At 34.8% G+C, this 72,089-nt stretch overlaps 1 protein-coding gene and 1 pseudogene across 2 annotated transcripts in view; one reads left to right on the top strand and one right to left on the bottom strand.

The window, feature by feature from the left end:
• Positions 1-10,905: 10,905 nt before the first annotated feature.
• Positions 10,906-43,586, top strand: LOC143248536 (PDZ domain-containing protein GIPC3-like; annotated as a pseudogene). Its single transcript, XR_013027040.1, has 6 exons — positions 10,906-11,331; positions 36,511-36,743; positions 38,772-38,910; positions 39,496-39,605; positions 41,886-41,967; positions 42,971-43,586. The product of XR_013027040.1 is annotated as a PDZ domain-containing protein GIPC3-like (transcript).
• A 26,915-nt stretch (positions 43,587-70,501) lies between these two features.
• The window catches only part of LOC143248537 (uncharacterized), a 211,190-nt gene continuing 209,602 nt past the window's right edge, over positions 70,502-72,089 (bottom strand). Inside the window, exon 23 of the mRNA XM_076496963.1 lies at positions 70,502-70,973. Coding sequence (XP_076353078.1) covers positions 70,818-70,973 — 156 coding nt within the window. The 3' untranslated portion in view covers positions 70,502-70,817. The remainder of the gene's footprint in view (positions 70,974-72,089) is intronic.

The raw sequence follows: 72,089 nt of genomic DNA on the forward strand, positions 1-72,089 counted from the left end.
GCGATCCCCAACTTTGTGAAATTTTTATCCTGTGTGCATGTAGATTTGCAATTGAGGTCGAGGTTTTTCCGTTTCGCCTGCACTTCTCGTCACGAATAAATCTATTTTTCTCCATTCTCAAGGTGCAGATATGACGTCATGAATACATCATACGCGAATCTAATGCGCTGGCGCCATCAATATATATATATAATGATAGTGTCTTGTTTTTTGTCAATGTACATACTTCGAGTGTGTGGACAGATCTTCACCCAAATCGGTATGGAGATCCATTAGGTCCATGGAGAAATACACACAAGTTTTCAGTTTTGCTTTTTCTCGTTTTTATGAGTGTTTTTGTGGGAATGTTTTTACCACTACTTAGCTCGTATTGATCGATCTTCACTAAGTTTCACATGAAGGTTTATTGGATCCACAAAAGATACATGTAAATTTATGGTTTTACAATTTGTGTTTTGCTGTTTTTATAGGCATTTTTTTTCAAATTATGTATAAAAGAAACAGGTGTTCATGTCCTCAGATAACATTTCATTAATCATGAATTTACATAACTTTTATGGAGAATATGGAAGCCCCTAGTACAGCGGTAAGTCTACGGATTTACAACGCTAAAACACAGCGGTTCTATTTCCTTCAGTGGACTCAGCAGACAGCTCGATGTGGCATTCCTATAAGAAAACACCCAACCAGGGATGAGTAACCCAGCTAGTCAAAGTAAGTCAGGTATTATTATAATTACAATAGTGATTTATTTTAAAAGAAAAACTGAAAAATAACGCTTTACTTTCACACCGAAATCCATCAACTGTTTATCGTTTCACCTTCTATGTTTGTTTGGTTTGTTTCAAAGTTCGCGCAAAGTTACACGAGGGCTATCTGCGCTAGCCATCCCTAAGCTAGCAGCGCAAGACTAGAGGGAAGGCAACTAGTCATCACCATCCACCGCTAACTCTTGGGCTACTCTTTCATCAACAAATAGTGGGACTGACCGTCACATTACAACACCACCCCACACGGGTGAAAGAGCGAGCATGTTTGGTGCGACAGGAATTCGAACCCTAGATCCTCGGATAACGAGTACAGTGCCTTAACCACCTGGCTATCCCCGGCACTTCTATGTTTGTAAACGTAATGTAATGTGTAGGAACGCATGTGTTGAGCGCATGTAAAGTACTGACAAAACCTCACGGCACATTGTTTTATTTATTATTTGCTCGTTTGTTAGGAGCTCGTATTAAATGAATAAAAACATAAACCCTAAAAACAAAATACAACTGTGCGTTTACGTTATAAATCACTATCTAGAAGAATGGCTGATTTAGACTCTCCTTAGAACAAAACTGATTGAATAAAACGATATGTTTAGTTTTCTCTCTAACGGAGTTTATTTTTATAAAATCTTAATAATATATTAAGGCGTGCGACTCGTAATCCGAGGGTCGCGGGTTCACGCCCGCGTTGCGCTAAACATGCTCGCCCTCCCAGCCGTGGGGATGTATAATGTGACGGTCAATCCCACTATTCGTTGGTAAAAGAGTAGCCCAAGAGTTGGCGGTGGGTGGTGATGACTAGCTGCCTTCCCTCTAGTCTTACGCTGCTAAGTTAGGGACGGCTAGCGCAGATAGCCCTCGAGTAGCTTTGTGCGAAATTCCCAATAAACAAAATATATTAAGTAATTTTACCCATTAAATAGTAAACTGATTCACAAACCCCCTGTTCAAAACTAATTGGTTTCTCATACAAACTTAAAAGTTTGTTTTACTTTTATGATAAAAACAATTTATTTGACGCGAAAATTTCTAACTCAAAGATGTGTCTTGAGCCATTTGTAAAAACTAGTTATATTGCAGTGTATTCGTTATATAGTGACTTACTCGTCATAAGTAAGTGGAATTATTTTGACTTTCGAGTTAATAACAAAACGCTCTTAAGACACTAATTCGTGAAATAACTGAATACACGTAAATCTTCATGAAGGAAACCGAATCGTCACCTGTTAGTTTCGATGTACGTGTGTGTGTGTGTGTGTTTTCTTATAGCAAAGCAACATCGGGCTATCTGCTGAGCCCACCGAGGGGAATTAAACTCCTGATTTTAGGGTTGTAAGTCCGTCTACGTAGAGGTGACAGCCCTTTATTTTTTAGTAATTATGAATGTTTTAACAGTATGATTCTTTGAAACAATTTCACAACTGCCCAAATAGGTTGCTATTATATATATTATGGTTTGTAGAACTGGCGGGAGTTTATATATAATTTTAACATTGTAATCCCTCAGATTTATCGATGAACCGCTATGTGTGGTTTTAGCTTTTTAATGATTTCCTATATAAATTAATGTATTAAATTTTTGAATAATTTCAACCATTTATTCAACAGTTCTCTGTCAGCTTTGAATAATTTGATTTGGTTTGTTTTGAATGTCGCCAAAGCTACACGAGGGTTATCTGCGCTAGCCGTCCCTAATTTAGCAGTGTAAGACTAGAGGGAAGGCAGGTAGTCATCACCGTCTACCGCCAACTCTCGGAATTGACCGTTACATTATAACGTCCCTATGGCTGAAATGGGGATTCGAACCCATGACCCTCAGATTACGAGTCAAACGCCTTAACCCACCTAGCCACGCTGGGCCAATTCGGTAACTCTCAAGTATTAGAAATAACAATATTTAATATGTAGCGCCATCTACCGATAACGTTATATATGTCTTTTAATTTACCTGCGATTTGTCGTTTTTCTGCAGTTTTTATTAAAATTTTCTTATATACGAATTGGATTTATGCTGAGGTAAGGGACATAAACATAGGTTCTCTTAATAAATGAAGTTTCCAGTTTCAAATAATAATTTTTCTTTAAACACCAGGGCGTTTCTGCAATAAACCCATTTAATAACTTTTAGATTCCCATCATTGGAATTGCATCATATATTAACAGTCTTATATATCTGCCACCTAGTGGCACAGCGGTATATCTGCAGACTCATACCGCTAGACCATTGTGTAGCTATGTGCTTAATTCCAAACACACAATCTTTAAAACATTTTATTCTGCCCATTTTATGAATTCTTTGCTTTAATTGGCCAAGATCGAATCATATTAGGCTACCTGCTGAGCCTACAGTATGGTATCGAACACCGGATTTTAGCATTGTAAATCTAAAAAGTTACTGTTGAATCACGAGGTGGGACAAATTTGAAGGACAGAGCTAATTATTCAACAGACAAGAAATTTTGTTTACTGGTTGTTAACAGTTAAGTTTCTGTATGAAACTTTAAATTTTTTCTTTATTTGTAACATGAAACATTTTAGGGGAATTTTGGTGCAAAGCCACGTATGTAACCGTCCTTGATTTCGAACTGAAAAAATTAGAAAATAATAGCCAGTCAACAGTATACACCACCCACAAACCACCTTCTCTTTTCTGATAAAATAATAGAATATTACCCTTACTGTTACGTCATACCTACAGCCCAAAGTGCGGAGCGTGTTTTATGCAGTAATGAAGTGGGAATAGTGAACCTTCGAATTTAGAGAAACGACAGTCTTAAAACACACATTTGATACTGGGCATATTAGACAGGCACCACTATCCACAGATCCAAACACATGGGGAAGAAAGAAGTACTTACTAACCACAGAGGATTGTTTGTTTTGTTTGTTTGTTTTGTTTTTGTATTTCGCACAAAGCTACTCGAGGGCTATCTGTGCTAGCCGTCCCTAATTTAGCAGTGTAAGACTAGAGGGAAGGCAGCTAGTCATCACCATCCACCGCCAATTCTTGGGCTACTCTTTTACCAATGAATAGTGAGATTGACCGTCACATTATAACGCCCCCACGGCTGAAAGGGTGATAATGTTTGGCGCGACGGGAATGCAAACCAATGACCCTCGGATTACGAGTCGCACGCCTTAACACGCTTGGCCATGCCGGGCCAACCACAAAGGAACACAAATAGCGAATCCCCACAAATGGCGGTAGGAGGTAAGTGAAACCCCAAAAAGCCTGGTGGAAATAGTAAGACGTAAAAGTATATTGAGTGGTTTTTGGTTTTTTTTTACTGATGATATTTTTCAAGGGAAAACAGAAATGCGCAGTTAGGGACATGGTCAGGTGACAGATCTGATGGAAAGAAACATGATAATGGTAATAGTCATTCGGCTAAATGGGTGAATACGACAAGCGAATAAATTGGATAATCAAACCGATAATGGTAATGTAAGAAAAGTCACGGGATAGGTTAGGATTTCATAGAATAAGAAAAACGAACACAAAAATGACTGAAAGAAGCAGTACGTGACTTATACCATTGTCAAGCCCTGACCAGACAAAGGAAGTGCTCGGGATCAGAATGGTCACTCTTAAAGTCAAAGTCTTTATGGTAAAGGAAGGATCAAAGAACAAAAAAAAGATGAGAACCATAGAACAAAATGTTATATAAATTAATTGCAAACACATCTGAATGATGACGACAACAACAGTAGGAATAGAAAAGGTAGTTTAACGGAAGTTAAAACAGTAGTTTAACTGGGTGGACGGGTAAGAGCATGGATGACCACACTGATGTCAGCGAGGGAGAGAAGCAGAGTAAATAGGATGTGAAATACAGAGGGAATGATGGGTATAAATCTTCCTCTTTGCCCCCTCCATATGGCTGTGCCATAATTCAGACGAGTTCCTGTCTTGCTTCCATCTCCTTATTGGCTAAAATAAGGCTTCTCTTCCTTCATCTCTGATATTCCTTTGTTAACAAGTGTGCATCATCCATCAGTACCCACCGTCCACCTACACATGTACCAACCTGTCCAATCTTGACTGAGACCATTGATTGCTTCTGCCAACTGATGAGGAACATTAAACCAAAAATGGAGAAGTTGTGTAATGAGATAAGTTTCCAAATCTTGAGCATCTCAATGAGCTCGTAATTTCCGAAAAACGTGAGAATCCAAAAGTCGGAACAAATCTTTTTGGGGTGAAATAACTTGTCCAAATTCAAGTTACCTAAAATATGACACATCAACAAAGTGATGTGATCAATGTTAACTCAATATATATAAGAACTAATGTCTGGAAACAAAGGCTTTTTGACCAAGTATCCCCCTGCCTAGTGATGTATGATACTACTGCAGCGTTGTGAGAGTGAACCATCACCACATGGACCCAAAGAGCTGCAAAAAGTGAAGAAAAGCCGAAAGAGCAGCAAGAAGTTCCAAAATATTGATATGAATAGAAGACTCGTAAAGAGTCCATCACCCTAAAACCTCCAGCGTGCCGAAGTTTTCTTCCCAACTGGAAAGAAAGCGTCTGTGAAAAGGCGACAATCCAGATGAGGAGGAAAAACACCCATGATGTCATTTTTCTGATTAAACCACCAGTTAAATTCGATCTGTAAGAAAGTGGAAGAGATGAAAGTACTCTCTAACTAATCTCAAACAAGGCACTATTTGTTGATCCAATCCACTGAAGATGAGGCATGAGGGCGTGACCAAGAGGAATGAGGGCTTCAAGCTCATGTTCCCAAAAAAGAACTACCCTTGTGTAGTTCATCTTGAGCCACCTCTGACGCGTTGACAAGTAACTGGCTCTCAAGGAGAACGGAAGAAAATGGGTTAGTAAAATAAGAGAAGATATGAATGGAACTGGAGGATCAAAACTTTGGAAACAACGTCTGAATCCATGGATCAACCAAAAGGACCTCTAAACATGTACAGAGGGCAAAATTCTGGTTTCCTCTAGCTTTACCCGGTAACACAGTAACTGACAATGAATGCCTCAAAACTACCGTCAGGCAGGATATCGCTGTGAATGTTAGGTGTCTAAGAAGCCAGAACAGGCAAGGAGCTAGAGGGGGCGAGACATAGATGGGAAGGGGTTGGGGGATAAACGAGAAGTTAGGGATGAGAGGGGTCGTATACACAGCCTAATTTAATTCCAGTCTCCAAAAACTCCAGGCCCAGCATATCCAGGTGGATTAAGGCGTTCGACTCGTAATTTGAGGGTCGCGGGTTCGAATCCCCGTCGCACCAAACATGCTCACCCTTTCAGCCGTGGGAGTGTTATAACGTCACGGTCAATCCCACTATTCGTTGGTAAAAGAATAGACCAAGAGTTGGCGGTGGGTGTTGATGACTAGTTACCTTCTCTCTAGTCATACATTGCTAAATTAGGGACGGCTAGCACAGATGGCTCTCGAGTAGCTTTGCGCAAAATTCAAAAACAAACAAACAAACCAATGAGTCGTAAAGACCTCGAACACATCTTGATGCAAAAAGGTGTCTTGCACAAGTTACACAATGAAGTGGAAAGTTAACGATTCCTACAGAAGAGCAGCCATATTTGTAAAGCAATCATTGAAGAGGAAAAGCATGCCATGGTAACAACATGAGACTACAAGTATCCTCAGAAAACCCCCAACGAAATAAGAAGGGATGATAGTGAATTAAGAATGATGATCAGATTAAAACCGTAGATGGGAAAAGGTAACCCAGGTATAAGAATTTGGTCCCCACAAAAGGATAAGAGATTCCAAATGTTGTCCAAATAGAGGATGCTGGAACGATAAGCAAGAACGTGGCTGTGCATAACACGTGGGAGTTGAGGCATACTGACTCCTAAATTCAATTGCTTCCCAAAACGATTCTTACGAACTCCAGTATGTGAAGAAAAAGGAAATACTAAACAATGGCCTAAATAATCGTCTCCAAAAAGATTATGGGTGAAACTCTTGGAAACAGAAGATAAGGACAGAACATAGCTGATTATTCAATTCCGCAACAGGTGGAAGTCTGGGCCAGTGGCCCCAAAACGACTGAGAAGCATATTTAGTAGGTGATAAAATGTTGTACAAAGTTTCATCTTCCCGTATACTCACTCCTCGAGTGGGTATGGTTGAAAAATCATCAGTTTGTTCTGAATGTTGTATTAAATTAGTTAACTCCAGACGGACCTGAATCTTCACTTCATTGGCCGATAATCGTGGTTCCCCGGTGGGCGTTGTTGGTAAATTTGCTCCACCAATAATAGCAGCTGTAGTCGTGACCATTTAACATTGCAATGCATAAGTTACAGAACGGACAAAAGAAGACACAATAGATTAATCCTAACTCTCCAAGATACAATAGTATGAAGTAAAATATACAGCATTGTTACTTCTGGTTTATTGTTGTGAATGTTACGGCATTGTTACTTTTGGTTTACTGTTGTGAATGTTACAGCATTGTTACTTCTGGTTTATTGTTGTGAATGTTACAGCATTGTTACTTCTGGTTTATTGTTGTGAATGTTACAGCATTGTTAACACCATACATGTAATATACATTCCTACATTCATCAAACAGTGATGAAGAATTGCTCACTGATTATATACTGTATTTGCGCATGATTTTTGATTCTTGACCTCAAACAACGATTTGTAGAGGCCACATAATCAAGGTTACACCTTCAACACGTACATTTCTAAATGGCATAAGTTGTTGTCGTTTTGTAATTAAGCACAAAGCTATACGATGGGCTATCTGTGCTCTGCCCACCACGTGCGTAGAAACCTGAAATCTAGGGCTGTAAGTCCGCAGACATACCGCTATGCTTCTGAGGGATAGATGACATAACAGCGACGTGTTTTATGAATCCTGTTTTAAAATTTTTGTAATGTTTACCATTATGAGCAACTTTATGGGGTTAAGAATTGTATCAACTTAATGGGGTGTCTCTGGGGTTAAGAATTGTACCAACTTAATGGGGTGTCTCTAGGGTTAAGAATTGTACCAACTTAATGGGGTGTATCTAGGGTTAAGAATTGTACCAACTTAATAGGGTGTCTCTAGGGTTAAGAATTGTACCAACTTAATGGGGTGTCTCTGGGGTTAAGAATTGTACCAACTTAATGGGGTGTCTGTGGGGTTAAGAATTGTGCCACGTTTAGCAAATTTGTTTCTAAATCATCATGAGAAAATATGGTTAGAAAATTTTCCTAAACGTTTTAAACCGTTATAATAGAGAAGAAATACTGACGATAGTTTTGTGGTTTTTAGGAATAAATTTAATATTTAGGAATTTCAAAATCACTTCAACAGACACCACAATAATATTTAGTTTATAATAGAAGAACAAACGGTTCATACTTTTCTTTTTCGGATACCAAAATTATTATCTTAGGTTGAAGCTTTGAGACTAAATGATACCATAAGCCAATGCTTACTAACAAAATGGTGTCCCTGTCAAGTGAATCCATAGTATTGTTCAAAATTGTATAAAATCTCTGCACGTTTCTAAAAGTAGTAAACTCCTCAAAGTTAAAGAAACACTTTATTCTATTATATCTTTTTGTTTGGCTGACATAAACTACAAAGCTGCACAATGAGCCATCTGTGCTTTACTATCCACGAGCGCCCCCCAGTGGCACAAAGGTATGTCTGCGGACTTACAGTGAATTCAAGTTTTATACCCATGGTTGACAGAGCACAGATAGCCCATTGTATAGCTTTGTGCTTAATTACAAACCATAACAATTTCTTTAAATAATATTTTATTCTAAAATAACATAACTTTTTTTTTTGGGGGGGGATATAATAATATATGACTGTATTCTACATAACTAGAAGTCGTATCTTCACACCTAGAGGTACAGCTTGGCTTTAGCTCACATTTATCTTCAGCTAATAATACTTACATTACTCTGAGATAAATATCGAAAATTAACACCCATATATATAATAATTACATATATATATATATATAATTACATATTGTTCCTTGGGCCTGGCGGTTCGTACGCTTAACTTCCAATCCACGGGACGCAGATTCGAATCCCGTCACCTAACTGCTTTCTATTTCATTCGTGGAGGCGACAATCTCACTATTCAGTTAAATTAGCTGAAAGGTCCCTGGTAGAGAGTGTTCTCTATCTGCCTTTCTTGTAGCCTATATCATGCGCTTGTAGCCGTCACACCAAACTTGCTCGTCCTTACAGCCGTGGGGTGTTATAATGTGACGGTTAACTCCACTATTCGTTGGTAAAAGAGCAGCCCAAGAGTTGGTGGTAGATGGTGATGACTAACTACCTTCTCTCTAGTCTTACACTGCTAAATTAGGGACGGCTAGCACAGATAGCCCTCGAGTAGCTTTGTGCGAAATTCAAACAAACAAACACTTCTATATCATGCGGATGTAGCCGTCACACCAAACATGCTCGTCCTATCAGCCGTGGGGGGCGTTATAAGTGACGGTTAACCCCACTATTTGTTGGTAAACAGCAGCCCAAGAGTTGGTGGTAGATGGTGATGACTAGCTGCCTTCCCTCTAGTCTTACACTGCTAAATTAGGGACGACTAGCAGAGATAGTCCTCGTGTACCTTTGCGCTAAATCCAAAACAAACAAAAGAAATCACTCTCACTATGAACGGCTAGTTCTCGAGTAGCTTTGCTCAAAATACAACAAAACGAGAAATACATATTTTAGAAAATTTTGCCACGTTAGTAGGAACAGCTAAGTATCATTTACTAACGGAACAAAGTCAGTCCATTTAAAAAGGTTATCAAACGTACCTCTTAAACATATTACATTATTTTCTATTAAAAATTAAAATGACAGGCCAATCTTTCTATGCATTACTTATATTTTATCTTAAAATTTTAAGCCACACACACAAAATGTCCATTAAATTATTTTGTTTTGTTTTGAATTTCGCTCAAATCAAAGGGCTATTTGAGCTAGTTGTCCCTAATTTAGCAGTGTAAGACTAGAGAGAAGGCAGCTAGTCATCACCATCTACCACCAACTCTTGGGCTACTCTTTTACCAACGAAAAGTGGGATTGACCGTTACCTTATAACGTTCTCACGGCTGAAAGGGATAGCATGTTTGGTGCGACGGGCCATTAAATTATAAGCAGCTGAATAAATTAGCAGGTTAACATAATTATTGTTAGCAGCAAGCATGTAGTGCCATGAAAATAGATTTTATTTTCATCAAAACCCTGAAGTGTAGCAACAAACGTGTTGTGCCATGAAAATATATTTTTACTTTGATGTTAGTGTTAAAAAATAGCAATACTCTTGATACCAAAGCTTTATGCAATATACGAATTTGCAAGTGGTCCTTGGCTCTACAAGGTAGTCTACGTCTATTATACATCTGGCATGAATAATACTTTAAGCTACGTTACAAAATCTGTCATTGGTATATTTTCAGGAAGTCTAGCCACGAAGTTTTCTAAATCTGACTTATAAAATAACAACATAAAATTATTAGAGAATTCAAATGCTTGTATATTTTCTACAATGCATTCCTTTTTTAACATTTGGTAATTTCTCAGTCTTCTATTAAATGAAACAGGAAACATTTCTTCTGTTTGTTATAACAAAAATCTATAGAACAGGCTATCTGCGTTTGTCCACCACGACTATCGAATCTCAACATTAGCGTTGTAAACTTATTACTGGTCCAAGCCACTGGAAGTCATAACTAGAACTGAAAATATTTAGAATACAATATATAATAAAAAATTTCCAAAGAACCGTCATTATTCTTGTACGCTAATATTTAGTTGAGATATATATGAAAGTGCTCTGCTATTTTGTAGTAGTGTTATCTTTAGCTATAAAACCTATACGCAATTTCACAAAAATTAAGAGAATCGTATCACTTATGACGTCATCAGAATGGGCAATAAGTATGAACCGATAAGATAAGGGCTTGGAGAAAGAGAAACCTTATAAATAAAGGCGTCAGTTGCCGGTAATGGTTGTACTCGGCGTAAACAGTAATATTTTAAAGGACTATAGTTAAGATTCCATATTGTTTGAATACTGAAGACTGTAGGGTTAAAAATAATTTGGATATTACTAGAAACAGAGGAAGACAACAACATAAAGGAGGGTATTAAATAAATAACGTCCTGTAGATACAAGCAAACAGTAAAATAAGACAGCATTTCATTGGCTTCCTTGTAGTAGAGCAGCCAAACAACTACAACTTTTACAACTGGATAGTTCTGTTTTTTCTGTGATTTCTAGAAACTAGTGAACTCGTCAGGGTCAAACTCCAAATATGCCTCTCTTCGGGAGCAAAAAAAAGAAATCTGATGAAGAAAATGTAGCTGTCGAGGGGATGGCCCAACCCCAGCGACCAGCCGCTCCCCTCCCACAAAGACAGAGTCACAGAAGTCCACAACCTAAGTCAGGTCCACCGCCCGAAGACTTAACTGCACATAAGCCTAAGCTTGTTTTCCAGTGTCAACAGGCGCAAGGGAGTCCTACGGGCATTATTTCTGGGTTTACTAATATTCGAGAACTGTACGAAAAGATAGCCGAATGTTATGACTTTCCGGCTTCAGATGTAAGTTTGGGTTCGTTTTGTTTTTATATAGTTTAAGGCAAATAAGTGTAAATAAAAGTTTCATTAATATACATACGCTGGGACATGGAAAACATTTTAAGAAATATATTTTTAAAAAAATCATTCCATAAAAGCAAATGCTTCTGAAATAAAAATATTAATTAACGGTATCAGTAATTATTTTTAGCTTTAATGATGTACTTGAGACACGAAGTAACGAAAAGACACGATTTCTATCCAGTTTACAACTCTTTTAAGAGTCCACTAGGAAGGTTAAAACGTTAAATGTAAACACAGATAGAAATCAATAGCTTACGCCAAAAGAATTGTTAGAAATATGAAGCCCTGCAGTGACACAGTGTTATGTCTGCGGACGACACAGCTAGAAACCAGGTTTCGTTACTCGACGTGAGCAGAGCGGATAGTCCCTTGTGTAGCTTTGTGGTCAACTTCGTAACGGATAGTTTTTTGTGTAGCTTTGTGCTCAACTTCGTAACGGATAGTCCCTTGTGTAGCTTTGTGCTCAACTTCGTAACGGATACTCCCTTGTGTAGTTTTGTGCTCAACTTCGTAACGGATACTCCCTTGTGTAGCTTTGTGCTCAACTTCGTAACGGATAGTCCCTTGTGTAGCTTTGTGCTCAACCTCGTACAAAAACGTGAAACTTACAGTTTGAAACCCTTTTATAATTTCTGCGTTTAACTTTAAACAATATTTAAGACGCGAAGTTAGACACAAGTTGTAATTGTACTTTTTATAAACTAAAAATCGCTATAATAATGAATATGCCTGAAGTGAGACTGCACTCATGTTTTCTGGTCTTTCATCAGACATAGCCATTGTTCTTTCAAAATGGAGACACTTCAAAACAAAATTACATTCTGTATCGGTTTGTTTGAAGTTAACCACAAAGCTATATCTGTGCTCTCTCCACCACAGGTATCGAAACCCGCTTCTAACGTTATGAGTTCACAGACATACCACTGTGCTACTGGGGAGCATTTTGTTTTGGATTATTGACAATATTAAACAGAAAAAAAAAATCTATAATCGTCTGCAGTGTCTGTCACGTGCCGCGTGCAGAGGAAGGAGTCTTATTCACGTCATTTTTGTAGTCCATAGGATAATTCGTTTGCTTGTTTGTTTGTTTGTTTTTTAATTTCGCGCAAAGCTATATGGGGGATATCTGCGCTTGCCGTCCCTAATTTTGCAGTGTAAGATTAGAGAGAAGGGTCATCACCACCCACCGCTTATTCTTAGGCTACTCATTTACCAACTATTAGTGGGATTGATTGAAGGTTATAACGCCCCCACGGCTGAAAGGCAAGCATATTTGATGTAATGGGGATTCGAACCAGCGACACTCAGATTACGAGTCGAGTGCCTTAACCATCTGGTAATGCCGGGCCACCTACAGGAGGAATTATTTAATAAGGTGTGAACAATAGATGATGATATTGTTCAATGTACTTGGTCATCCAATACTTCTACTATTAATTTTCAGTTTGTCTTTTTTTTAAAATACTATGATATTTTACACATATTTCGTTATACGTATAACTAGTTACTCTGAGTCTTCAAATTAAAACTTAGTTTTACACAATTACATCACCTTAACCATGTTTATTATACCACTTTAATATCAGTTATTACATTATTTTAATCATGTTTATTATACCACTTTAATATCAGTTATTACATTATCTTAACCATGTTTATTATACCACTTTAATATCAGTTATTACATAATCTTAACCATGTTTATTATACCACTTTAATATCAGTTATTACATCATTTTAACCATGTTTATTATACCACTTTAATATCAGTTATTACATCACCTTAACCATGTTTATTATACCACTTTAATATCAGTTATTACATTACCTTAACCATGTTTATTATACCACTTTAATATCAGTTATTACATAATCTTAACCATGTTTATTATACCACTTTAATATCAGTTATTACATTACCTTAACCATGTTTATTATACCACTTTAATATCAGTTATTACATCATTTTAACCATGTTTATTATACCACTTTAATATCAGTTATTACATCATTTTAACCATGTTTATTATACCACTTTAATATCAGTTATTACATCACCTTAACCATATTTATTATACCACTTTAATATCAGTTATTACATCACCTTAACCATGTTTATTATACCACTTTAATATCAGTTATTACATCACCTTAACCATGTTTATTATACCACTTTAATATCAGTTATTACATTACCTTAACCATGTTTATTATACCACTTTAATATCAGTTATTACATCATTTTAACCATGTTTATTATACCACTTTAATATCAGTTATTACATCATTTTAACCATGTTTATTATACCACTTTAATATCAGTTATTACATTACCTTAACCATGTTTATTATACCACTTTAATATCAGTTATTGCATCATTTAACCATGTTTATTATACCACTTTAATATCAGTTATTACATTACCTTAACCATGTTTATTATACCACTTTAATATCAGTTATTACATTACCTTAACCATGTTTATTATACCACTTTAATATCAGTTATTACATCATTTTAACCATGTTTATTATACCACTTTAATATCAGTTATTACATCATTTTAACCATGTTTATTATACCACTTTAATATCAGTTATTACATTACCTTAACCATGTTTATTATACCACTTTAATATCAGTTATTACATCACCTTAACCATGTTTATTATACCACTTTAATATCAGTTATTACATTATTTTAACCATGTTTATTATACCACTTTAATATCAGTTATTACATCACCTTAACCATATTTATTATACCACTTTAATATCAGTTATTACATTATTTTAACCATGTTTATTATACCACTTTAATATCAGTTATTACATCACCTTAACCATGTTTATTATACCACTTTAATATCAGTTATTACATCACCTTAACCATGTTTATTATACCACTTTAATATCAGTTATTACATAATCTTAACCATGTTTATTATACCACTTTAATATCAGTTATTACATTATTTTAACCATGTTTATTATACCACTTTAATATCAGTTATTACATAACCTTAACCATGTTTATTGTACCACTTTAATATCAGTTATTACATTACCTTAACCATGTTTATTATACCACTTTAATATCAGTTATTACATTATTTTAACCATATTTATTATACCACTTTAATATCAGTTATTACATCATTTTAACCATGTTTATTATACCACTTTAATATCAGTTATTACATCACCTTAACCATATTTATTATACCACTTTAATATCAGTTATTACATCACCTTAACCATGTTTATTATACCACTTTAATATCAGTTATTACATCATTTAACCATGTTTATTATACCACTTTAATATCAGTTATTACATCACCTTAACCATGTTTATTATACCACTTTAATATCAGTTATTACATCACCTTAACCATGTTTATTATACCACTTTAATATCAGTTATTACATCACCTTAACCATATTTATTATACCACTTTAATATCAGTTATTACATCACCTTAACCATGTTTATTATACCACTTTAATATCAGTTATTACATCACCTTAACCATGTTTATTATACCACTTTAATATCAGTTATTACATTATTTTAACCATGTTTATTATACCACTTTAATATCAGTTATTACATAACCTTAACCATGTTTATTGTACCACTTTAATATCAGTTATTACATTACCTTAACCATGTTTATTATACCACTTTAATATCAGTTATTACATTATTTTAACCATATTTATTATACCACTTTAATATCGGTTATTACATCATTTTAACCATGTTTATTATACCACTTTAATATCAGTTATTACATCATTTTAACCATGTTTATTATACCACTTTAATATCAGTTATTACATCACCTTAACCATGTTTATTATACCACTTTAATATCAGTTATTACATCACCTTAACCATGTTTATTATACCACTTTAATATCAGTTATTACATCACCTTAACCATGTTTATTATACCACTTTAATATCGGTTATTACATCACCTTAACCATGTTTATTATACCACTTTAATATCAGTTATTACATCACCTTAACCATGTTTATTATACCACTTTAATATCAGTTATTACATTATTTTAACCATGTTTATTATACCACTTTAATATCAGTTATTACATAACCTTAACCATGTTTATTGTACCACTTTAATATCAGTTATTACATTACCTTAACCATGTTTATTATACCACTTTAATATCAGTTATTACATTATTTTAACCATATTTATTATACCACTTTAATATCAGTTATTACATCATTTTAACCATGTTTATTATACCACTTTAATATCAGTTATTACATCATTTTAACCATGTTTATTATACCACTTTAATATCAGTTATTACATCACCTTAACCATGTTTATTATACCACTTTAATATCAGTTATTACATTACTTTAACCATGTTTATTATACCACTTTAATATCAGTTATTACATTACCTTAACCATGTTTATTATACCACTTTAATATCAGTTATTACATCATTTTAACCATGTTTATTATACCACTTTAATATCAGTTATTACATCATTTTAACCATGTTTATTATACCACTTTAATATCAGTTATTACATTACCTTAACCATGTTTATTATACCACTTTAATATCAGTTATTACATTACCTTAACCATGTTTATTATACCACTTTAATATCAGTTATTGCATCATTTAACCATGTTTATTATACCACTTTAATATCCTTTATTACATAATTTTAACCATGTTTATTATACCAGTTTAATATCCTTTATTACATCATTTTAACCATGTTTATTATACCACTTTAATATCAGTTATTACATTACCTTAACCATGTTTATTATACCACTTTAATATCAGTTATTACATCATTTTAACCATGTTTATTATACCACTTTAATATCAGTTATTACATCATTTTAACCATGTTTATTATACCACTTTAATATCAGTTATTACATCACCTTAACCATGTTTATTATACCACTTTAATATCAGTTATTACATTACCTTAACCATGTTTATTATACCACTTTAATATCAGTTATTACATTACCTTAACCATGTTTATTATACCACTTTAATATCAGTTATTGCATCATTTAACCATGTTTATTATACCACTTTAATATCAGTTATTGCATCATTTAACCATGTTTATTATACCACTTTAATATCAGTTATTACATTACCTTAACCATGTTTATTATACCACTTTAATATCAGTTATTGCATCGTTTAACCATGTTTATTATACCACTTTAATATCAGTTATTACATTACCTTAACCATGTTTATTATACCACTTTAATATCAGTTATTGCATCATTTAACCATGTTTATTATACCACTTTAATATCAGTTATTACATCATTTAACCATGTTTATTATACCACTTTAATATCAGTTATTACATTTTTTTAACATTCAACATGATGTTAGTGATTTAAATGTATGAACAAAAACTGTGTCTCCACACTGTGTTCTTCTCGTGTAAGAAAACTTTAAACGGTAAAAAACAAGTCATTTTGCTTTACAAATGCTAAAGTTCATTGTTAATTTGAAGGACAGGTCACTAATTTCACGATTTGTCGGATGATCTCGACATGACAGTAAATGTGATACATAACATCCAGCTTCGAACACAAAGATAATTAAATAATTCTCTTACACGTACCTTGTGATATGATAAAATTTAAGTATTGTTTTTGGTGGGAAAAAAATGGAGTTGATAACAGATCATCAACAATAGGGTGTTGACCAGAATGGTGAGAGAAACTTCATGTTGCTCTGTGAAGTTCTCCCGTCCATTGTTACCGCGTGCAGATTTTAAGGAACGGCTTAAACTGTTTGTTTTTTTTAAGAACATGATATAGTCTGCTCGTGTAATGTGCGTTCGTAGCTTTTATCTACATTTTACCACAATCTCTGTTTCTGAGACCAAAAGTATTCTGTGTACCATCTAAAATTTCAGCGGTAAACGTGATAACGCCTAAGCTTTCATTTGTAACGTAGTGTACTTTGACCTTAAAAAATAGATCCGGTTATCTCTGTTTCCATTGACAACGTTGTTATGTATACTTCAGTACAAAGTGTTGTAACGTGTTCTATCGTTGGGCGGATTCTTTTGGATTATTAAGTAAAACTAAGGCAAAGTCCAGTACAGGTAACGATAACGAATTAATTTGTCTTGAATAACGCTTGCTACAGGTTACGTTCACTAGTGTGCCTAACTTCACAAACAGTTTTTGAACAGAAATTCAGAAATTAATGTATACCTAACTTACTTGCAAAATTTCTTTGTTAGTGGACCAACGATAAACATGCGAGTAACTTGTTAACTAAATCGTGAACAGATTCACAGTTTAATTTAATAACTGAATTATTTAGCTTACTTAACCCATTCAATCGGGCATTTTTTTTGTTTGTTCGTTTGTTTTGAATTTCGCGCAAAGCTACTCGAGACCATGCGCTAGCCGTCCCTAATTTAGCAGTGTAAGACTAGAGGGAAGGCAGCTAGTAATCACCACCCACCGCCAACTCTTGGGCTACTCTTTTACCAACGAATAGTGGGATTGACCGTCACGTTATAACGCTCCCACGGCTGAAAGGGCGAGCACGTTTGGTGCGACCGGGATTCGAACCCTAGACCCTCGGATTACGAGTCGAACGCCTTAACACGCTTGGCCATGCCGGCATGTTTTAAATAGAACTTATTTTCTGTGCACTACAGGAAACTTCCAATTTTCACAGGTACCGAAACGTTCATGAAATTACAGATTTCACTAATCATCATTTGTGTATAAAACGTCTTCTAGTGAACAAAAGTATCTAAATATAGTCCACAACACTGCCTATTCCTATATTGTAAAATCCACTGAACAATCGTAACATAAATAAAACAGCGAACCTTAAATTCTATAAAGTAATTATTTACAATATCAAATGATTACTATTCCCTTTAGATCCGGCATGGCCAGGTGGTTAAGGTATTCGGCTGGTAATCCACGGGTTGCGGGTTTGAATCCCGGTCGCACCAAACATGATTGCCCTTTCAGCCGTGGGAGCGTTATAACGTGCGGTCAATCCCACTATTCGTTGGTAAAAGAGTAGCCCAAGAGTTGGCGGTGAGTGGTGATGACTAGCTGCCTTCCCTCTAGTCTTACACTACTAAATTAGGGACAGCAAGCGACCAAAATTCAAAACAAACAACCAATCTTCCATAATTTATATTAAAAGGTATCTCAAGTTGGAATTTTTTAATGGAGGCGAAAGGAGAAGTGTCTGAGATGTCTTTCCTGTTTACAAATTCATTTTTCAACTACTTTATTCTGCCACAGATGTTGTTTTTCTACCACATTGATATCACTTTATGATCCTTCTGTATTATTCACTTTTTTTTGTCATTATAACCTTATTGTACTTCGTTAATATCTGTCTAGGCTTACAATCTTACCATTATAATCCCTATGTAGATTTCTAAAAGTTTAGTATATATATATTCTTCAATTAAATTAATTTTTCTTATCTTATCTGTTTCTCTTTGATGTTTTTTTTTTAATTCTCGTTTCTTATCTCTTTATCTTTTAATTTTATACATATTTCTTCTTGTTATTCTTTCCACTATATAATCTATTCAATCAAATTTTCGATCTCTCTTCGTACTCGTGTTGTCGTCTTGAAGCATAAATAAAACGCTATTTTATTTTCACAAAAATAACCCAAGTTCTGCTACTTGTGTTCCAACGTGTGCTGTCGTTGGGTGTGTTTGGTAAAGATAATGTGAAGGCTAGTTCACGTAACGATAAAGAATTAACGTGTTTCTTCATTACAGGCTACGTTCACTGATAGGCCTAACTTCAGAATCCACGTTTCGACATTTCTGAATCTGATACAAAATTTTCTCCCTAATGGATCGAGAATAAATACGCCCATTGATTAACTCGTTTGTTTGTTTATTTTTCAATTTCGTGCAAAGCTACTCGATGGCTATCTGCACTAGCAGTCCCTAATTTAGCATTTTAAGACTAGAGGGAAGGCAGCTAGTCACCACCCACCGCCAACTCTTGAGCTACTCATTTACCAATGAAAAGTGGGATTAATAACGCCCCCACAGCTGAAAAGGCGAGCATGTTTGGTGCGACGGGGATTCGAACCCGCGACCTTCAGATTACGAGTCGCACGTCTTAACTCACCTGTCCATGCCGGGTCTCTGACTAACTTACTAACTGAATCACAGACAACACTCTAACCCTCATTGTGTAAATCACTAAATAACACTAAACTGAGTAACTTACTAACTGAATCACAGACAACACTCTACCCTCATTGTGTAAATCACTAAATAACACTAAACTGAGTAACTTACTAACTGAATCACACACAACACTCTAACCCTCGTTGTCTAACTCACTATATAACACTAAACTGATTAACTTACCTAACTCATTCGGCCAGATATATTTTATACCGCAGGCGATTTGCGTATTACAAGAAACTTACGTATTCTTTAGAAGCTTAAACTTTCATAAAATTTCTAGTCTTAATTAATAATTACTTATTTAAAAATTCTCGCTCTAGTGAAGCAAAACATTACACATATTAAATTGGAGTCCACAAAAGTTAGTGGTATTTGGAAAATTAGGCCTAAATTTAACTGTTCCATACAAATGAATATTTACTGTAAATTTATATATTAATTCTATCAGTCTGGTCGTCAGTTTTGACTTTAAGCCCCACGCAGAATCCTTTTCTTGACCACACCTTTTTCACAGCTAAAATGTTTTTGATTATTTATCATGATTTTTTCGTCAATGCTCAACAACAAACCACAACAAGTAAGAAAGTGACACTCGATAATAACTAAGATTAGCTTTAGAATCGCAACCTTATTATTCTGAACAGATCTTTACAGAACCCACCAAGTTCTTTGAAACATATGGCAGCAGTTTTTCGTGTCTTTCTTTATACTAACGCAATGGAATTTATATTAACAGTTTCTTGTCATCAACACCATGTAACCGGTACAACTGTAACAACAATCATTATTTATGGCAATTGCTTAAGCTAATATCACCTGACGCTAAAAGCTCTTTAGTTAGGATAGTTTCATAAAATTTAATAATAATAATATGCTGAATAATCAATAATAAACGTCCATTTATATTGTTCTTTTGAAAGCGTGAGCTAGAAACTGTTAATCTAGTTTGCTTGGCCTAACCAATATAGAAATGTATCTGAAAAGTTTCGTTAAATTTAAGCAGTTTTTGTTGAACAACTTTGCACACGTGGACTGACTATATTGACACCAGTTGAGACTCCTAACTGTAGGTTTTAAAGATTATTAGTGTTCCAAATTTGAAAAAAAAAAATCCATAAAAGTTAAGTATGTTTTTCTGTCAAATAATTTTGTAAAAATGTTTTCTTACTTTAGGTGCAAATTTTAAAAGTAAAAGAAGATATTCTACCAAAAATTGGAAATGTTATTTCTTAATGGATTTCCTTGAAATTCGGTGAAGTAAGAGTCCCGTAGAGCATGAAAAGTATGTTAATTTGAATTACAACAGTCCGATCGACAGAAGGTGAAGAAATAGCTAAACTATCATCTTGTTAATAACACACAGTGTGTTCTGTAGATTGCAAGACACATTACTGTGTATCTTGGTAGATATATTGCATGTATACTTTACCATTCAAAGTTTATCCAAAATCAGTTCCACACCATTACTGGGCCCGGCGTGGCCAGGTGGGTTAAGGCGTTCGACTCGTAATGTCAGGGTCGCGGGTTCGAATCCCGATTGCGCCAAACGTGCCCGCCATTTTAGCCGTGGGGACGCTATAATGGTACGGTCAATTCCACTATTCGTTGATAAAAGAGTAGCCCAAGAGGTGGCGGTGGGTGGTGATGACTAGCTGCTTTCCCTCTAGTCTTACGCTGCTAATTTAGGACGGCTAGCGCAGATAACCCTCGAGTAGCTTTGCGTGAAATTCAAAACAAAAACATACACCATTACTGAACATCTACAGACAGGCACAAATAACTTTTCGAAAAAGTTTCAAAATTAAACACCAGTGAACTATTCCATTATTAAAGGGACTTCTAACGATAACATGAACTATTCATCCTCTATGGTTGTTTAAAAATTGTCAAATAATTTTAAATTTCAATTAATAACTTAAAAGACGTTATATACAATAGATCAAAATGTTTTCATGCCACTACAAAAGATTGAACTAATTCAATAGCTGAGGACACATAATGTACTCACTTTGGTAATGAAAGGTACAATATCGTTCACTTTATTTTATTAAAAGAGTTTCTTATAAGACGTGATAAAACTTAATATAAAACTTTAAATCACTATGTCTCTACCTCAGTAGCACAACGGATTGTCTGTGGATTTACAACACTATAAACCAGGCCAGTACACAAATACTCCCTTGTGTAGATATGTGCTTAACTTCAAACAAACACTAGTTCGTTAACCTGAAGACGACCTAAGAAGGTCGAAACTAACTCTAAATTGTTTTATGTTTTCAAACACTTGGTGATATTAGATTGATGCAAAAGGTGGACATGTTTCAACACTTTATTTTATATTTAATTAGCTTTTAATTAAACTATTATTATACTAGTTTATCACTATTAAGCTGCAAATGTGATGTTCATAGCGTATTGCAGCTATCACAACACAAATGTAAAAACAACAGCGCCACCATATTCTGGACGAAAGAAAAATGAACTAATACAAACTGCTTTTTTTTTATATTAGATTTTCACTCAAAGAAACATATAACAAAAACAGAGTTGAAATATTAAAGTTTGTAAATTTCGTTATTTTAAACTGTAAAATCCAACGTTCGGCACCCTGAATAATCATAAAATAGTATGTCAATCGTAGCAGTTAATTTTAGACTTAACTTTTTCAAGACTATTTAGTTATAAACTGTATTCTTAGTGCTTTAACATTTTGGTTCACTCGACTTCAAATGAAGATATTTCATTACAGACCGGGGCCGGGAGTTAGTGGTCGGTGTGCTCGGATGTGGGAGTCCGAGGGTTTATGGTTAGTGGTCAACTTCCCCAACAACACTTTAAAACCGTTACAAGACTGACAGTCAAATCGAACTTTTCAATGAGGCACTAGTAGCCCAAGAGGTGGTAGTAACTGATGTTGGCTAGCTGTCTTCTTTCCGGCCTATCAGCTCAAATATAGCGACGACTATTTATTTCGTGGAAAGATATTCGTAGGCTTTGTGTGCTAGCCGTCTCTACTTTTGAAGTGGTAGAAGGAAGGCAGCTACTAATTACTGCCAACTCCTTTACGAAATAGAAGTGGAATTGGCCGTTGCTTTGTAACATTCCCATGGCTTAAAGTCGAGCACACTAGCTTCCAGGCTATGCCAGATCGACAGATAATCCTTTATGTAGATATGTCCAAACATTTTGAAAAAAATAAACATTACGGCTGAGAAGTGATTATTACCAATACGTAATGTATGTTAAAGTTTCTCGTTTTTAATATTCGAACTAAACACTGAAAATTTTGATTTATGATTCAAACATTTCAGCATGAAACTATCAAAAATAAATACGTTTCCATAAATATTTGACGCATCGAACAAATTAATATACATATATATAATACAATATATATATAATATAACATATAACACACAAAAATAAATTCTGAAAGCGTTTCGGTTATTTAAGCTTCCCTTTTAGCTCCGAAGCAGTTAATTCATTTTGTTTCCCGAAATGTTAAATAATTTTTATTGCTAATATGATCATTATATTTATCATCTAATGTCTGTTTATTGTTGCCTGAGAGAGGCTAGTGTCTGTTTAATTTTGTGTGATGGAGGCTAGTATATGTTTATTGCTGCCTGAGACAAGCTAGTGTTTGTTTATTTTTGTCTAAGGACGGTTTGTGTCTGTTCAGTTTTGCCTAAGGGAGGATAGTGTCTGTTTATTTTTGTCTGAGGAAAGCTAGCTAGAGATAACTGACGTATAAAGTTCCATGGGGATCACAGATTTACGCCGTGAACATATGACCAAAAACAGATTAATTAGAACTTCTCTGAAATTGATGAATTTTTATTTTGGTACTTGATAAAGCATGTTTCGTTTTTCTTTTTTGCTACAGAATTTAAACAAATTACGAATTTTTGAATCTCTTCTAAAGAAAAATGGTTCGGCATGGCCAGGTGGGTTAGGGCGTTCGACTAGTAATTTGAGGGTTGCGGGTTCGAATCCCCTTTTAGCCGTGGAGGTGTTATAATGTGAAGGTCAATACCACTATTCGTTGGTAAAAGAAAAGCTCAAGAGTTGGCGGTGGGTGGTGATGAATAGCTGCCCTCCCTCTAGTCTTGCACTACTAACTTAGGAATAGCTAGAGCAGATAGTCTTCTAGTAGCTTTAAGGGAAATTAAAAAAACAAAACAAACAAACGATAAAAAATCTAGTTTTTTTTAATTTTAGCATTTACAATAGATGTGTTTCCCTAAACTGCATAGTAAACTTAATTGTATATTTTTTCACATTCGTCTGTACATCTTTTTCCATGTCTTATCAACAAAAATGGAAAATATCACTGGCTGATTTGTTCTAGAAAACTCTGAAACTGTATTCTCAAGACATCTGTTATGGGTATTAATTGAAATAAAATACAGAACAACGTTTCGACCCTCTTAGGTTGTCTTCAGGCTATCAAAGATATACTACATGGCCAAATGTATGTGGACACCCCTTCTAATTAGTGGGTTCGGCTATTTCAGCCACACCCATTGCTAACAAGTGCGCAAAATCAAGCATACAGCCATGCAATCTTCATAGACAAACCTTGACAGTAGAATGGGTCGTACTGAAGAGCTCAGTGACTTTCAACGTTGCACTGTCATAGGATGCCACCTTTCCAACAAGTCAGTTCGTCAAGTTTCTGCTCTGCTAGAGCTGCCCCGGTCAACTGTAAGTGCTGTTATTGTGAAGTTGAAACGTCTATGAGCAACAACAGCTCAGCCACGAAGCGGTAGGCCACACAAGCTCAAAGAACGGGACTGCCGAGCGTTGAAGCGCGTAGCGAGTAAAAAATCGTCTGTCCACAGTTGCAACACTTACTACCGAGTTCCAAACTGACCCTCAAAGCAATGTCAGCACAGGAGCTTTCTGACATCACATCAATAGGTGTGATGGTCGAGTGTCCACATACTTTTGGTTCGTCGGTAGCTTCATGAAATGGGTTTCCATAGACGAGCAGTCACAAACAAGGCTAAGATCACCATGCACAATGCCAAGCGTCGGCTGAAGTGGTTTAAAACACACTGCCATTATCTGGAGTGATGAATCACGCTTCACTATCTGGCAGTCTGGCGGACTAATCTGGGTTTGGCGGATGCCAGGAGAACGCTACCAGGCTGAATGCATAGTGCCAACTGTACAATTCTATGGAGGAGGAATAATGGTCTGGGGCTGTTTGTCATGGTTTGGGCTAGGCTCTTTAATTCCAGTGAAAGAAAATCTTAATGCAACAGCACACAATGACATTCTAGAGAATTGTGTGCTTCCAACTTTGTGGGAAAAGTTTGGGGAAGGCCTTTTTTTTGTTATAGCATAATAATGTCCCCGTGCACAAAGCGAGGTCCATAAAGACATGGTTTGTCGAGGTTGGTATGGAAGAACATGATTAGCCTGCACAGAACCTTGACCCCAACCCTATCGAACACCTTTGGATTGAATTGGAACACCGACTGCGAGCCTAGCCATCTCACCCAACATCAGTGCCTGACCTCACTAATGCTCTTGTGACTGAATAGGAGCGAATCCCAGCAGCCATGTTCCAAAATCTAGTGAAAAGCCTTCCTAGGAGAGTGGTGGCTGTTATAGCAGCAAAGGGGGACAAACTCCGTGTTGAAACCCATGATTTTGGAATGAGATGTTCAACGAGCACATATAGGTGTGATGGTCGAGTGTCCACATACTTTTGGCCGGGTAGTGTAGTTAGAAAGTGACTGTTGTTGGACACATGTTATAGGGACGAGAGTATAAATGGGTAACGAGATTCTAGAGGGCGTTGCAGTCAAATGTTAGGTTATTAATTAGTATAGGTATAAAAGTGTTCCTTTGTATTGGTTTAATTTTGTTTTAGTTGCTGTATAAGCAGGACTTCTTTGATTTTGCGCTTGTCTGTATTTGTTTCCCTACTTAGTACCTGAATGTTTTTTATGGCTTTGTTGTATTTATTTAATTCGAAAAGTCCATAGATGTGAAAAGGTGTTTTTGTGTGTGTTTTCTGAATCTAGTTTCCATTTTTTCTGCTTCTTTCTCCAATATACAAGTTGTAGCAGTTGTTTCATTGTATTTTATAAATTATGTTGGTGTCGTATTTGTCAGTGTATTTTTTATATAGTATGGATTATAGTTTTGTACCTGGTTTTTGAATAAATTTGATATTAACTGGATTGTCATATTTTGTTATTAGTTTTTGCCAAATGTTTGTAATTTTTTTGCAAATATCAAGAACGTATGATATACGACAAAGTAAGTTATGTTTAAATCGTTGTCTCTTTGAATTTATTATTATTTGTTTGTTGTTGACTGTGTTGTTTGTCTTAGTGTGTGTGTATAACTTTTTCCACGTTTTTTTTTATGAAATTTGTTGATGTTGATAAAGTGTTGTTTTATTTTGTAAATTTCATCATTAATTTTATCAGGTTAACATAGTTTTGTGTTTGTGTTTATTTGGTTTCTTAATATGTTGAGTTTTAGTTTTATTTCATGTGCTGAGTCTCAGGGAATGTACAGTTCAGTATGGGTGATTTTTCTGTGGATTTATGTTTTGAATATTTCGGTTCTTGTGATCTTGGGTGTGAGAAATGCCAATTGGTTAGTTTTTTCCTGTTCACAGGTGAACTTAATGTTGGGTTTTATCCAGTTAACATGGTTGAAAAACACTAAGTGTGTGTTCTGTAGACGTGAATCCAGCGATTGTATTATCAACATATCTGTACCAGTACAGTGAATTGATCGCTTGAGATTCAATCTGTATCATAAAAATGTTGTCTGGAACTGGTGACACGGGATTCCCCATACTTAGACCATTTACTTTTAGGTAGTTTTGGTTATTGGAATATAAAGTTAGTTTTAGTGGTAGTGAATTCTATAAGGGTTGCTAATTTATTGCTCGGGATGTTTTTTAGTGGGTTGGGGTCTTAAGTTCTAAAGTTATCTTGCAGGCTTCGGTAGTTGGGACTTCTGTGAAGGGGAGATTACATCTAAACTGATCGTTAAGGTTTTATGGTTTAGTTTATCAGTAATATATTTAAAGTTAAAAGAGTCTTTGAAAAAAGAAGCTGGTTGGTGTTGCATATTAATAAAATGCCCACGCTATTTATTTACTATGTAATTGAATAATTCATAGGTCAACATTATGGGTCGTGTGGACAATCGGTTTTGTGAAGTGTAGAGGTGCCGTATAGTTGTGGTGTGTGTGATTCGGTCTTGCGTACGTAGGAATAAAGGTTTTCTGAGATTGTGTCAGTTTTGTTTTTAACTGAACAAAATGCTACCACAAATGAAAAAAAACAAACTATAAAACCTTACACTGTTGCATACCATATATTTCCCATACTAGTGATAGATGAGCAACGTTTGGAAAAAACAAACAAACTTGTAACAAAACACAACATTCCAGTAAACACACATTTCATTCAATAAGCACAAACAAAAACATACCCTGCAAAAACTACACTGACAAACATAAACAGCTACATTATTTACAAAATACAATGCAACAACTGCCACGATTTACATATCGAATAAACATGAAGGAAAATGGAAACCAGATGCAGAGAACAACAACAAAAAACCTTCACGCGTTTTCGAACACTGCATATCAAATAAACACAACATAACCGCAGAAAACACCCAGATACTAAGTAGGGAAACAAATATAACCAAACGAAAAATCAAAGAAACTCTACTTATACAACAACTAAAACCAAAATTAAACAAATATAAAAGGAACAACTTTATACCAATACTAATTAATAACATAACATCCACTCGCAGCGCCCCTACAATCCCGTACACGTTTACACTCTTGTCCCTAAGACTTGTGTCCAACAACAGTCAGTTTCAAACTCTCTTTGTTAGCCTGAAAATGACCTAAGAAGGTCGAAACGTTATTCTGAACTTTATTTTAATAAAAGTGTTAACACTCATAGCAGCCATCTTTAGAATACATTTTTACTTCATTAGGTTTCTTGTCCTCATGAATATCGTTACTCTGTTTCTGTTTTGAAAGAGATTTGTGAAAGTAATTATCATACCATTGAACTTTTAATTATAAATTAGTGACGTTTCGTGCTTTATATAAATTTTAAAACTGTTATAAAGCGTTCCAATACAGACGTGGTCTACTAGGACATTCGTACTTTCACTAAAGTAAAAAAAAAAACTCATAGGAATTTTGAATGACCGGATAAGTAATGCAAAGGGCCCGGTATGGCCAAGCGTGTTAAGGCGTGCGACTCGTAATCTGAGGGTCGCGGGTTCGAATCCCCCATCGCGCCAAACATGCTCGCCCTTTCAGCCGTGGGGTGTTATAATGTGACGGTCAATCCCACAATTCGTTGGTAAAAGAGTAGCCCAAGAGTTGGCGGTGGGTGGTGATGACTAGCTGCCTTCCCTCTAGTCTTACACTGCTAAATTAGGGACGGCTAGTGCAGATAGCCCTCGAGTAGCTTTGTGCGAAATTCAAAACAAAACTTATTCTGCGAAACAGTGTACACTGTGGTCCAAAGGGAAACGTATGTTCGGTATTCTTAGCCATTACGCTATGTTAGTTTTACGTCTTTACACACTAAAATGTGCGCATTTAAAGGCATAGCAAGAATAAGTGGAAACATATCAAACATGATTATTAGGAGAATAAATGTTTAGGTAATTAATCAAATTTCTAATCGATATCAAGCGACACTCGAACAACGTAGATACCCTTCGATACCCTTCCATACCCTTCCGATCTCTCTTCTCTCTATAAAAAATCTGAATACCTGTATTCCACGTGCAAAACGTTGCTACAGTTATGTCTTTTTGGATTTGATATCAGTGCTATATAGCTTTTGCTGACAACGGTTATGATAACTAGCGGTGAGATCGTGTTGAAATATGTGTTTTTGGGGGACATATTTGGACTTCAAGAAACCCAAATGTTTTTCTTAAGTTCTGATCTGTTGATCCATATAAGTATATTTTACGCTCGTGTAGAGACAATCAATTTACGTTCGCAGATTAAAAACAACAACAAAACTACATGCAGACGTATAGAAAGTTTGCAGAATAAGAAAAATATTATCTGTTACCCTTGTCAGAAGATAAATTTAATCGTATTTGTTCGAAAGGAAAGCAGATTCAGAAAGAATTACATTCCTTGGAAAGCTTGATGATATCTTGTTTGCCCAATAGCCTACTGATTTCTTATCTGGATGACCTTTGACATTTTCTGCAAGACGTATCGTGTTTCATTGAAAGTTTTGGGTATGACTAATTGTTTGGCTTTTGTGATTAATCGCGTAAAGCAACATAATATCAAATAATGTAATTTAACATATTTTTTGTGAAGTATCATTATATTATAAAATACACTTCGTTTACTCAAACACAAAGGAATTTAATCATAATGTGAGCACATATGTCTATCTGAAAGTCAGTTAGTTTTATTGGTTTAAAAGCACTAGGATTCCTATTACGCTGTAGAATGGAAGGGGTCGTTTTGAACGTAATCCGGTGTAAATTGGGGTATGTCCTTTTTCCTCACGTTAACTTTAGCGGGTCCTTTTCACATCGATTATGATTCAATAATAATATTCTCCACAGTGGCACAGCGACGTTAGAAACTGAGTTTCAATACCTGTGGTGAACAGAGTACAGATAGTTAATGGTGTAGTTTTGTGCTTAACTTTAAATAAACAAAGTAAAAAACCATCGAAACGTTATTGTTACAAAGATGGAGAAGTCCGCATGTAAAATAGTTCGCTCAATGTGTAGAGGCAGAGGAAATAAAACACAGATAGACTGAAGATGTTTCTAAGGAAATAAAAGTTTGTACGTTTGTCTTTAAGCACAAAAACTGTATAATTAGCCATCACGGGTATCGAACTCGGAATTTTAACGTTATAAGCTCTCAACCTTACCGCCGAGTCAACAGGATGGTTTTATTTCGTTTGTTTCATAATTTCGCGCAAAGCTACACGAGGACTATCTGCGCTAGCCCTCCCTAATTTAGCAATATAAGTCTAGATGGAAGGCAACTAGTCGTCACCACCCACCGCCAACTCTTGGATTACTTTTTTTACCAACGAATAGTGGGATTGACCGTGACATTATAGCGCTCCCACGGCTAACAGAGCGAGCATGTTGAGTGTGACGGGGATTCGAACCCGCGACCCTCGCATTACGAGTCGAGTGCCTTAACCACCTGGCCATGCCAGGCCCAGGATGAAGGAATAAAAAAACAACAATATGCTTAATGTTGTGAGTTTAAATATCAGATATATATCGTATGTGCTTCTTAATAAGTCCAAAAATATAAGAAACTGGAGATATTCCTTTTTTGTTCTTGGCTTCTCATATTTCAGCTAAGCCTAGGTTTCTAGAAGTCTAAAAATGATCACTAATCAGATAATATACTCTTCAAGAAAAGAAACTCAAAAGGCAAAATTTGAAACATATTGTTAACAAGTTTATTTCGGGTAGTTCTGTATGACATGTGTGAAACTGCACATTCACTGCTGAACATCCAAAGTCTGCAAAGGTGAAGTCCACGCTCACTAGTTGAAGTTTAACGTCACTCAACGTCAATAACGAGTATGCCACCCGTGAGCATCAATAACTGCTTGGCATCTCCTGCCCATGGAAGCGATGAGATGACGAATCACATCCTGTGGAATGGATGTCCACTCAGCCTGCAAAGCTGCTGCAAGCTGAGGTAGAGTCTGTGGTTGAGGTTGTCGCCGTCGCAGACGTCGGTCCAACTCGTCCAAAAGATGTTCGATGGGGTTTAAATCTGGTGATCTGGAGGGCCAGGAAAGAACGTTGATGTTGTGGTGTCTCAAGAAGACAGTGGTTAGTCGGGCTGTGTGAGGACGGGCGTTGTCATGTGGAAAAACGTCGTTGACGTTCACCATGATGGGTTGAACATGGGGCCTAAGAATCTCGTCGACGGTTGCGTACGGTCTGATCGGAAATCCTACGCAGCCCTGGTATGGTTAAGGCACTAGACGTCGCAGTGGTGGTCCTATCCCGAAGGTGACGTAACCAGATGTAGCGATCTTGTGCGGGCGTGGTCACACGAGGTCTGCCAGATCGTGGACGGTAACGAGTTGATCCATGTTGTTGGTGACGATTCCATAGCCTTGTGATGGTGCTTGGGTGGACATTCACAGCTCTGGCAACATCTAATCGAGATTCGCCTGTTTCCAAACGGCCAATGGCGTTGTTGCGTTGTGCTTCAGTCAGTCTTGGCGTAACTGTATTGCGTGTCGGTGGCTTAACACTAAGCTATGGAAACCGAGAATCCGTCACTTTTATAGGGATTTTGCACATGTTTCACTTGCAGAACATGCAGATCTCTCAAACAAATTTATTGGACGCGAATGCGTTTTGGCGAAAAATCCGATGTTTTCCTCCGTTTTCAAAGTGCACAACTTTTATTGTCATTTTGGTCTGACAATCAGTGCCTTAACACGTGTAACATCACATACTCTGAGCTTGTAACGTTATTACATATATTTCTCTTTAAAATAACAAAAATATCCCTTTTGCGTTTCTTTTTTTGAAGAGTATATATTCTAAAAAGTTATCGCTCTCGAATGAAAAGATGAATTTTGTATTTGAAGCCATGTTTTAACTGGATTTCCATTGTAACTTATTGAACAAAATATCGTTATTAATACTTTTCGTTTCCAGACCAAACTGACATAAACATATTTGGAACAGACTAATAACCGATTAACAACCTAATTTTCTTCCGTGACAAAATTCCAGGGTCCGATCCTTGCACGAATACCAATTAACCTTTGTTTATCTTTTAACAAGGCCCGGCTTGTCCAGGAGGTTGAGGCGCTCAACTTGTAATCTGAGGGTCGCGAGTTTGAATCCCCGTCGCACCAAACATGCTCGTCCTTTCAGCCATGGGAGCATTATGATGGGGTAGTCAATCCCACTATTCGTTGGTAAAATAGTAGCCCAAGAGTTGGTGGTGGGTGGTGATGATAGCTGCCTTCCCTTTAGACTTACACTGCCAAATTAGGGACGGCTAGCGCAGATAGCTCTCGTGTAGCTTTGCGCGAAGTTCAAAACCAAATAAATATTTTTATTTGGCTTTATCGGACTGCCCCTTCCTACATCTAGAGTACCTCAACGTTTCGGTCGGTTGCTATACTAAGGTCTTTCTCATGTCGAAAACCGAAACGGAGGTGCCCAAAACTCTACGATATTTTCCTGGTAGGAGAGCGGTAAGTCTTCGGATTTACAACGCTAAAATCAGGGTTTCGATTCCCCTCGGTGAACACGGCAGATAACCCGCTGTGGATTTAATGTATAAAAAACACACGTCTACACTGTCTAATGTATTCTTGAAACAGAGGAATAGTATGAAAATAACATTATTATATATCATATTATAAATTTATATACAAAATAATATTACTGTTGTAAAAATAGTGAACTAGTATTATTTGATACAAGAATAATTTTAACGTTCAGTTTTATTAAATTACGTTTATTTTTGTCATTCAAATTGGCAACATAATAAACATTTATCAAGGTAGCCACTTAAAGTTGGCCTAAGAGAGTTTCGGTAATGTCCTTTGTTAAGTGCATTGCGATCTGACAATTTGTTTAATTGCATGATTATGTCAGTATTTTGTGTGGTTCTTTCAGTATACTGACGAAATTCCCCTTGATAAGCAGTTATAGGTTAAATATTGATAACGGGAAATACACCAGTTTGACATAACGATAACTGAATACAGAGTTATTCTTAGGGCATATTTAACAATGTACGATATCAATTTTGTAAGTTATGTAATACACCAGTTCCTCATAACAGTACCTGCGCCAAACATGCTCGCCCTTTCAGCCGTGGGGGCGTTATAATGTGACGCTCAATCCCACTATTCGTTGGTAAAAGAGTAGCCCAAGAGTTGGCGGTGGGTGGTGATGACTAGCTGCCTTCCCTCTAGTCTTACATTGCTAAATTAGGGACGGCTAGCACAGATAGCCCTCGTGTAGCTTTGTGCGAAATTCAAAAAACAAAACAAACAAACATAACAGTACCTAGTTACAGTTATTTACTAAAGTGTACTTAACAAGACTATCACATTTTATCTCTTCCGCGATATTAATTTTGTGGATGTTACTATCATACTTGTAATAATTGTCGTAGCTGATAAAAGAGCCAGACATGGCCAGGTGGTTAAGGCGCTCGACTCGTAATGTGAGAGTTGCATATTCGAATCCCCGTCATACCGTGGAGTCGTTATAATCTGACTGTCAATCCCACTATTTGTTGGTAAAAGAATAAATAGCCCAAGAGTTGGTGGTGGGTGGTGATGACTAGCTGCCTTCCCTCTAGTCTTACACTGGTAATTAGAGACGACTAGAGCAGAGATCCCTCGTGTAGCTTTGCGTGAAATTCAAAAGCAATCAAACAAGCTGATGGAAACTTTGATCTTTGATCATATAATTTGTTTTCAGGGGCGGATTGACATTTAAGGATCAGCCAGGGATCACATTCTGCTGACTAACTAATGTAAACACGTTCTTAATTGCATGAAATATCCAACACAATTTTACATTATGTAAACTGTGTTCGTCTTTAGCAAACATTTAGACATATTTATTGTCGTAAGATATTATATACTTCATTAGATTTCAGTCTCCAGTCCTAGTGGTGATTCAATGGTAAGTTTTTATTTGTTTTGAAATTTCATGCAAAGCTACACGAGAGCTATCTGCGCTAGCTGTCCCTAATTTAGCAGTGTAAAACTAGAGGGAAGGCAGCAAATCATCAACACCCATCACCAACCCTGGAGCTAGTCTTTCACAAATGAATAACGTTATTGACCATAACTTAATACCACCCCCCTCCCTGGCTGAAAGGAGCGAGCATGTTTGGTGCGAGTGTGAGTCGAACCCGCAACCCTCAGATTACCAATCGAGCACTTTAACCACCAGACCATACCGAGCCGTCAACGATAAATTTTATGGTTTACAACGTAAATATTTGAGTTTCATAATTGCGATGGACACAACTCAGATAGCCTAAAATGTAGCTTTGACCTTGAACTCTACCGTATGGTCTTACTTAAATGACGTTAGCCTAGCAGGCCAGAGCAATTTTTAAGCCTTTTTTCTTCTTCTTCTCGAGATCTCAGGCAAAACTTAAACTAATGTAGTTTTCGTTAGTTTTAAAATGATAAATAAATGTTATATTCACAATAAAAAGTTGAGACAAATAACTACATTTGTAGCATTTCTGCTGAAATTCTGTGATGTCCGTTTTATCATACCATGAACTTTTTGAATATTGTCATGTATTCTCACGCTTAATGTAGCTTTGTCTATCCTTTATGTGGGTTATCTTTGATACATCTGCTAGAAGGAAACATTTCGAATATGCAAATTAGATAATAATTTAAGACCACGAATGTCCAGCACTGGTATTGTTTCTAAAATGAGTTTTGTGATACAACTACTGAGAAAGACCCCATATGCACGGTGACTAATTCTTATAAAAAAAGTATACATTGATATATTGCTTTTATTAAAATGAATTATATTTATTATTCATTGTTTAATATAGTTTTTTGTTTTGTTTTAATTTTTGTGAGGGCGCTGCGAATTTTTTTTAAGTGTTCAATTCTGAGTAAAATTTGCAGATATTATATATATCTGTTTTTCATGTGAATGTTTTAGAACAGACATGCGTATGTTAATCATGATGGTTTCTGTAGTTAATAATACATAAAATATTAGTTACAGAATCGTACAGAAGTAATAACACATAAAATATTAGTTACAGAACCGTACAAAAATAATAATACATAAAATATTAGTTACAGAACCGTACAAAAATAATAATACATAAAATGTTAGTTACACAACCGTACAAAAATAATAACACATAAAATATTAGTTACAGAACCGTACAAAAATAATAATACATAAAACATTAGCTACAGAACCGTACAAAAATAATAATACATAAAATGTTAGTTAAAGAACCGCACAAAAATAATAATACATAAAATATTAGTTACAGAACCGCACAAAAATAATAATACATAAAATATTAGTTACAGAACCGCACAAAAATAATAATACATAAAATATTAGTTACAGAACCGCACAAAAATAATAATACATAAAATATTAGTTACAGAACCGCACAAAAATAATAATACATAAAATATTAGTTACAGAGCCGCACAAAAATAATAATACATAAAATATTAATTACAGAACCGTACAAAAATAATAATACATAAAATGTTAGTTAAAGAAGTGGACAAAAATAATAATACATAAAATATTAGTTACAGAACCGCACAAAAATAATAATACATAAAATATTAGTTACAGAACCGCACAAAAATAATAATACATAAAATATTAGTTACAGAACCGCACAAAAATAATAATACATAAAATATTAGTTACAGAACCGCACAAAAATAATAATACATAAAATATTAGTTACAGAACCGCACAAAAATAATAATACATAAAATATTAGTTACAGAACCGCACAAAAATAATAATACATAAAATATTAGTTACAGAACCGTACAGAAATAATAATACATAAAATGTTAATTACAGAACCGCACAAAAATAATAATACATAAAATATTAGTTACAGAACCGCACAAAAATAATAATACATAAAATATTAGTTACAGAACCGCACAAAAATAATAATACATAAAATATTAGTTACAGAACCGCACAAAAATAATAATACATAAAATATTAGTTACAGAACCGTACAGAAATAATAATACATAAAATGTTAATTACAGAACCGCACAGAAATAATAATACATAAAATGTGAGTTACACAACCGTACAGAAATAATAATACATAAAATGTTAGTTACACAACCGTACAGAAATAATAACACATAGAACATGAGTTGCACAAATGTGCAGCAGTAACTCACCTGAGTGTCTTCCTCCATCTGTTATATACAAGATTTGTGTTTTAGTTAAGAAACCATTTTCAGTAGAATTGTCACAAATCATATAGGCTTAGCTTCGAGTTCTCTTATTTATCTAATGTATCTCGCTGACCTTTTCTTGATGACGAGAAACCCTTTAAAATAAAAATTATCTCAGAACAGCCGATATGGGTATTCAAACTTTTAATGATAAACATAGAACATGAAGGTGACCAGGAAGGTCAAAAGGTTGTTTTCTGCTTATCAATAAAATTTTTAATACCCATACAAGTCACTGACCTCATGTTAACCACTAAACTTGTTAAATAAAGACTCGACAGAAACGAACTCTCTCTTTTCCTCAATATTCCGTTAACATGTTAAATTTCTACATTTGATTGTTCTGCAGTTTCATGTTCTAATTCTTTATTAGAAGATTTGAATATTTTACCATAGATACCAATGACAACCAAGCTTTCAATACACAGTTACAAATTTAGTTACTTCAAGCTGCCTTTAACACAAGAGCATTGTGTATCCAGATATAGCACACACTACCCAGTATTAATTATTAAAACAAAACACGAAACTCACACTTTGTGGACTCCTAACGGAAGAAATGTGAATATGTGAGCACAGCACTTCTTCTAACTACAAAATCCATTACCTCGTTATCTCATTGAATTAATAATTTAACATTTAGACTAGAATGTTCTCTATGACTACAAAGTCCATTACCTCGTTATTTCATCAAATTAATAATTTAACATTTAGACTGAAATAGCTTCTACAGCCCACAAGAAAATGTATTTTTGTAGAGAACAGCGTCCACATATTTGATTCGTTGTCTTAACGCAATGTTGGAAGAAAAGGGTCTGACCTTGATGTTTGGTATTTCTGTCTTTCAGATCCTTTACTGTACTCTGAATACCCACAAAGTCAACATGAACCAGCTCTTGGGGGTCAGATTGGCTTAGACGATTTTATCTTTGTGCACAGGAAAGGCCAGACGAAAGAAGTTGAGATTCAAAAGACGGATGACGCTCTCGGTTTAACCATAACTGACAACGGTGCAGGATATGCTTTCATTAAAAGAATCAAAGAAGGAAGTTTGATAGACCGGTTATCCAACTTTATTCAGGTATAACTGTAAACACTACTTTTTTATCTTCGTGTCTGTTCTTTGGAATGCACTGATATTTCCCAACCTTGCGCCCGTCCCTGTAAATTTACTAACGTTTGTCTCAATCTTGCGCCCGTCCCTGTCAATTTACTAACGTTTTTATCAATCTTGCGCCCGTCCCTGTAAATTTACTAACGTTTTTCCCAACCTTGCGCCCGTCCCTGTCAATTTACTAACGTTTTTCTCAATCTTGCGCCCGTCCCTGTAAATGTACTGACATTTTTCCCAACCTAGCGACCGTCCCTGTCAATTTACTAACGTTTTTCCCAACCTTGCGCGCGTCCCTGTAAATTTACTAACGTTTTTATCAACCTTACGTTCGTCCCTGTAAATTTATTAACGTTTTTCCCAACCATGCGCCCGTCCCTGTCAATTTACTAACGTTTTTCCCAACCTTGCGCCCGTCCCTGTCAATTTACTAACGTTTTCCCAACCTTGCGCCCGTCCCTGTAAATTTACTAACGTTTTTCTCAACCTTACGTCCGTCCCTGTAAATTTACTAACGTTTTTCCCAACCTTGCGCTCGTCCCTGTCAATTTACTAACGTTTTTCCCAACCTTGCGCCCGTCCCTGTAAATTTACTAACGTTTTTATCAACCTTACGTCCGTCCCTGTAAATTTACTAACGTTTTTCCCAACCTTGCGCTCGTCCCTGTAAATTTATTAATACTGTTCCCCAACTTTGCGTTCGTCTGGGTAAATTTTCTTATAGTTTTCTCAGCCTTGCGTCGTTTTTTTTTTCATTTTAATAATTATTTTTTTCACTTTGTAACTCACACCTTTATGTTTACTGACATAATTCTCAGCAGAGGGCGATGTCTGACGGTTTAACGTGTCCGAGTGTGAATACGGAAATCCGCGATTCGCGCCCGGTTACTGCAAAACTGAGCTCTGTACTTCAGGGCTTTGAATGCGTTATAATACAGATAGTTATATCCCACTATTTGATTAGAGCGTTGTTCTGTGGCGCTGTCTAATAATTGCATTCTCCTAATACATCACCTGAAAGTTAGGGATGACTTTTGAATGGAAAGCTATCTGCAATAGTTGACTAAATTAAAACCACTTTAATAAAGATATGAATTAGAAGCAGTGAATATAAAAGATATAGCTGAGACTGAGTTGCTAAACTAATTGTTTAGTTTTCAAATATAAAAAGTAACAAGAACAAGTATATATGTTTGTATAAAAACAGTGAATAATGGACAGTGAGTTTCATTCCAGTTAAAGATACAGTTACAATATCTGTAAGTGCAGAATGTAGTGGAAAATAGCACCCCTTTCGGTTTGGTTTGGTTTGAATTTCGCGCAAAGCTACACGAGGGTTATAAGCGCTAGCCGTCCTTAATTTAGCAGTGTAAGACTAGAGGGAAGGCAACTAGTCATCACTACCCACCATCAACTCTTGGGCTACTCTTTTATCAACGAATTGTGGAACTGACCGTCACATTATAACGCCCCCACGACTGAAAAGGCGAGCATGTTTGGTGCGACGAGGATTCGATCCCGCGGCCCTCGGATTACGAGTTGAGTACCTTAAACACCTCGCCATGCAGGGTCCCCTTTCGTTAAAACTTTGTAACTTGCACCAAAACTAGCATTAAACATGTAACTGGAAAACTATTCCTAAGAAAAGCATTATTGGATTCTAAAGGTGAAAAATAATGGTTATGATTACCTAACCAGAGATAGCTGAAGTGTGTGTGAAAACTAATATTAAAGACACAATAGCTCGAAGTATAGAAGACAACTTAATGGTACATAATAGGAAAAATTTAACAGTAAGTTCACCTGGTGGCATTTTGTTGTTAGTCTTATTATGCTGTTTCTTTAAGTAATAATGAAAATTCATTCTTTGTTTTACGATGTCAAAATTGTTTTTTGTGTGTTTTTTTCAAATTCAAGTGCTTATGCTATGTATTTAAAGTTTCCTAATGCATATTAGTCGTTACTTTAAAATAATATTTTTTTTCGAATCTCCGGTAGGTGGGAGATCACGTGGAGAAGATTGATGGTCAAAACATGGTGGGATGTCGCCACTTTGAGGTCGCCCGAGTATTGAAGAATATTCCTAAAGGTTCCGTCTTTACACTTCGCCTTGTTGAACCGCTAAGAGCTGGTTTTTGTAAGTTTTTTGTTATTATACATCTCAGATTTCTTGACCAGAGGTGAGAATGGTGGTGTCCAAGGCTCGAATCTGCAACATGCCAATAAATATTCAAAAATTGCAGTAAATTTTGCTACTCATTAAAGAGTATCCGTGTTGATGGCGGGTGTTACTTACTGATGGTCAATTAGTCCCTTGATTAAGCAGTTCAATGTTAAGGTTTAATATTGTAAGGTTACAACTAGGTCCAAGTAAAAGTGTATTCATAATTAACCACTGCTATACCATAAAATATTCACAGCACTTTAAACTGTAAGTGCATTATAATAGTGAAAGTCAATCCCTTAGGGTGGACATATTAGATGGTTGTTGATTGGTTGACCTTCCTTCTGGTCAGCGGTTCAAATTTAAGTACAGCGGCAAATAATCTTAGTAGCTTTGCTTTAAATACATTGTACAAATATTCATTAAAAACACTTGTTTAGAGTGTGTCTTTTGACAGTAGTACTTTACGTTACTATTTGCTTGTCAGTAATCCTACAAAATCCCTTAATTAATTTTCTTGTTTAATTATTATTGAGTTAATGTCGTTGTTTTAAACAGCTCATATAGGACCTAGGACAGGTCCAGGAGGAAGTGGTAAAAAATCTTACGGATCCGGTAAGGAAACATTGAGGTTGCGTTCTAAAGGACCTGCGACTGTGGAAGAGGCGGTAAGAGTACCTTATACAGGTTAACTTGACAGTGATGTAATAATAAAACAAACGTGCAGAGAAAATGTATTTAAATGTATAAATACTTGAATTTCTTCTTAGTGAGATTAGCTTTAATCGTATAAGTTGATTCAACATATAATGTTAAAATACAGCTCATTTGTGCGTGTATTAAGGCAACAGTAAATTAACCTATTACAACAACAATCATAATTTATTGGTACGTGAGGTGGGTAGTGCTGAGTAACTAATACTAGTAACTTTGATAAAACGTGATTCGCCGAATGTTTTACGATTGTCAATTAATTTTACTGCTAAACTATGACTGGTGAACTAGTTTGATTACTTTAGTTTGTTAAAGACTACTTAGAGGCAGTTGTTGAGCTGTAGGTTCTCTGACCCTCCAGTGTAATTACTATAAGTGATTTATACTTTTTATTTCGTTGTAATTCTGTTTGCACTGAAACAACAGCAGCATCAAATGACATCTACAACTACAAAAATATTCAGACTCCTACAAGTGTCATCCACAACAATAACACGTTTAGACTCCATCAAGTGTCATCCATACCAGGAACAAATTAAGATTATGTCCAACAACAACTTTAGACTCCATTGAGAAGCATCCATAGAAGAAAGATCTTTAGACTCCATCAAGTGACACATACAGTAACAATAGTTTTAGGCTCTTCCAAGTGGCACACAGTAGTACAAATATCTTTAGACTCCATCAAGTGATATCCACAGTGCAAATATCCTTAGACTTCATAAGTGACACATACAGTAACAATATCTTTAGACTCCTTTAAGTGGCACACACCAGTATAAATATCTTTAGAGTCCATCAAGTGATATCCACAGTGCAAATATCTTTAGACTTCATCAAGTAACACATACAGTAACAATATCTTTAGACTCCATCAAGTAACACATACAGTAACAATAGCTTTATACTCCTCCAAGTGACACCCACAGTAAATATATCTATGGACTCCATCAAGTGACACATACAGTAACAATAGCTTTATACTCCTCCAAGTGACACCCACAGTAACAATAGCTTTAGACTACAATGGGATATATAGGTTACAACAGCTTTATACTCCATCCAGTGACATCCACAGTAACAATATCTTTAGACTCCATCAAGTAACACATACAGCAACACTATCTTTAGACTCCATCAAGTAACACATACAGTAACAATATCTTTAGACTCCATCAAGTGACACATACAGCAAATATATCTTTAGACTCCATCAAGTGACACATACAGTAACAATAGCTTTATACTCCTCCAAGTGACACCCACAGTAACAATAGCTTTAGACTACTCCATGGGATATATAGAGTTACAACAGCTTTATACTCCATCCAGTGACATCCACAGTAACAATATCTTTAGACTCCATCAAGTAACACATACAGCAACACTATCTTTAGACTCCATCAAGTAACACATACAGTAACAATATCTTTAGGCTCCATCAAATGACATACAGTAAATATATCTTTAGACTCCATCAAGTAACACATACAGTAACAATATCTTTAGACTCCATCAAGTGACACATACAGTAACAACAGCTTTTGACTCTATCAAGTGACATCCACAACAACAGCTTTACACTCCATCAAGTGACATTAACAATGACAATAGCTTTAGACTCTATCAAATGAGATCCACAGCTATTGACTTCATCAAATAAAATTCATAAAAACATTTTTTTGAATTCCCAGACTCTCCATTCAGAAGAAAAAGAGCCTTGCACTCCTTTCAAAGACATTCGCAATAACAACTTTGACGTTACCAGATCATATCCACAAAAAGCATGGTTTTAAGCTCTACAAAATGGCACACAGAATGACAGTAAGTCCCAAGTTCGAGTCAGTGACGTCAAAAACGATAACAAATTTTGACTGTATCGAGTGACATACACAAAGACAATAACTAATTGACTCTTTTGTAAATGTGATTCGGTGATGCCCATAGCAATTCAACATTTTAATTTTGATACCTTTTACCTGAAAGTACCAATTTTAAAACCAGCAGAGAACATAACTAATTTAACTAATTAACAAACAATGAATTACTTATTAAGGATATTTCGCTTTGTTTAGTTCCTTCTTTAGCCTGATGATATCACTTCCCAAGGATCTTTTTGTTTTATTGTGTCTTTAGTCTGATGATATCACTTCCCAAGGATCTTTTTGTTTTATTGTGTCTTCAGCCTGGTGATGTCACTTTCTAAGGGTCTTTTCGTTTTATTGTGTTTTTAGCCTGATGATGTTGTTAATGCAGCTGTGGATAAAATTAATATTCTTCTTGAAACATATATGGGAATAAACGACTCAGAGTTAGGTAAGATGTTTCCATTTTTTCTTACTTTATGGTCTAGATATTTGGACAGTTATGGCCTTCGAATCGTAATTTTTTTATTAAATGCTTATTGGTTATAAAAACATAATTTTTCCCAGTTTGCCACTTAATGGTCTAGATATTTGGATAGTGTCCTCTAGTAGTAAAAGTTTTAGTAAATACTTTTTTTGTAATATATTATTTGTCGAGAAAACTGTTTATTTCTTGTTCTTGATATTTCATCTAGATTCTGTTTGTGTTTTAACTGCTGTGTTTTTGTTCATTCAACAGACATTATATCTCAAGGTCATACTCGAACATTATTTTTAAGGTCATTCATTAAGTCACTCACTAAACAGATTTAAAACGTGCAATTTTGTAATAAGTATATAGAATCCTGCCTTGTCAGCTCTTTCTTTGCATCACCATCTGCAAAATTTTTATCTGAAAATACTTTTAAAAAATAAAGTTAACAGTTTCCATTATTTGGCAAAGTTCAAGTTTGTTTTGTGATTGGTGTTAACAAACGACAGACGAATTACCGATTTTTGCTGAATAAACTGTAGTACCGAAGTAAAAAGTATCTAGAACTCGGATCGGCATGGCCAGGTAAGTTAAGGCGTTCGACTAGTAATATGAGAGGCACGGGTTCGAAACCCCCATGCACCAAAATATGCTTGCCCTTTCAGCCGTGGGAGCGTTATAATGTGACGGTCAATCCAACTATTCGTTGGTAAAAGAGTAGTCCAAGAGTTGGCGTTGGGTGGTGATGACCAACTGCCTTCCTTCTACTCTTACACTGCAAAATTAGGGACGGCTATCGCAGATAGCCCTCGTGTAGCTTTGCGCGAAGTTCAAAAACAAACAAACATATCTAGAACTCGAATGCTTCTTTGTTTTGGATTTTGATGAAGCCAAGACAGCCGTGTTAATATTTGACCTTAAGTTCCAGCAAGTGTTGAAACGTAATAAAACTACATATATATATATATATTCGTTTTGGCAGCCACCCGCATCTGGGAACAAGGCCATCAGCTCAACAATCCTGCAGACTTCGCCATTGCTGTGGAAGAATCTGATCTGGAAGCTTTTGGATTTAGTGAAGATTTTGTTTTTGATCTCTGGGGTGCCATTAAGGATGCTAAAGATGGTCGACTTAAAAGGAATAATGAAGATAATATCTTCTAGCTCTCCTCACCTTCTACATAAATACGTTTTCTAATTTAATGTAATGAATCCAAAAACAAATATTGATTACTGCTTGTTCCAAGATAATTACTTACAAAACAAGTTGGAGCTTTCAATTTTTACTTCGGTTTTTTTTACATTTCATTTTCCTTTATCTTTGTATAGTCAAGTGTTTTAGTAACATGCAATTCGAAAAAAAAAACAACCATAAGTATTGGACTAAACATACCGAACTTTACTGTAAATTAAAAGGAGGCTAGGAAATTGATATAAGAAGAAATAACTCACTTATAACATTCAGTTCTATCCTGAGTTACGTCTTTTGAGTTTAATTGTTTTACATTCAATCCACTGTTCTTTCTCTCTCTCTCTCTCAGTCATTGTATACATTGTTTGTTCTTTATGTATACACATTAAAGTTGTTCTTGATTCGTCACTTGTTTGTTCAGGCGCTTGACTGGTTGTTATCTAATCCAATGGTCCCAAACTTTCGACATACAGGGAGAATTCATTCGATCCACAAGACGTGTTTATAAGATATAACTACTGGAGTATATTGTTTACAATGTAACTTACGAGTACATTAAAAAGTTAATATTGTGCGAAGGTACCAGTGAAATTTTGGGATTGAAACCAGTTTTATCTTCGACAGACACGGATCTGGTTCTCTCATTCTACAGGTTTCATTTTTGGTCGACATTTGTGCTGTCACGGATGCAGTTTTACTGAACAGAAAGGCACACGTTTTGGTTGCCAGGTAGTTAATATTTTTACACGGAAAGAATGAAACGAGTGCAAACCTCTCTCTCTAATGTTTAAAATGCTTTTTATGCATGACCCGGCATGGCCAAGCGTGTTAAGGCGTGCGACTCGTAATCTGAGGGTTGCGGGTCCACATCACCGTCGCGCCAAACATGCTCGCCCTTTCAGCCGTGGGAGTGTTATAATGTGACGGTCAATCCCACTATTCGTTGGTAAAGAGTAGCCCAAGAGTTGGCGGTGGGTGGTGATGACTATCTGCCTTCCCTCTAGTCTTACACTGCTAAATTAGGGACGGCTAGCGCAGATAGCCTTTGAGTAGCTTTGTGCGAAATTAAAAAAATATATATATCTATATGTCGCTTTCTTTTTTCGGTTTCTTTACAGGTTGCTAAATAAAGAAAAAAATTATCTCATATTTCAGTTTTTGGTGAGTGTTTTTTGTTTTATTAAACAGTATAGAAGGAAGTTTTGTATGATAAATTAATAATATTTTGTTATCAAAATGTTCCACATTTTGTCCATTATTTGAAAGTATTCGAAAGTAAACTCTGCCGTCAGTAAACTCTCCAGTCAGTAAATTCTCCGACCAGTAAACTCTCCTGTCAGTAAACTCTCCCATCAATATACTCTCCCGTCAGTAAACTTTCCCATCAGTAAACTATGCCGTCAGTAAACTCTCCAGTCAGTAAATTCTTCCATCAGTAAACTCTCCAGTCAGTAAATTCTCCTGCCAGTAAACTCTCCCATCTGTATACTTTCCAGTCAGTAAACTCTCCCATCAGTAAACTCTCCCATCAATATACTCTCCCATCAGTAAACTCTCCCATCAGTAAACTCTGCCGTCAGTAAACTCTCCAGTCAGTAAACTCAGCCGTCAGTAAACTCTCCAGTCAGTAAATTCTCCCACCAGTAAACTCTTCCATCAGTATACTTTCCAGTCAGTAAACTCTCCCATCAGTAAACTCTCCCGTCAGTAAATTCTCCCGTCAGTGAACTCTCCTATCAGTATACTCTCCCATCAATATACTCTCACATCAGTAAACTCTCCCATCAGTAAACTCTCGAGTCAGTAAACTCTCCAGTCAGTAAATTCTCCCACCAGTAAACTCTCCTGTCAGTAAACTCTCCCATCAGTAAACTCTCCAGTCAGCAAACTCTCCAGTCAGTAAATTCTCCCATCAGTATACTTTCCAGTCAGTAAACTCTCCAGTCAGTAAACTCTGTCGTCAGTAAACTCTCCCGTCAGTAAACTCTCCCATCAATATACTCTCCCATCAGTAAACTCTCCCATCAGTAAACTCTGCCGTCAGTAAACTCTCCAGTCAGTAAGTTCTTCCATCAGTAAACTCTCGAGTCAGTAAACTCAGCCGTCAGTAAACTCTCCAGTCAGTAAATTCTCACACCAGTAAACTCTCCTGTCAGTAAACTCTCCCATCAGTAAACTCTCCAGTCAGTAAACTCTCCAGTGAGTAAATTCTCCCACCAGTAAACTCTCCCATCAGTATACTTTCCAGTCAGTAAATTCTCCAGTCAGTAAACTCTGCCGTCAGTAAACTCTCCAGTCAGTAAACTCTCCAGTCAGTAAATTCTTCCATCAGTAAACTCTCCAGTCAGTAAATTCTCCTGCCAGTAAACTCTCCCATCTGTATACTTTCCAGTCAGTAAACTCTCTCATCAGTAAACTCTCCCATCAATATACTCTCCCATCAGTAAACTCTCCCATCAGTAAACTCTGCCGTCAGTAAACTCTCCAGTCAGTAATTTCTTCCATCAGTAAACTCTCGAGTCAGTAAACTCAGCCGTCAGTAAACTCTCCAGTCAGTAAACTCTCCCGTCAGTAAATTCTCCCGTCAGTAAACTCTCCTATCAGTATACTCTCCCATCAATATACTCTCCCATCAGTAAACTCTCCCATCAGTAAACTCTGCCGTCAGTAAACTCTCCAGTCACTAAATTCTTCCATCAGTAAACTCTCGAGACAGTAAACTCTCCCGTCAGTATACTCTCCCGTCAGTAAATTCTTCCATCAGTAAACTCTGCCGTCAGTAAACTCTCCGGTCAGTAAACTCTGCTGTCAGTAAACTTTCCAGTCAGGAACCTCTTCTATCAGTATACTCTCCCATCAGTAAACTCCCCCGTCAGTAAACTCTCCCATCAGTATACTCTCCCATCAGTAAACTCCCCCGTCAGTAAACTCTTCTATCAGTATACTCTCCCATCAGTATACTCTCCCATCAGTAAACTCCCCCGTCAGTAAACTCTTCTATCAGTATACTCTCCCATCAGTATACTCTCCCATCAGTAAATTCTTCCATCAGTAAACTCTGCCGTCAGTAAACTCTCCGGTCAGTAAACTCTGCTGTCAGTAAACTTTCCAGTCAGTAAACTCTTCCATCAGTAAACTCTCCCGTCAGTAAACTCTCCCATCAGTATACTCTCTCATCAGTAAACTCTGCCGTCAGTAAACTCTCCAGTCAGTAAATTCTTCCATCAGTAAACTCTCGAGTCAGTAAACTCTCTAGTCAGTAAATTCTCCCACCAGTAAACTCTCCCATCAGTATACTTTCCAGTCAGGAACCTCTTCTATCAGTATACTCTCCCATCAGTAAACTCCCCCGTCAGTAAACTCTTCTATCAGTATACTCTCCCATCAGTAAACTCTCCCATCAGTATACTCTCCCATCAGTATACTCTCTCATCAGTAAACTCTTCTATCAGTAAATTCTCCCATCAGTAAACTCTCCCATCAGTATACTCTCTCATCAGTAAACTCTGCCGTCAGTAAACTCTCCAGTCAGTAAATTCTTCCATCAGTAAACTCTCGAGTTAGTATACTCTCCCATCAGTAAACTCCCCCATCAGTAAACTCCCCCGTCAGTAAACTCCCCCGTCAGTAAACTCTCCCATCAGTAAACTCTCCCGTCAGTAAACTCTCTCATCAGTAAACTCTGCCGTCAGTAAACTCTCCCATCAGTAAACTCTCCAGTCTCCCAGTTTAAATGCATGTTTAGTTTTTAATGACTCTCCAGTCTCCCAGTTTAAATGCATGTTTAGTTTTTAATGACTCTCCAGTCTCCCAGTTTAAATGCATGTTTAGTTTTTAATGACTCAGTATCCAGTCTCCCAGTTTAAATGCATGTTTAATTTTTAATGACTCTCCAGTCTCCCAGTTTAAATGCATGTTTAGTTTTTAATGACTCAGTCAGAGAACTAAACAAAACAATTATTTCATGATAAATAATTAAATATTTATAACCAGATAACTTATCTCCCCTAAATAATTAAATATTTATAACCAGATGACTTATCTCCCCTAAATAATTAAATATTTATAACCAGATGACTTATCTCCCCTAAATAATTAAATATTTATAACCAGATGACTTATCTCCCCTAAATAATTAAATATTTATAACCAGATGACTTCTCTCCCCTAAATAATTAAATATTTATAACCAGATGACTTATCTCCCCTAAATAATTAAATATTTATAACCAGATGACTTATCTCCCCTAAATAATTAAATATTTATAACCAGATGACTTATCTCCCTAAATAATTAAATATTTATAACCAGATGACTTATCTCCCTAAATAATTAAATATTTATAACCAGATGACTTATCTCCCTAAATAATTAAATATTTATAACCAGATGACTTCTCTCCCCTAAATAATTAAATATTTATAACCAGATGACTTATCTCCCCTAAATAATTAAATATTTATAACCAGATGACTTATCTCTTCTAAATAATTAAATATTTATAACCAGATGACTTATTTCCCCTAAATAATTAAATATTTATAACCAGATGACTTATCTCCCCTAAGCGGACTCAGCAGATAGCCCGATGTGGCTTTGCTATAAGACACACGCACGAACTATTACTATCTACAACCAGATAAACTTTATTTTTGTACTAAACATTCGTACTCGGTCTTTCCTATCAGTGTCTATAGACTCACACCGCTAGAAACCAGGTTTCGATACCCGTGGTGGCCAGAGCCCATTGTGTAGCTTTGTGCTAAATTCCAAACAGTCTTTCCCATCAACAGGGTGTCCTGAGGTCGAATCAGTGTGATGCTACAAAATATTCTCAGTACTTATAAAGAGTGAAATCTAAGCCCTTAACATGAATAACTATGTAACACAAATTTTGAATAGTATGTGTTATTTCTTAATTACTTATGTTGTAAAAGTACCGAAAATGGACATTATTCCCTTCAAACTTTGCTTTTGTGACCTGGATAATGAAATTTAGAAATTAACCTATTTTATATGTAAAAACGGGCAAATTTGAACATTCACATAAGGTCTGAATAAAACAACATATGAATCAAGATTTACATGTATTTATACTAAAGTTATACAACAATGTTTAGAAGTGAGTAGTTTTTCGAGATTTGCGACTGTAATGTAAATCACTTTCAGTATCAGCCCCCAAATATAGTCTCTCATCATGTTTTCGTTATACGTTCTCAGGTCACAAAATCAAAGTTTGAAGAGAAAAATAGGTTTTCTCCATTTACTTTAGGCATAAGCAATTGGGAAATAACACTTTGTGCCCAGGAACAAGAAAAAGTAACAATTTTATTACATAGAGGGTGCTTTTCACTGGCAACTTTCCCTCTGCTCAATAATTCAAAAATAGGAACGGTAACAGAAAGCCTTATATGGAAGGTTTGTTATAAATACAGATACAATCTTTTCTTAATTTGAATTCGAAATGATTTAACACCACTAAATTGTAATCCAACTGGATTAGAAGTGTTCTACTAGCCTAACTCTGTACTCCATTGTTGTGAAAAATAGTCCAGATTTTTCAGTTCTGTATCGGCGTAAATGCCAGAAATAAAAATGAGGTCAGGTCATTTTTTTTATGTGTTTGTTCCTTATTTTTTTAATGAAATGTGTTTGTTATGTGGTATTTATAGTAAGTATTAATCGTATTAAGAGCAACATTCTTATTTGTTCTACTGATATTTCTACAAACGAACTAACTTACATGATAGGAACTACAACATTACACTAAATCGAAAACATTAAATCATACAACTGAACAGAAAACTGCCCCCCACTGACCCAACAATAAGTCTGAAGCCAAATAACCCTGGTTTCAATAGTGCTGCACAGATAGCTTAACAACCACAGAAGAAAAAAATGTTTATTTTAAAAGGAACAACTTTGTTTTAAGGAAATAAAAATTGTGTTTATTCTAAATTTATTACGTTCTATTTGATCGTTTGTCCTATGAATGTTTGTCATGTTTATTGTAAAAAAAAAGAAGGTAACTGTTTGCTAAGATTGACCGAGGATCACATGACCTTTGCTGGTCAACAAACCTTTTGAGGTAAGTAAACATATAACAGACAGATAAATTTATCACTGTTTATATCTATTTATTTAAAAAAAAAAATTAGGTTGGAGTTACTTTACAACGAAGATAAAATCAAAACATGGCAAAATTTAGAATATTGTAATCATTGTATTAAACTTAAGAAAACTAAAGGTTTACTTTTCAAAGATTAATTAATTATAAAAGATAAAGTTGATTTTTTCATGCCAGTTCTTGGAAACTCTTTTTGTGGTTATATTATTTAAATATTGTTCTTCTCGTGTTTTTCTCTTATACCATTGTCTGAGCAGTAAGTATGAAGGCTAATAACACAAAAAATCCGGTTTCGATACTCATGGTGGACACAGGACAAATATCCCATTACATAGCTTTGTGCTCTGTAACAAGTACTTACAACTTAAATTTGCAAGAAAAGAAACAAATGTTCCACCTTCACTTTCATAAAACATATTCTTAATACATCTAATAAGTTTAAGATATATTACAAATGTTTTAGTTTTATAGAAATGGAATAATGTTTGTCATTCTCCAGATAGATAATTATTAAATTAAGTTAAGCGACTGAAAACTCAATCCAATTATCACTATTGAAATTACGAGTCAGACATTCGCGAAAATATTTTGTCGGTCCTAACCATTAGTAATGTAGGTCATATTGATATGACATTTACAAAGACATAACGGTTAACCTCTTTCCCAGGTCTAATGTTTGGACATTTCACTGACCCTTGATTTCAAAGAGCGAACACATTAAAGTAGAAGAACAGCACGAGCTAGGAAAGGTGATAATTTAACATTACAGCGTAAAATATTAGTTTTGTGTGTAACTTAGTAGTTCACTCAGAGTGAATCGTGTGAGCTGGAACCTAGCTAATACTTTTTTAGTCTGACGTCACTATGACGCACAAATATTACGTGATATAAATGAATCATCCACTTAAAACCTAATCGTATGTGCCATTGTGCTTGTTATTTAGGAAAATTGAAAACAGCAAGAAATTGTTTATCAATCTTACCAGTGATGGAAAGCTCTTCACCACCTGGCCATGCTGGTTAGGGCACTTGACTCGTAATGAAAGGGTTGCGGGTTCGAATCCACGTCACACCAAATATGCTCGCCCTTTTAGCCGTGGAGGCGTTATAATGTGACAGCCAATCCCACTATTCGTTGGTAAAAGAGTAGCCCAAGAGTTGGCGATGGGTGGTGATGACTAGCTTCCTCCTCTCTAGTCTTGCATTGCTAAATTAGAGACGGCTAGCGCAGATAGCTCTCGAGTAGATTTGCGCGAAATTCAAAACAAAATGCCCCTAGAAAAATATTTTTTTTAGATCCAAATACATTTTAGTTACTAGGCCTGATTACTTATAATGGAATTCTTTGGTAGTGAATTTTGTTAATTCAAAAAACATGTATAAATCATTAAAAATTATTTTGTTTTACATTTTTCACATGCAAAAGGCTTAGCAAATAACTGTAAGAGAGTACAAATTTGCTAAGTAGAAGATATCATTGTTTTCTGTATTTCGTTGCTTACCGGTTTAAGAAAAAATAACTAAAATTTATGAATTTGTGTGTAAATATGTACATACATATGTCGTGTATTACAACAGAAACGTGGTTGTGTTGGATAAAGTGCTGGTTTATTAGAACAAAGATAAGACACTCTATGAAGGACATACGGATATGGTAACATAATATTCTGCAGACATGTCCAAGACAGTGTGTGTGCCACATTGGAATATCTGCTGTGCCTATCAAGGAGAATAGAGCCTCTAATTTTAACATTATAAATCTTAAGACGTACCGTTGTCCAAACGGCGAACCGTCCAAAAGATAAATAAATATGTATAATACAATGAGACATAAGCTATTTAAAATAATTATTTCTGGTTTTGTGTTATAGTTTGTAGTCGTTCTAGAACGATTAAAAACGTAATATATATTTATCTTATATTTTTGTATGGTGGTTACGAAGTCGTCAAACCGACCAAACTCGTACAGAGATAAGATAGAGTTGTTGTTTTGAATTAAGCACAAAGCTGCACAACGGACTATCTGTGCTCTGACCACCACGAGTGTCGAGACCCGCTGTTTAGCGTTGTAAGTCCGCAGACATACCGCTGAGCCACTGGGGGCCGATAAGATAAAGAAAATAACATGAAAAATCTATTTGTGTGTTTTTTTTTCTACGAAAACGTTTGATATAATTATCTGGAAATTATGAGAATTTGTATGGGAAATTTGACAATTTCCTGATGCAAAAATGCATTTTAAATCTTAAAATTATGTGTATGTTGGACGGTCAACATTCGAAAAGAAACAATTCACGAAAAATTAATAATAAAAAATCTGATGTTTTATGTAAAACATTTTGCAATGTGTTTTGATAATTTCAAAATTTCGTGTATATTATAAAAATTACAACATAAGTGCTTTATGGTTGCTTTCATGTATAACATTAAAATTTAAATTATAATCTATAATTTGATACCAAACTTATTGACACACATTAGTATGTTTTTATTTTCATGCACCGCACTTAAACTAGGATTTCTTTCAAGCATTATTTCTTAGATCCATGCATTTTAGTCTATTAAAAACCATTACGTGGTCAGACAAACAAATTCACATAGATGTAACTTTGTTTAATAAAACTACACGTAAGTAACTTTATTTAGTAGAACTACACGTAAAGTGAACAATGACGTGTGGTAATGGTACTTTAACAGTGTGCGGAGCATGACAAGGTTTTATAAGTTAAAACAACGAAACTAAAGAAACAAAGTGGCTAATAAGTGTTTAATAGCAGGCTATGAAACCTTCTGAAGCTAAATTATTCCAAATTTTAAAAATATATACAGTTGTAAGGAAGGCAAATGTAGCTGATTATGCAGAAACGACTGAATGCATGTCTGCAAAGTGATAAACATATGGTTTTGAACAAACTGCGCTGCGTATTTTAGACCTATTTAAGATAAGAAAGCCCATACAACTTGTATTTAGCATAATTTGTTTTATGAAATTACACACGAGTTAAGTGTTGTTTGCAAATAAAAACTAAAGTTGAAATCAATGGCAGTCGTCAAGTGATGACAACAGCATTGTGTCACCAAGTTCCATAATCGTTACATTGACTAAGCAAAAAATAGGTAAGGTGATTCTAAATTGAAAAGCCAATGTGTAATCGGGACAGCTCAGAGAAAGGCGCTTTTAACAATATGAGATTTGTCGCGTTTAAATCATGAAACGTGCGACAACATTCCGAATAGACTGACCCAAATTATAATATATAGATGATCCCTGAGAAACGTGTGAAAATATTCATCACAGGCAGCGTCACAAACCCTCAAAGTTGGTAAAATAATGAGACTTCTTTAGGCCTAACAATATTGGTTATTACATCACACATTCACAGAGGTTTCAACATTAACACAGGATAGAGATCTGTTACTCTTGTGGTTTTATTATAATTATATATTATTGTAATATGGTAAAACTCGTTGTATAAAATCCTCCTATAGGCGACTCGGCAATAAGTCTAAGGTAATACAACGCTAAAAAATCAGGTTTCAATACCCGCAATGGGCATAGCATATGCATCCTATTGTGCGAATTTATACTAAATAACGAACAAAACAAGTGTAAATGTTTGAGGTTATGTTAAACTTGTTAAACGTTTCACAGACACGAGCTGATAAAACTGAAAAGCGACACCTACTCTTTAAGTACACAAAATATCAGACTTAAATGGGTTTATATTTATCATAAACAAGTTTGATATGTTCAAATCATATATCATAGTGATTTATAAATTCAAACCATTCGTAAGCTGAACGTGTCCGTATGTAAACCGATACATTTAACATAGTTCCTTTATCACAGCCTTATAGGTGAGTAAACAAGATACTGTTTTATCTCCTTTCCGACCCACGCTGTAGAACCTCCATACCCGAAAGATAGCAGTATCTCGTTGTTAGGTTCAACTCGTTGGAGAAAACATGCTTGCTTCATAATTTTGTTAATATATTTGTAGTTAAGCACAAAGCTACACAATGGGCTATCTGTGCTCTGCCCACTACAATCATCCGTTTTCTAGTAATATAAGTTCACAGACGTGCCTCTGTACTACTGGGACGGAACATATACTGAGCTGTAGATATTTCGTTATGAATAATCTAACATTGTTCTTAAACGAAAATCTTTCACCCTCGTTGGTTTCTGGAATGTCTTTACGAATCATATATCACGAACTGTTGGCTGACGATGTGTATTAATAAGTTGAAATGTTGTGCGTATTTGTGCAAAAAATATACGTAATTTTTGTGTCTTCAACAACTGCTCAAAAAATACCGAAATCTGGTATTCAGTAGCCTTTTAATGCCTCATTACCTGTTAATAATTAATTATATGTACAGTGACCGTACTTGTACGTCAACATGAAAAATAGCATACTTCAATTATTGAAGCCTTATACTTCGAAATGAAATGTCTACCGCCGGTACAGCGGTAAGTCTACTGATTTACAACACTAAAATCAGGTGTTCGATTCTTCTCGGTGGATTCAGCAGATAGCCCCATGTACCTTTATTATAAGAAAAACACACAATAAAAGTACGAGACATTTAATATGGAAGCTTACTACTTCCGCATTTAAAATTACCGTACTTTTAATATTTATCTTGCTACTTCCGCATTTAAAATTACCGCACTTTTAATATGGAAGCTTACTACTTCCGCATTTAAAATTACCGTACTTTTAATATTTAGCTTGCTACTTCCGCATTTAAAATTACCGTACTTTTAATATTTAGCTTGCTATTTCCGCATTTGAAATTACCGTACTTTTAATATTTATCTTGCTACTTCCGCATTTAAGATTACCGTACTTTTAATATTTATCTTACTACTTCCGCATTTAAAATGACCGTACTTTTAATATTTATCTTGCTACTTCCGCATTTAAAATTACAGTACTTTTAATATTAATCTTACTACTTCCGCATTTAAGATTACCGTACTTTTAATATTTATCTTGCTACTTCCGCATTTAAAATTACCGTACTTTTAATATTTAGCTTGCTACTTCCGCATTTAAAATTACCGTACTTTTAATATTTAGCTTGCTACTTCCGCATTTAAAATTACCGTACTTTTAATATTTATCTTACTACTTCCGCATTTAAAATTACCGTACTTTTAATATTTAGCTTGCTACTTCCGCATTTAAGGTTATCATACTTTTAGTATTAAGGCCTATTACTGCAACAAAAAAATTAGCACAATTTTTATACTGAAGCTATAAATAACCATGTTGAACTTTCTGTTCAGTGGTAAAATTGAGACCTTATAACTGAAACATTCACCTGCTAATAAAATACAACCAATGACAAAATCTAGCACTTATGACATTATATTTTACACTGTCTAAGGTTAAATTGTAAATCGTATATTTTATTTGGATCGAATAATGTCAAAGCTTTTAAGAAGCGGTGAAACATGCTTAGGAGGTTCAGATTTTCTATAAAAAAAGAATAAATTATAAATATATAATCTAAATTTGTCTCAGACTGTGTCTTTTAGTTGCACAGCAGTCAACTAGAAGGTTTTTAACGGTAAAATCTAGGGTTCACACGTTTACACAACGTAGACAATACACTAAGTAGTTTTGCGCCTTAAAAAAAACGCCCCAGATTATACGTAACTGTGAAGACACGGGTGCTTTAAACCTGACTGGCACATTATCTAAACGGTTATAGTAGTCTAAAATGTGTAACTGCTAAATTGTACCAGGCTCGCCAAGCTACAGATGTCCAAGGTTCGAGACGTAATATGTCACTGACTTCGCTCTGCTTTTTCAGCTGTTGTAGGGTTACAAGCGTGACAGATTAGCTCAAGAGTTGGTGGTGGGTGGTGATGACTAGCTGCCTTCCCTCTAGCCTTTCACTGCAAAATTACGGACGGTTAGCGCAGATAGCCCTCGAGTAATTTTGCGCGAAATTCAAAACAAACAAACTGTTTACATTAATTGAGTGTTAAATAATAACGAACATTATCTTGTAGGAAGGATTTACGATAACGACATGGTCTTTCAATTGTGGAATTTTTCTGGATTAAGTTCCATGGTTTTAACCTGTTCAGTGCCGTAGACGAGATAACTCGTCCAAGCCGATCGGTAAGACAATGCCACAGACGAGTTAATTCGTTCTCAATAATACCTAACTTCAACGCTAGATGCCAGCACCATACATGAATTTGACCTACTTACATATTGATTCACTTTCGATCCAAAATGGCATCACGAAAAAGGTTACAAAATGAAAAAGCATTAGAGTTGTATTTTGAACTTGGTTCGGAGATGCCGTAGCAGCTGAAATACTTGGCAGTCAACAGGTTAATTTTCCCAAATGTTCCGACAATGAAAGATTTCTTTAACTTATCTATGACATCCACCATTTTAATTCCATAAAGAATTTGCGTTTTATGTTCTCTTTAGTTTAACTTCTTCGAGGATAATTTAGATTAAATGTTTTTCGACTTGTTTCAAAAGTAATAATACACATAGTTCACTAGAAAAGCTCGTTAGATACCTCTTTGACCTTAAATTTCCAGACATTACAATAAAGCTAAAAACACTTTAATTCTTTGGATACTTAACGTGTATTTCGTTAAATTATTACTGAAGATACAAAACCTCTTTTCAGATTAATATTACAAACAGATTATGAAGAGCAGCGATTCACTTATGCAACACGTGTTCTAAAAATACAATTTCTTTCTTTAAAAAATAGCTTTGCTGAGCTGTAAATGTTCCATTGCTCTGTTCTGTACTTCTCAGTCGAGGCTTTACAATCAGACGACATTCTGCCCTAAGTAAAAACAGAGAGAGAGAAAAAATAAACAAAAAAGAGGGTTAAGTGTGTTTAATAAACAGATTAAATAAACAAGACGAGTGTAAAAGTTAACATGTGTTGACGAAGACATCAAATGAAGCGGTTTGTGTTTGTAAGCGTTGTCGTAACGAAAATATCCCAACTTTCCAACGTCTGGTCATTATGAAACTTTTCCGGGTTTTCGGATACGTCACTCTCAGGTTTTTGTAATTTGTATGTGCCTGACAGCCGTATAAGTTTCTCCCCGTTCTTCACCCCTGGTGTTGAAACTTATTAGAATTATTTAACGTTTTCTTCATTATGAAAATGTTGATATAATTTGTAAAAAGATTGGAAGGCTATAATCGTAAGTAGCAATAACATAGGTCTATGGAATCATAACCTTTATACCTCAGAACATTATCAGCTTATATCTCTGATATAAAATTATACGTATACTACCTATATTTTTGAAACATAAAAACTTGAATGAACATTAGGCCTAGTGTATAATTACTTTTACTTCCAATTTTTGTAACTGTGGTCTCTAATCTGAGGGTCGCGGTTCGAATCCCCGTCGCACCAAACATGCTCGTACTTTCAGTCGTGAGAGCGTTATAATGTGACGGTCAATCCCATTATTCGTTGGTAAAAGAGTAGCCCAAGAGTTGGCGGTGGGTGGTGATGATTAGTTGCCTTCCCTCTAGTCTTACACTGCTAAATTAGGAACGGCTAGCGCAGATAGCCCTCGAGTAGTTTTGCGCGAAATTCAAGAACAAACAAACTGGGTTTCCATCATCTACTCAAGGACGATGAATTAAATGGGGCACTTGGGGCTGGTACATTTTGTGGGGTTAGATTAAGGAGAGGAGTGACTGGTTAAAGACAACAATAATATAATATACTTGATTGAACACAGAACCAACTCCACGGGTTTAGATGTGGCATTAAGAGAAGAAAGGACTTAAAACGTTAATTAAACTTTTTACTAGAAATATGTTTCAAAATACCCATTGACTGATAAGATATTTTACGTACTTTGTAAGTATCACATTTTAGACAATTCAAACTGTCCGGAGCTTGATATTGGTTTTCATTGGAGAATTCCTGTTAAAATAAAAAAAATTGTATACACATATAAAAAACAGAACACGTTGTTGTTTTTAATTAAGCTATCTGTGCTATGCCCGCCACGGGTATCGAACCCCGGATGTTAGCGTTGTAAATCCGTAGACATACCGCTGAGCCACTGGGGGGCAAAACGAGAACAACTTAATAAAACACCAACAAAAACAACAGTACTTCATGTAATAAATGGACCAAGTGATCAGTACGCCAAGTCTGTGATCCCGCAAAACACGCTCCGTACTTTTAGAACGTAGGTGCGTTATAAGTGTGACAGTGAAAATATCCTATTCGGTCAGACAGTAGTGTCCCAAAACTTGGAAGATGGGTGATGGGTGTTGTTGACGAGCTACCTTCCCTTTTATTAGTTTATAATTACAAACGGCAATGTGTGAGTAACCCGTGTGTAACTTTACAGAAAACTTGTCAAAAAAATAGGGGACGCTAAAGTAGCATTCCGTAATATCAGAGTTGAATCGGAATCGTTCAGCGAAGAGATCGCGCATGAGTAAAAAATGAAAAGAATTATATTTTATGCAGGAAGAGGCAAAGAAATTATAAATGGCTGAAAACAGTATTATTGAATATGTATACAAATAAGCTTTAGAAGTTGCTTCTGTGCTCTACGAAAAATACATTCAAGTAAGAGTTATATATCAAACAAGAAAGAATGTGCCTTCCGCTACTTTTACTACATTACAACAGTGAAACAAAGTCTTGATCTGAGAGAAAAATTTCAGTTAACAATTTTATTTTCTCAGGAAAGCCTGACATATTTTTACACGATAATAGTGGTTACCAGGTTTTATTAGCATGGTTATACTATACACCTGGTGTTATTAACATGATAATACCAATCACCAAGTTTTATTAGCATGGTTATATTATTCGCCTGGTGTTATTAACATGATAATACTAGTCACCAGGTTTTATTAGCATGGTCATACTATACACCTGGTGTTATTAACATGATAATACTACTCACCAGATGTTATTAGCATGGTTATATTATTCGCCTGGTATTATTAATATGATAATACTAGTCACCAGGTTTTCTTAGCATGGTTATATTATCCACCTGGTGTTATTAATATGATAATACTAGTCACAAGGTTTTATTAGCATGGTTATATTATTCACCTGGTATTATTAATATGATAATACTAGTCACCAGGTTTTATTAGCATGGTTATATTATTCACCTGGTGTTATTAATATGATAATACTAGTCACAAGGTTTAATTAGCATGGTTATATTATTCGCCTGGTGTTATTAACAAGATAATACTAGTCACCAGGTTTTATTAGCATGGTTATACTATTCACCTGGTGTTATTAACATGATAATACCAGTCACCAAGTTTTATTAGCATGGTTATATTATTCGCCTAGTGTTATTAACATGATAATACTAGTCACCAGGTTTTATTAGCATGGTCATACTATACACCTGGTGTTATTAACATGATAATACTAGTCACAAGGTTTTATTAGCATGGTTATATTATTGACCTGGTGTTATTAACATGATAATACTAGTCACCAGGTTTTATTAGCATGGTTATATTATTCGCCTGGTGTTATTAACATGATAATACTAGTCACCAGGATTTATTAGCATGGTCATACTATTCACCTGCTGTTATTAACATGATAATGCCAGTCACCAGGTTTTATTAGCATGGTTATATTATTTACCTGGTGTTATTAATACGATAATGGTGGTCATCAGGTTTTATTAGCATGGTTATACTATTCACCTGGTGTTATTAACATGATAATACTACTCACCAGATGTTATTAGCATGGTTATATTATTCGCCTGGTATTATTAATATGATAATACTAGTCACCAGGTTTTCTTAGCATGGTTATATTATTCACCTGGTGTTATTAATATGATAATACTAGTCACCAGGTTTTATTAGCATGGTCATACTATACACCTGGTGTTATTAACATGATAATACTAGTCACCAGGTTTTATTAGCATGGTTATATTATTCGCCTGGTGTTATTAACATGATAATACTAGTCACCAGGATTTATTAGCATGGTCATACTATTCACCTGCTGTTATTAACATGATAATGCCAGTCACCAGGTTTTATTAGCATGGTTATATTATTTACCTGGTGTTATTAATACGATAATGGTGGTCATCAGGTTTTATTAGCATGGTTATACTATTCACCTGGTGTTATTAACATGATAATACCAGTCACCAAGTTTTATTAGCATGGTTATATTATTCGCCTGGTGTTATTAACATGATAATACTAGTCACCAGGTTTTATTTGCATGGTCATACTATACACCTGGTGTTATTAACATGATAATACTACTCACCAGATGTTATTAGCATGGTTATATTATTCGCCTGGTATTATTAATATGATAATACTAGTCACCAGGTTTTATTAGCATGATTATATTATTCACCTGGTGTTATTAACATGATAATACTAGTCACCAGGTTTTATTAGCATGGTTATAATATTCACCTGGTGTTATTAACATCATAATACCAGTCACCAGGTTTTATTAGCATGGTTATATTATTCACCTGGTGTTATTAACATGATAATACTAGTCACTAGGTTTGATAAGCATGGTTATATTATTCACCTGGTGTTATTAACATGATAATACTAGTCACCAGGTTTTATTAGCATGGTTATATTATTCACCTGGTGTTATTAACATAATAATACTAGTCACCAAGTTTTATTAGCATGGTTATATTATTCACCTGGTGTTATTAACATGATAATACTAGTCACCAGGTTTTATTAGCATGGTTATATTATTTACCTGCTGTTATTAATACGATAATGGTGGTCATCAGGTTTTATTAGCATGGTTATATTATTCACCTGGAGTTATTAACATGATAATACTAGTCACCAAGTTTTATTAGCATGGTTATATTATTCACCTGGTGTTATTAATATGATAATACTAGTCACCAGGTTTTATTAGCATGGTTATATTATTCACCTGGTGTTAATAACATAATAATACTAGTCACCAGGTTTTATTATCATGGTTATATTATTCACCTGGTGTTATTAATACGATAATGGTGGTCATCAGGTTTTATTAGCATGGTTATATTATTCACCTGGTGTTATTAACATGATAATAATAGTCACCAGGTTTAATTAGCATGGTTATACTATTCACCTGGTGTTATTAACATGATAATACTAGTCACCAAGTTTTATTAGCATGGTTATATTATTCACTTGGTGTTATTAACATGATAATACTAGTCACCAGGTTTTATTAGCATGGTTATATTATTGACCTGGTGTTATTAACATCATAATTCTAGTCACCAGGTTTTATTAGCATGGTTATATTATTCACCTGGTGTTATTAACATGATAATACTAGTCACCATGATTTATTAGCATGGTCACACTATTCACCTGGTGTTATTAACATGATAATACCAGTCACCAGGTTTTATTAGCATGGTTATATTATTCACCTGGTGTTAATAACATAAAAATTCTAGTCACCAGGTTTTATTATCATGGTTATATTATTCACCTGGTGTTATTAATACGATAATGGTGGTCATCAGGTTTTATTAGCATGGTTATATTATTCACCTGGTGTTATTACCATGATAATACTAGTCACCAGGTTTTATTAGCATGGTTATACTATTCACCTGGTGTTATTAACATGATAATACTAGTCACCAAGTTTTATTAGCATGGTTATATTATTCACTTGGTGTTATTAACATGATAATACTAGTCACCAGGATTTATTAGCATGGTCACACTATTCATTTGGTGTTATTAACATGATAATACCCGTCACCAGATTTTATTAGCATGGTTATATTATTCACCTGATGTTATTAACATGATAATAGTGGTCATCAGGTTTTATTAGCATGGTTATATTATTCACCTGGTGTTATTAACATGATAATACTAGTCACTAGGTTTTATTAGCATGGTTATATTATTCACCTGGTATTATTAACATGATAATACCAGTCACCAGGTTTTATTAGCATGGTTATATTATTCACCTGGTGTTATTACCATGATAATACTAGTCACCAGGTTTTATTAGCATGGTTATACTATTCACTTGGTGTTATTTACATGATAATACTAGTCACCAAGTTTTATTAGCATGGTTATATTATTCACTTGGTGTTATTAACATGATAATACTAGTCACCAAGTTTTATTAGCATGGTTATATTATTCACTTGGTGTTATTAACATGATAATACTAGTCACCAGGATTTATTAGCATGGTCACACTATTCACCTGGTGTTATTAACATGATAATACCCGTCACCAGATTTTATTAGCATGGTTATATTATTCATCTGATGTTATTAACATGATAATACTAGTCACCAGGTTTTGTTAGCATGGTTATATTATTCACCTGGTGTTATTAACATGATAATACTAGTCACTAGGTTTTATTAGCATGGTTATATTATTCACCTGGTGTTATTAACATGATAATACTAGTCACTAGGTTTTATTAGCATGGTTATATTATTCACCTGGTGTTATTAACATGATAATACTAGTCACCAAGTTTTATTAGCATGGTTATATTATTCACCTGGTGTTATTAACATGATAATACTAGTCACCAGGTTTTATTAGCATGGTTATACTATTCACTTGGTGTTATTTACATGATAATACTAGTCACCAAGTTTTATTAGCATGGTTATATTATTCACTTGGTGTTATTAACATGATAATACTAGTCACCAAGTTTTATTAGCATTGTTATATTATTCACTTGGTGTTATTAACATGATAATACTAGTCACCAGGATTTATTAGCATGGTCACACTATTCACCTGGTGTTATTAACATGATAATACCCGTCACCAGATTTTATTAGCATGGTTATATTATTCACCTGATGTTATTAACATGATAATACTAGTCACCAGGTTTTGTTAGCATGGTTATATTATTCACCTGGTGTTATTAACATGATAATACTAGTCACTAGGTTTTATTAGCATGGTTATATTATTCACCTGGTGTTATTAACATGATAATACTAGTCACCAGGTTTTATTAGCATGGTTATATTATTCACCTGGTGTTATTAACATGATAATACTAGTCACCAAGTTTTATTAGCATGGTTATATTATTCACCTGGTGTTATTAACATGATAATACTAGTCACCAAGTTTTATTAGCATGGTTATAATATTCACCTGGTGTTATTAACATGATAATACTAGTCACCAAGTTTTATTAGCATGGTTATATTATTCACCTGGTGTTATTAACATGATAATACTAGTCACCAAGTTTTATTAGCATGGTTATAATATTCACCTGGTGTTATTAACATGATAATACTAGTCACCAGGTTTTATTATCATGGTTATATTATTCACCTGGTGTTATTAATACGATAATGGTGGTCATCAGGTTTTATTAGCATGGTTATATTATTCACCTGGTGTTTTTAACATGATAATACTAGTCACCAGGTTTTATTAACACGGTTATTCTATTCACCTGGTGTTATTAACATGATAATACTAGTCACCAAGTTTTATTAGCATGGTTATATTATTCACTTGGTGTTATTAACATGATAATACTAGTCACCAGGTTTTATTAGCATGGTTATATTATTGACCTGGTGTTATTAACATCATAATACTAGTCACCAGGTTTTATTAGCATTGTTATATTATTAACCTGGTGTTATTAACATGATAATACTAGTCACCAGGATTTATTAGCATGGTCACACTATTCACCTGGTGTTATTAACATGATAATACCCGTCACCAGATTTTATTAGCATGGTTATATTATTCACCTGATGTTATTAACATGATAATAGTGGTCATCAGGTATTATTAATATGGTTATATTATTCACCTGGTGTTATTAACATGATAATACTAGTTACTAGGTTTTATTAGCATGGTTATATTATTCACCTGGTGTTATTAACATGATAATACCAGTCACCAGGTTTTATTAGCATGGTTATATTATTCACCTGGTGTTATTAACATGATAATAGTGGTCACCAGGTTTTATTAGCATGGTTATATTATTCACCTGGTATTATTAACATGATAATACCAGTCACCAGGTTTTATTAGCATGGTTATACTATTCACCTGGTGTTATTAACATGATAGTACTAGTCACCAAGTTTTATTAGCATGGTTATATTATTCACTTGGTGTTATTAACATGATAATACTAGTCACCAGGTTTTATTATCATGGTTATATTATTCACCTGGTGTTATTAATACGATAATGGTGGTCATCAGGTTTTATTAGCATGGTTATATTATTCACCTGGTGTTATTACCATGATAATACTAGTCACCAGGTTTTATTAGCATGGTTATATTATTGACCTGGTGTTATTAACATCATAATACTAGTCACCAGGTTTTATTAGCATGGTTATATTATTCACCTGGTGTTATTAACATGATAATACTAGTCACCAGGATTTATTAGCATGGTCACACTATTAACCTGGTGTTATTAACATGATAATACCCGTCACCAGATTTTTATTAGCATGGTTATATTATTCACCTGATGTTATTAACATGATAAACGTGGTCATCAGGTATTATTAATATGGTTATATTATTCACCTGGTGTTATTAACATGATAATACTAGTCACTAGGTTTTATTAGCATGGTTATATTATTCACCTGGTGTTATTAACATGATAATACCAGTCACCAGGTTTTATTAGCATGGTTATATTATTCACCTGGTGTTATTAACATGATAATAGTGGTCACCAGGTTTTATTAGCATGGTTATATTATTCACCTGGTGTTATTAACATGATAATACTAGTCACTAGGTTTTATTAGCATGGTTATATTATTCACCTGGTGTTATTAACATGATAATACCAGTCACCAGGTTTTATTAGCATGGTTATATTATTCACCTGGTGTTATTAACATGATAATAGTGGTCACCAGGTTTTATTAGCATGGTTATATTATTCACCTGGTATTATTAACATGATAATACCAGTCACCAAGTTTTATTAGCATGGTTATATTATTCACTTGGTGTTATTAACATGATAATACTAGTCACCAGGTTTTATTAGCATGGTCATATTATTCACCTGGTGTTATTAACATGATAATACCCGTCACCAGATTTTATTAGCATGGTTATATTATTCACCTGATGTTATTAACATGATAATTCTAGTCACTAGGTTTTATTAGCATGGTTATATTATTCACCTGGTGTTATTAACATGATAATACCAGTCACCAAGTTTTATTAGCATGGTTATATTATTCACCTGGTGTTATTAACATGATAATACTAGTCACCAAGTTTTATTAGCATGGTTATAATATTCACCTGGTGTTATTAACATGATAATACTAGTCACCAAGTTTTATTAGCATGGTTATATTATTCACCTGGTGTTACTAACATGATAATACTAGTCACCAAGTTTTATTAGCATGGTTATAATATTCACCTGGTGTTATTAACATGATAATACTAGTCACCAGGTTTATTAGCATGGTTATATTATTCACCTGGTGTTATTAACATGATAATACTAGTCACCAAGTTTTATTAGCATGGTTATAATATTCACCTGGTGTTATTAACATGATAATACTAGTCACCAAGTTTTATTAGCATGGTTATATTATTCACCTGGTGTTATTAACATCATAATACTAGTCACCAGGTTTATTAGCATGGTTATATTATTCACCTGATGTTATTAACATGATAATACTAGTCACCAAGTTTTATTAGCATGGTTATATTATTCACCTGGTGTTATTAACATGATAATACTAGTCACCAAGTTTTATTAGCATGGTTATAATATTCACCAGTCCCCCAGTAGCATACCGGTATATCTGTGGACTCATACCACTAAAATCCGGGTTTCGTCACCCGTGCTGAGCAAAACGCTCACTGTGTAGCTTTGTGCTGAGTTTCAAACAAATAAGCAAACAAAATATTCTTCATTAAATTATTAAGAACAGCTACATGGAACAATGCGAATTTGCTTTGTGAGTACAAATGTGAAGAAACTATGTTACATGATTTTAATGTACGCTCGTCCACGACGTTATTTGTAATTTTCTGAAGTTCTAAATTCTGGAACGTGTAAGAAGACTGTAGAATTTTTAAGTATGAATCTGTCGAAAAGTCGTGAACATAAATTAGACCGAAAGAAAGACACGTGGAAGAAAAGCATGGACTTGTTCCCTCAACCCCGAAGCGGAAGAAACCTCAGGTGAGGTACATGTTGAGGTGAAGGTGATTGAGGGAAGAGGTCAAGAGGAAGGGAAGAAATTGAAGATAGAGGGAAGAACAGTGACGTGGACTTCTCTAGGGACAGACCACTCAATGGACGTTCTGATTGGCAATAGAGCAACTTAAAGAAAGATATAAAGGACTTTGCCTTACGACGTCCTACGTAATTTTCAGTTTGTTTGTTTTCGGAAAATATAATTAAATGTTATTAAAAGTTCTAAAATGTACCCCCCTTCCGTAGAATTCTGACACTAAACACTGGGTTCCGACAACCTGTGGTAGGTAAAGCGCAGATGGTCCTTTGGGTAGCTTTGTGCTTGCAAAGAAACTAAGAAATAATCTGAAATTATTGACGGCTTGTTTTACAGAAAGTAGATGTCGCTGTATTTAAATTTATTCTACACTAACCTACGATCAGCAAGCCTAAATAAAGCGTATCAGTCATATCATTATTTACAAGTTTGAATAAGGAGACAACAATAATAATTACAGTCAGGCCTGTTTTACTTGTTCGATATAAGGTACTTTAACTATATTTCCATAGCAATCTGTGGGTCCAAATTGAAATTCTAAAGCTTTGGTTCCATCGAAAGGAAGTTTTTGCTACAAAAATTCAATCCAGACATTTCCGTTTAAATAAAAACTTATTTATATATAGCAGTCATGTTAATAAACACCCGTGAACTCCACGTATTAATTATAAATTGAATAACGTGCTACCAAACTGAATAGAACTTTTTATTTAAACAACACAATAAGACAGCGATTGTAGTTAAGCCTAAGAGGTTTATCAAAGAAAGATAATTACGTAAATCAGAAATAAAAAATAAGTAAAGCATAGCTTAGATAATTCTATGTTTTAGACTAAATAAGAGCATACAATGTCATCAAACAACTTGGAAAACAAAAACAAAACCTAAATTTTATTTATTATTGTATTCCTATTGGATCATATTTCTAGAAAAATAAGTTTATTGCGACCATCTTTAAACTTATTTTTAACATTTATTGTTTAAGATATTTTGGATCCATAATAATTAATGCATAATATTTTATTTGCTGCAGCGAATTAGGCTTAATTCATGGTTGGAGTGTAACGCCACTCTTATGTGGATCATCCATATACACAAGACACCTTAGTTTACCTTATTTAATGTAATATTCTACTTTTGTTTTACCAAACGGCACCAACTCCACGTCCATAATGCTCCCAATTTTTGTGTAAGTGGGCCAAAGCTGTTTGGAGAAAAAACGCTATAATATTACTACATAAGATGGAATAATAAATGAACACCTGGGTCCGCTGAACTGCTTCTAAGTAAAATTATGTGATAATGCTTAAGTAAAAAATATGTTATAAGAGTTTCTATACTGAAACACAAAAAGCATAAGCAAATAATGACTCATAGAAAATAAAAATTTAGGAACGTTAGACACAGAGTGTTGCCATCTAGTGAATAAAATTGTATTTAATATCAAGTATGATTTTAAGATAGAAAATATAATGCAAGGCTACGGATGCTATCGAGAGTACACGGTTATACACCTATCTATAAAACAACAAATAATGATAATAAATACAAATCAATTTAAATGTAATATGTTATCTGTACCTAATATTTGTTCATGTTCATATTGAAAATATCTCATCTTGACATTACACCTATGAACTATTTGGTTGGCATAAGTTTTGTTCTCATCTGTTACCAAAAACTTTCGAAATGAAAACAGACGAAAAAAGACCTTTATTTTTTATTATTATTGACATTATTCTAAAATTAAGAGCAAATATTTTTCCCACCCAAGTTCAATAGAACTTGTCGGAAAGAAAAATAACAGCTTTTCACCTTGTTTTCGACTTACTTCTCGCCCCGTGTTGACTCAACGGTAAGTCTGAAGGCTTAACGCTCACCCATGATAAGCAGAACGCAGATTTCTCATTGTGTAACTTTGGGCTTCAGAAAAATAAAGAAACTTCTAATATTATGAATGAATTCATCTCATTTCATGTGAATTATTACAATATTTACAGCTCTATAAAAACAAATCAATTTTTTACGCTTGTCACAGGGGCGGGTTATGAATAGACTTATCTCAATCCACTTGTAAAAGAACAGCTAGATCTTCAAGACAAGCCTTCCAAGTTTCCATTTCTTCATTTGTTTAAAATCTAACAGCTAAGCACGTGAGATTTTCTACATCCTTCAAAATCCATCGACGTCAGAGTACGATTACGCAATCTCTTTCATCATTGGTTAAATGAATTTTTTTTTAAACCTTATTCGTCGACCATTTGTCGTGTACTTTATTTCAAGCTCTTTCGTGATTTTGCTACAAATTGAAACCCACATCAAACATCACCTACCAATTGTTCTACCTTTTATATAGACGCAAACATCATCTACCAATTGTCCTACCTTTTATATAGACTCAAACATATACTTGTGACGTGGCTAATTATTCTACATGAGGATAAATACTGGATTTAGACTGTTTAGGTTATACTTAGGTAAGAACATTACACTCAATATACTAGATATTAGTTTGCTATAATATCAAAGGAACAGAAAGCAATTGTAACGTGACACAATTTAAAACCATTCTGCAAACAGCTGTTTGTCAAAACCTGCAATACTGGATGTATATACCACACTCTTACTGTGTGTGTATATATATATATATATACACTATAATCTTACTGTGTGTGTATATATATATATATACACTATAATCTTACTGGATACATATGTATATATATACATACCATACTCTTACTATGTGTATGGCCCGGCATGGCCAAGCGTGTTAAGGCGTACGACTCGTAATCTGAGGGTCGCGGGTTCGCATCCCCTTCGCGCCAAACATGTTCACTTTCTATCCTTCAGGTTAAACACATGACTCTACGTGACTGTCGTTTACTTTCTATCATTCAGGTTAAAGATATGATTCTACATGACTATTGTTTACTTTCTATCCTTCAGGGTAAAAACATGACTCTACATGACTATTGTTTACTTTCTATCCTTCAGGGTAAAAACATGACTCTACATGACTATTGTTTACTTTCTATCCTTCAGGTTAAACACGACTCTACATGACTGTTGTTTACTTTCTATCCTTCAGGTTAAAGATATAATTCTACATGCCTGTGGTTTACTTTCTATCCTTCAGTTTGAAAATATGATTCTACATGCCTCTTTATTTTCTACCCTTCAGGTTAAAAACATGATTCTACATGACTATTGTTTACTTTCTATTCGTCAGGTTAAAGATATGATTCTGCATGACTATTGTTTACTTTCTATTCGTCAGGTTAAAGATATGATTCTACATGACTGTTGTTCACTTTCTATTCGTCAGGTTAAAGATATGATTCTACATGACTGTTGTTCACTTTCTATCCTTCGAATGAAAAGTACGACTCTCTATGCTTGTTGTTTACTATTTTCCTTTAGATGAAATTTATAATTCTAAATACCTGTTGTTGTTTTTTTACTTTGTTTCAAATAAAAGATATTATTCGGCATGGCTGCTGTTTACTTTCCTACAGATGAAAGATGTTATTCTATGTGCTTGTTGTCTACTATTTGTTTGTGATGAAAGATATGATTCTTTGTGCTACGCGACGTCGACTTGTTTGACTTTTAATCACATGTGTGAAACTAAATCTGTGAATTATCGTTTTTGAAAATGTAAAAAAGTTTTATGTATAGAAATCCTGTGTTGTCTAACTTGACATGTATATGTGTGAACAGTTAGCCCTATAACTCTAAGCAAGTATTCAAAAATAGAGATGTTGGTAAATTGTAAATTTCCTGTTAGACTTTAGCGTCCCCTACCTTCAAAATAATTACAGTATTTAGGCTTATATATTTAGAAGAAGAAAAAAATATTGATTTAGAAATGCGGCCTAAATACCCAAGAACAAAAACACAAATGTGTAAATACAAATGCATTAAGATTCCTGACATTGTTTTCACAAGCGTTATAACCATATTAATTCTATTGCACACGCCTACTTGCCATTGTTTCGCTTGAAGTTACGTTCATGTCTTTGTGGAAGCCACGTGATTGGTATAACTGATACCTTATTTGCAAAACAAAAACCGGTAACAATATAATGACTAATAACTATAATTTAATTATTTCTACATCAATGGGTGAAAATTTAAAAAACAAAAATTGTATTTAAATTCGACAATAGATTGCATGTTGCATGTGTGTGATTTGTACACTCGTAATAATTACATATACTAATATTCAATTAATTCTTTTTCTGAGAAATAAGAAAAGACGAAACAATTACGAATGTGATTTCAAATACTTTCAGTCCTTGGCTAAAATGGAATGAAATATTTTACTCTGATATATAACATCTATAGATGGCGACACCGTCGATTAGCGAAATACTTCTGAAAGTTAGTTTCCGCTCGAGTTTGGGTTTAACTTTCATCGAGTCAAAGTTGTTCCATTTAGTTTTTTTTAGGCATAATCAAAAGAGTTGAATGTTTTTCAAAACTCAAACAAACATGAAAGATGTACGACAGTCTATAAACTGTGGACACAAAATGCCTAATTATATATAAATAATATAACAGAGGTCTGCTATACATACTTATTTTAATATATTAGTTAATGGAGGTTAGGTCTACCAAACATAGTGTAATTATAATGGTTCTGAACTTTTGCTAAAATTAAACACGATGCTTATTTGCTTTGAAACCTTTTGTATTTTGCACTTTGAAAGACTATGAAATACACTTTAGAATTACGTGTGTGTATATAGGTATATACACAAAATCGTTTGGATGAAATATTTTGAGCGAAAATATTATAGAATGTAGCTTCCTTTTCAAGGCAACGGGTGCAAATTTTTTCTTTTATCTTGACAGATGACACTTCGGTAAGGTAGACAAATAGATTTATTAATGTTCTCATCACTGGTTGTGTTATATTACACAGAACACCTTAAATGGCGAGGACCACGAACCCTCTTTGTCAGGAGGAAGAGAAATCTAGTAATAATAATAAAAATTGGATTTCAAGTATCGCTACTATAAAACCAGAAAGAATTGTAGGGTTATTTGTTTTTAAAGAAGAAGATAAAAGGAAATGATTTCACTAGATAATACGTCACCAGGTGGCGTAAAGTTATATGTCCAAAGTATTTATTGTTATCTGTTTAAAGATAAACGTATATGCACTTTAAACGGGTTCAGCTTATAGTATTACACATATCAAACACTGTGTGACTCTATTCTGTCCTCGTGGAAAGCGCCAAGCCATCGGCGTTTCATTCCCTTCCCGTGTCTCGTTACCACGGAGATTGAGAGATGAGACTGAACTATTGTCTTCCCTTGATCTTCTCTGGGACGTCTGAAAATGTGTAGCAAAAATAGAAGATAAAAAATAGTTAACATCCGTCAATATATTTTTTTTAAATAAACGAGAATAATGTAAACTAAAGAACCAAAACAACATTTCTATCCACAATTGAACATTGAATAGTTGTTCTAAAAATATAAAATTGAATAAGCCTTTTCGTGAGAATAAAACAGTAACATTATTAAAGATTCCTCTGTAAAAATCATATTAATATATCCTTTACGGATGTTACATTTACACCACGTGATCAATGCCGGATTGAGGATTTTATTTGCCCTAATCTTTTCAAGACAGAACTTCTACGTGAAACCTTTATGAGTCATAGCGTGAGGCTCTGGGCATTAGCCCAGTAAACTTATGCCTTAATCCGGGGTTGCACGTTATAATAGTAGTTAAATAGGGTAATCAGTGATTCTTAACTCTCTACACATTTCAACACGTGGGGTTAAACTACTTAAAAACTGAAATGTTTGATCTCAAATAAAGATTTTTTCTATTATTAAAAAAGGAGAAGAATAAAAAGTTGGTTTTCATAGCCGACAAACATTCTCTAACAGCGTTTTGATAGCCGACAAACATTCTCTAACAGCGTTTTGATAGCCGACAAACATTCTCTAACAGCGTTTTGATAGCCGACAAACAATCTCTAACAGCGTTTTGATAGCCGACAAACATTCTCTAACAGCGTTTTGATAGCCGACAAACATTCTCTAACAGCGTTTTGATAGCCGACAAACATTCTCTAACAGCGACTGCATATTTTGGTATCGTGCAAAGAACAATAATATGGCGCTCTTCAGTCCTCCCAAGACACGACTTACATGGGGGGTAGGGAGGGGTTAATGGGAGAATACGTGGGTTATTGGTTACTTCTCTGAGGCTGTTAATCAACCCCACACTTTCAAACGTGGGATCGTTATAAGAGTAACAATAATTACTGTTGAAGTATAGGAGCAAGTGCTGCTCCTGATTGTCCTTCCTCTGTCCAGCAGGAGTTGCTTTACAGTTCAAGTTTAAAATATCAAATACTACAACATTTAAAAAAAAAAACTTCTTTCTTCACTGTACTTCCAATATATCACTTTCAATAAGAAATGTATATATGTC

This window comes from Tachypleus tridentatus, chromosome 4 (assembly GCF_004210375.1).
Source record: "Tachypleus tridentatus isolate NWPU-2018 chromosome 4, ASM421037v1, whole genome shotgun sequence".
Classification (NCBI taxonomy): Eukaryota; Metazoa; Arthropoda; class Merostomata; order Xiphosura; family Limulidae; genus Tachypleus; species Tachypleus tridentatus.